Source organism: Maniola hyperantus, chromosome 3 (assembly GCF_902806685.2).
Source record: "Maniola hyperantus chromosome 3, iAphHyp1.2, whole genome shotgun sequence".
NCBI lineage: Eukaryota > Metazoa > Arthropoda > Insecta > Lepidoptera > Nymphalidae > Maniola > Maniola hyperantus.
In genome coordinates this window covers 10,272,243-10,332,109 of record NC_048538.1, presented here as the reverse complement: position 1 = coordinate 10,332,109, position 59,867 = coordinate 10,272,243, and the positions used below count along the sequence as shown (strand labels likewise).

Sequence of the window (59,867 nt, the reverse complement as noted above, 5' to 3'; positions counted from 1 at the left end):
GATGTGTAGTCTTTGCGTGGTCCAAAGAGTATATAATCACTACGTTTGTGGTCTTTGCTCTGTGGAAAAGATTCATTGACCATCATAAAAGGCCTTAAAGGACTGCTATCCAGGGCCGTAAAATATATTAAAAAAAAAAAAAGAAGACCATCATAAAATTGGTGATCAAAATTTCAGCATTTCAGCTTGCGATGCGATTACGAATGATATTTTTAAAATTAAAATACTATGACTTTTTGCTGTTTATGATTTATTGTTTTTATGTGTGTTAAATTACAATACAAGCTTTTAAAATAACCGTGGTTGTGATACAATGGATTTAAAACAAGGTCAGGGACTCCTGCTGAAGCGATGATGTAAAAAATGATAGTAAGTTTACATACCGTTCTCATTGATTTCGTATTACAATTTACTTAAGTACTTAATATTTTAAAAAATTTCCAATCGGTGCATAAGAATACCAAATTTTTTAAATAAATGAGGTTAAAAAATGCTACTTAATTTTTTTTTTTTTTTAATTCTTTTTCTAGTCAAGATTAGTTAAAGAAATAGTCCGTTTTCTTTGTTTAAAAACTAAACTTATAATTGTAGAAAGTTATAATTTCTTCCCCAGGATATAAATCTTCTTATTGGAAGTTGAAATCCTCTATATAAAATTGTGAGTACCTAATTTAAAAAAATATAATTCTTACAATATGTTATAAATTGCTGCATATCATTCATGGTATGATTATAATAATTTCTAAGTTTGAATAATAATAAATAATGGCACCATAGACTAATTAAATTATTGTGAGGTATAATTGCAGCCAATTTTTTTGAGTAATAACTACTGAAATGGACAAAATTCAAAATCAATTGTATTCAAAATTTATTTATTTCATATAGAACAGCAGCTAATGTCTCTTATGCTATGTCTGTGACTCTACCACTGATTCGGAATGCACACAAGACATTCAGATAAGATATATCTACTACACACATATAGCCACACTTCTTCCAGCATACATCATGCTGGAAGTAGTGTGCTATAAAAAATGATATAATTTTTTTTGTGTCAATTCGAAGTGGGGCACTGAGAGTGCTCAGACTTAAAATTCATCAGCATCACTAAGATTTAGTTCTGAGTATGCTCACATGACGCTCCCTGCTGCTATCAGCACCAAAATGGTGAAAATCAAGTTGCTTCATAAACAGATTGGCAATCTCAGGTCCAGTGTACTTGTATTAAGTAATAGAGGTCAGCGGGTGATAGCTCTTGGTCTGTCACATGACTCTGCAGAGTTTAAGAGGATTTAAGTATGTTAAATATTATATAATGAATCTCAGAAGTTGCACTGACTGATTGGTCCACTGCCAGACACATCCCCACAATATCTAAAGTCAGCCACACTGTCAGAGATACTTATACAGTTAGTTAGTTATATTACACAACAATGCAGTTTTACTCACCAAACAAACTATTTTGACTGTGTAGAGAATTAGTAGAGGTACATCAATTAATGTATGGCTGATTTTATTTATTTTGTATATTTATTTTAAAACTGTTGAGTATTCAAGTGTTTTTGTTTAAAAGAAAAACACATTTTTTAAGGATTTATAGAAATATATGAGTCAGCATCTTAAGGTTAAACCAATAAGTTATTATCAAAATAATGATTTAACAGCTTTTTGATCAGATGTTTGATTTGTGGTCACAATAATCCATACTAATATTATAAATGTGAACGTGTGTCTGCTACGTTTTCACAGCCCTTCCATCTAACCAATTTCAATGAAATATTGTGCAAAGATAGCTAGCATCCCGGGAACAGACAGGCTGCTTTTTGTCCTGGAAAAATCGAACAGTGTCCTCAGGATTTTTAATAACCTAATCCACAAAGACAAAGTCTTGGGCATCACTTATTGGGTACAATGATAACTTGCACCCCGGACACAGATATAGGCTACTTTTTATCCAAAAAATCGATGAGTTCCTATGGGATTTTTAAAAATCTAAATCCCTGCAGAGAAAGTTGCAAGCATTCTCATCTCACATACAACATAAATATATTTAATTGTGAAGTTAGACTATGCACCTACCTACTAAGTTTCTAATTGAGTCACCTTGCTAAAGTATAGTCGGCTTTAGGGCACCTCGTCAAGCTGGCGGCCCTCCAGGATGCGGTTCGCGCGCCCTCGCTAGCTCCGCGCGCAACACGCCACGTCGCTACTATTACAGGTAAGTAAGTAGTTCATCTCTTATCTGTCTTACATAAAGTCAGCGGCGGACTAAACCCGTAAGAGGCCTGGGGCAGGCGGCATCCCGTTTTTAAAACTACGGTAACCCAGGTAGCTCGCTTTCTTTGGACATATTTACAAAGGGGCACCCAATTCTCATTCCCAGCATTAATTTTGGGAGGAAGAGTAGAAGGCAAATAGACTCCGGTCGCCAAAGACGCAAATGGTTGGACGATGGTGGACAGGGCTTAGTTACCTAAAGTTAAAAGAGGCAGCTTTAAATAGAGAAGACTTTCGCATGATGATCTCCAAACTTCGTTTCGAGGAAGGCACGAGATGATGATGATGATGAAACCTACATGTGTGTTCTACTTTTGACTTCTGTGTTCTTCTGATTTTTCCATCTTATCTGTATGATATTGTAGAATTACCGGTAGAAACATTTATTATACTATGCGTATTTAACACAATTTAAGATTTTGTCGTACGCTTTACGAGTCTTAAACTTTCCTATCGAAAGTGCATAACGTAACAATATGTCTATGAAGGAGGTATAAAGGTATAGATTTTAGCTGTTCATTTACCTATAGTTGGTAAGTAGATTGTTGAAATCAAGTGAAAGTAGGGGGCGCACAGGTTACATTGCAAGTGTTTTGCATACCGGTTTCCTATCTCGTGTTATCGTACTTAGTACACGATCAATTCAACTTAGTGTGTAGTATAAGTAATTTCAACTCTTTGAACGTCTTATCATACTAGATTGCCTTGAACAATTTAGTTTACTACTGCTGCGTGACTGTCTCGGTTCCGCGAAAATTAAAACAAGTCAGATATAAGCACACATGACATTTATACACTGTAGTCTTTGATATAAGATATTATATTATGTATGCACATAACAATAGTTTAATGTTGATTATACTATACCGATCGCCATTGATGATTTGCTGTTTCCGATGAGGAGTTCCGTCCTCCATCTCTGAAACTATACATCAGATCTTCACTTTGGACCTACCTGACTGTACGACTTCTATAAAGAAAAAAATATCGACTCAAGAAATTTGCATTCTCTATAGTCTGTCGAACCCTATTGACCAAGTTACGTTCAAATCCTTTCAGAATCACCCCGCAGTAGTATTTTAATTAGCGTGCGATTAGACAGACAGACAAAATTTAAAGTAATTATTTTTAAAAGATTACGTCATTTATTAATCAGTGGCTGTTAGTTTTACATATACCTATAAGAAATGATACACTGCTGTAACGTAGCCTTACAGAAGGTAGAATTTACCTTTGCCACAAAAAATAAGTTTACAAGATCTAAGATTTAATATTCTATTTAAATCATCAGTACCTACCTACCCATATTATAAATGGAAAGTGTGTTTGTTTCTTGGTTTGTTGATTTATTGGTTTGTCCTTCAATCATGTCGCAACGGAGAAACGGATCATCGTGATTTTTTGCATAGATATAGTTAAAGACTTGGAGAGTGACATAGCCTACTTTTTGTCCCGAAAAATCAAAGAGTTCCCATGGGATTTTTTTATAAAACTTAATCTCACGCGGACGAAGTCGCGGGCATCAGCTATTAGTCTTATATATTTAAACTCAACAATGTGAACATTAAATACTCATGCAAACGTTAAATTATTAGATGACGACAATAGACAATGGAATCTACTAGGTAGGAACCATGTAGGTACGTCATCATCATCGTCTACATTACCCGGCAGAAAATATTGTACCTTTAGAAAGAGATAGCGCTTTTGTAGAGCGTTGTCTCTGTCGTTGAGCCCGACAAAACGTCACATAGGTATGAGTGACAGAGACAACGCTCTACGAAGCCGAAACCTCTTTCTAAAGGTCGATGTACAATATTTCTTGCCGGCTACTGTACGGCTCTCTTCGAAATGAAATTTGGCGGTCATCACATGATATCTGAAGACATTTCTTTTAACTTTTGGTAACTAAGCCCTGTTCACAGTCCTATATCTTCCAAAGTTCCAACCACTTGCGTCTTTCGCGACCAAAAATCCTTTTGCCTGCATTCTTTTCTTCCAAGTAGACAAATCTTGGGAATGAGAATTGGGCACCTTAGTGTTCGGTGTAAAGCTGTTCCAGGTGATCTTCAAGATTCTCCTGTATTTCCACACCTAGGACACTATCTACCTAATAATAGGTACCTACAAAGTTAATAAAAATTAATTCTGACGCATAGACTTATCTGACGTTGTATTAATTATTCAGCATTTCTCTAATTCATATCATAATTTCTGCAGATTCTTTTGCAAGTTTTTCCTTGATATTGTGTGTAGTATTTTTTAATTCAATTTAATACTAACAATTCTAAAAAGTGTTTTAAGCACCGGTTTTGATTTTATGGTAGAGTAGGTAGGTACAATGCCAAACTCACGTTTCCAGCAAACTTGTGTTATTGCCTGTATGACTCACATAATGATTAATGTGCAGAATTGACCTCACTCGTTCTAACTTTGGGATTGTACGCGTACGTAATATTGTTAGGGCTAAAGTGAAAAATTTATAGATAGAAGTACCTAACAAGTACAAGCACTTTGGGTGTATGTCTCTCTTATTGAATGCTATTCCACTTCGATTTGTACTTTCCGCACCGTCTTTTTCAACCACTACTCGTATGTTTGTTATACGTTCCAGGTTAGGTACTATGATCAAAACTTTTTCCTATCTCGAGAGCTTTTTTGCTCTACCCCATTAATTATGTTGCCTATTCATCTCTACTTCATCAGCGCTCAGTATAAAATGTTTGCCGTGCTTTCATTATTTGAAATCTCCGCGTGATTCATTTTAGAATAAGTATACTCGTAATAGGTGTACGTTGCTCTTTTACCATTTAAGCATAATATGATATCCTGGATTTCTACTTTATTTGTTGCGTTGTTAGTGGCTGGCTTATACATGTTGAGATTTGTCACAAAGTATACAAGCAATGGGGGTTTATGCGTAAGCTCATGAATGGGAGAATAGCATAAAGTCTGCGATTGGAACGGTGCCAGCGGCTATTCCGGGCGCGGGCGGGCGCGTGCGCACCCCCAGTCTTACGCCGCGTTTCCATCGACAACGATCCTATCGTTTTCACGCTTCTCTCGCGTTAACCTTATTTTTGATCTGTTCCTTAACTAGTCCACTGTAGATTGACGTCTCTATGTTCTTCGCTTAGTCAAAATTTCTGTTATGGAAAATCCTTCAACGAATTCAAATTATTATGCTTTCTTTTATTTGGATGCTGAACGTTTGGTTAATCATCAATTGATTGGCACAAATTAATTTTATGTGAAAGTTTTATATAAACTACTTTCGATGTCAATCACAATTACTGCAGAAAAAGCAATGAAAGGTACCTACTGATAAAAATTAACTGTCTGTCACACTATAACAGATTCTAAATAATGTAGGTAGTTAATAGTTTGCTTTAGTCCTGCAGTAGGTGTACCATAACAAACTTAATAACAATAAAACATTGAATGTAATTATTATCTTTAAATTAATCGTAATCTCGTTAAAGCCGGCCATATCGCTCTGTTAATAATACCATATTATTACATAAAATGCCGGTTCTATGCTCGTAACGTAATCAAAGTGCTTGAAAATCATTGAAAATTACTTGTAAATATTAAACATGATTAAATGTTAATCATAATTTAATATTTGTGTACAAACTATACGACGATATAACAGAAATACTTGAGTACCTACTCATAAGGAAAATAATCCTGTTATTGTCTTTTCTGCTGCAGAATGTGAAGCAACTGACTTACATAACTCATCAACTATCTACTGCTTGAACAATGTATTATACAAACTAGAGCATTGAGGCTAAAGTGAAGTGTATTTTTCATTTGTTCGACTCTTGGACGATTTAACCTAAGGACGCGCCTCGCATGATTATTCCCCTCTGTCAATAGTAATGGATTTTTAATCCACTGCGTTTATAAACACTGTTTGCGGAATCGATTTTGTCATTGTCAGAATCGTTTTCGATGTGTGACGACGTCTTACACGCTGGGTGAAAAATGCCTGTTTGTGCCGTTAGTGAGTGCAAGAACAAATCAAACACATCAAATTTACAAAAAGATGGAATTTCATTTCATAAGTAAGTATTTTTGGTGTAATAAACGCTTTCTATAAATTAAATTACATAAATTATTATAATAAAATAACAATCGAGAACTTTACCGATTCAGTAATTGAGTACGTAATAATTCGGTAGAAACGAGTCAACACTCCTCACGAGCTATATTTTGTTTTTTCTAAACAATTGCAACCCTCGATACATACAAATTAGGTTAAAATTTGAATACGCGTGAACAGCATGAAATTACGTAGTAGTACGATAGTGATTGCGGTTCGATTATCGATAGCGATGAAAACATTTTCTTTATTATTAACGACTAAATTACCGTCTTCAAGTCAAGTAAAGAATAGTTATTATTAATTACCACAATTTTTTCGCTACCTATACTTGTAATAAAACTGGTCGATTTCTGTGATTTCACGTACTTAATACATTTAAAAAAAAATTAAAGCAACGCAATTTTAGTGATAGGCGCGAAATGTATAAAATTTATGTATTAAATCGCCAAGAATGTACATAACATTAACCTAATGGTAAATAATGACGTGTTAAAAATAGAAGAGGCCACCGTGTGTGTTTACTAATTTATTTTCATAGTATCATATCTGTCTTATGGAATTTTGCTGTGGGGTAAAAGCGGCAGGTATTGAGAAAATTTTTGCATTGCTAATTTGTAAGGGCAATACGTGTTATATTTAATAACTTACATTTAATTTTTTTGGACAAAGAGTACACCATATTGGAATTACCATGTAAACCCAATGTGCAATAAATAAATGATTGATTGGAAAGAAAAAAACATTTTATTGATTGATATACCTACTAATTATGTTTGGTAGGCTTTTGCGCGGTCGGGTTTATTTTGTATTATATAATAATATAAGTCATTAATAAGCACATTTTCACTATCGAAATTTTAAATGAAAATTTCGTTATATAAAAAAATACAAAAGATTAAAAATGATATAAAATAAGTAAAAAAGTATGTGCATATTTTTTAAATAAATATTTTTCTTATTTTTACGTTGCATTATTAGTTTTTGGGATAATTACCTATTAAGTGAGGTGAATGTATGCAAGAATACGCTACGCTGACCAAACACTGGTTTTAAGTAATTAAATACGAGTAATAAATTCTTACTTCTACTTTTGTTTCTGAAAAACTATCGATATATTTTAAAATATCGATACGGTAGCATCGCAAATCAATTTGACTGTCTTACACTCGTAATGTCTTTGTATGTTGATGTATATAACTTATTAGTGTGCGTAAAATGTAGTAGTGTTGAAGATTTAGATATGTGTGTGTTAATAATGACACAAAACTTTGTTGAGTGAGTGTGTCAAGTTGTCTATGTAGTGTTTCCTCGTCCCGCACCAAAAGTGACAGAAATTTTTATTCGTAATATTAGGCGCGTTACAAGTCCATAGGTTAAATCGTCCAAGGTTCGACTACATATTATTTCGAAACAGGTCATGCTAAAAAATAAGTCTTTGAAGCTTATTTCTCAAAAGAAATAAAGCCTTTGGAATAGATATCATCTCGTTGTTGCTCAGTAGGGTTCAGTCGTCCCTTTATTGATGTTACATGACTACTGTTGACACTTACAAACAAGGTCATAAGGACCAAATTATAGTAACGGTGTAGCCAAAATTGGTGACCTGTATATGGAAGCGATGCCAACTTGCTAGCATATTGACGACATCCTTATTATATTAGCGCTTGACGAGTGCGTCGACCGTGCCGCCTCCACAGCTGAACTGTGCGTGTGGCCTCGCTATCATTTCTATTTCAATGCAACTTTGGCAGTAAATACATTATTATTTAATCTCCATCTCGATTGTTACCTCCATGTTATTTGATAAGGTCATTTCATTAGTTAACTGCTTTTCAGATACGAAACTTAACTTCGTGTATAGTTACCATGGTATATGGTCGGATACCATGGTAGTTGTAATTTAGTATGGTGTTAAAACTCCATTAAGAAACACAGAGGATATTCATTTACAGACGGAGTTGTAGCTACCGATCGATACTGTATTTATTATCGAGTTTCATGACGTTCTTTCCATTATCTGGTATCTAGATTATAACATGAATGATTATTAGGAAACGGTTATAAGTGCACGTACACAGGCTCGGCGGTGGATGGGGAATCGTTTGTTTTTATGTGAACCATTAGCTCTTTTTCGTTCCGGTGACTGAAAGAAGAAATTTGTGTATGTGTAAAGTTAATAATGACTGAGAAGCGTACTCGGCCGCGTCCACGCCGCCCGCGCCGGCGCAACGATTCGCACGACAGGCAACAGGATTTGCTTTTTACTTGGAGCAACGGTGAGTTTAAACAATGTTAGAACGATTTGTGGGCGTTCGAGTTCTTATCGATCAGATATCGGGGTTTTTTAATCTACTACGAAGCCGTAAAGCAAAATTCACTTCAACGTTGAATTGCACCTGTTACGTAGGTAACAACGCAGCTTCTTTCATTTATTTTCTTTAATAAATGTATTGGCACTGTCTGTTAGGCTTATCATGTGACAATTACGGCTCGTGGCCGATAAAATGAAATATAAATCATTTATGATATCGAAAGTCTAGTGTGGTGTGTCCAAGTCCGAAGCTTTATTAAGCAGGAGGGTTTGACACATCAAAAACTAATAACCTTTTTAGGGTTCCGTACATTTCTTCCGTACGATTCTAAATCAGATTTTTATTTATTTTTACGCATAATAGTTTTTGATTTATCGTGCAAAATCTCTAGTATGGGAACCCTCGGTGCGCGAGTCTGACTCGCAGTCAGCCGGATTTTTTTATATTGAAAGGAAATTTATCTCCATTGACTAAATTCTAGAAAAGTACTGTACCTAAATGAAGGATGATTACAACAAGGAATAAAAATGTTTTTGTTTTTAAAGTGTTGTTGTTTTTAAGACTTAAACAAACACTTAAAATAGAAACGTGTCACAGAAGTTCTTTAATTGGAAGAACATGAACTAAATAGTTTCTCTTTACATGCTAAGTGTAAGCCAGTTACGCTAATGAGAATGAAGGAAGGCTGCGTTCGCAAGTCCTTTGCACTGCAAATGTACAATTGTATATTCTGTGCATGTTAATCGCCCTGCAAATAATTTTTTATATACAATACCATTCACGTTCAGACAATGTATTAAATAAATTATATTATGCATTTGGACAAATAAGAACGGGTAATGTACAATTATAAAATACTAGCTGATGCCCGCGATTTCGTCCGCGTGGATTTAGGTTTTTAAAAATCCCGTTGGAACTTTTGATTTTCCGGGATAAAAAGTAGCCTATGTTCTTCGTCCTTTCAATTATTTCTATGGCATAAATCAAGTTGATATTGTTGTAGTTAGGGCGCGAAGGAAAAACAAACAAACAAACACACTTTCGCATCTATAATATTTTAGTAAGTATAGACAAATCAAAAAATTTATTGCCTATTACCTAAAGATATCGGAGCATTAGTACCTATCGGATGAAAACAATAAATTTCATCGCTGTCTCGTCTTTCCTACCCCTTTAATATAAATCCCAGTAGCTCACAAAAGAGATCCTGAAGTTAGGTCAAGTGGGTGAAGCAGAATAAAGAGACTATGGATTGAGTCTGCTGATGAAGCAACTACGTACGTTGGACATTGCCAAAAGCAATCCAGTTTTCTGTAGAATGATGTGGAGGAATTCTGTATGATGTTTGAATTACAGACATTGCACATGGTGGTAACATGCACATTTAAACTAATTTCTAGACTTGTAATACTGTGGATTGGACCCGATGGCGCCGCGGCCATTACCAGACTACTCGTTTGTTTAACCGACGTGTTTCGAATACAAGGCCCTTGACCATTTTAGTTGGTCTGTTTTACCGAATACTTGAATGCTGATTCAATGCTTTCTGTTTGTTCTAATTGAGTTTGTGATTTAATCACACAATTCGTAAACTAGCATTATAAGATTCTCAACCACGTCGATGCCCTGAATTTATATCGCTACTAAAAAGTACTAAATCTGGATTAATTAAATGCGTAAGGACTTAAGTCGTTGAAAGTGGATAGTTCGAACCAGATTAGGAAAGTTATTAGCAGAATAAATATTTAAGAACCGAAGTACCCACGCTTTTATCTTTTAGGACACTAACGTAGCTTGTTTTACTTTGCGAATATTCAGACAACTCTACTTGAAGTCGCATTCTATCTGGCACGCGAGTATTTTGCCTTCCACATAAAGTATCCTATATTCCTTCATGTATCCATACTAGTGTTATAATACGAAAGCGTGTCTGTCTGTCTGTTAGCATTTCACTGCCCATTCATTAAACTGATTTTTAGGTACACCGATAGCGCTTGCATTTGCATTTGCGGTTAAGGACATAGGCTACTGAATGTCCAGGAAAAACAAAAAAGTTTCCACGGGATGTTTAAAGAACCTAAATCTACGCCGATTAAATCGCGAGAATTATCTATTTAGTACAAAGATAGCTTGCATCCTGGAGATAGATATAGGCTACTTTTTATCCTGATAAAAAAACCAAAGAGTTCGCACTGGATTTTTACAAAACCGAAACTTATGCGAAATATCCACATATTCAGTCATCAATATGTACCTACTATATTGCACTTATCTATATTTGCTTATTGATTTGATTCCGTATAATCTAAATATATAAAAGGTAAAGGTGACTGACTAGCTGACCGATCTATCAACGCACAGCTCAACCGGATCGGGCTGAAATTTGACATGCAGATAGCCAGTATACATCCGCTAAGAAAGGGTTTTTGAAAATTTAACCCCTAAGGCGGTGAAATAAGAATTTGAAATTTATGTAGTCCACGCGGATGAAATCGCGGACATAAGCTATATAGAATGATTTATATAGAATAAAATAAAGTCTCGTTTTGATTGTCTGTGAGATGAGGCTAATTCTCGTAGATGGCGCGGTCATCGGTACTGAGGCGTACTATTGATTTTGTCTGCTCCTAACTAAATGCAGCAAGCACAGTGCAATACCGAGACCGAGTACACACAACGTAGTCTACATATTATATGTTTGCAGACACAGCACTGCTTGAGTTCAATTCTCTAGTCACGACATCACATTTAAACCTGTGGCTTTCTAACGATTTGTATGTAATCTTGATGAGAATTTTCCTATTTAGCGAGAAAGTTTGAAGATGCTTTCTTAATCTATATTGTAATTTTATATAGAACATATTATGTCAGAGAGTAACATAGTATCTAGTAGAGGAGAGGATTTTCTTTTAAGATTTGTTATGTTATAGCACATTACCGTGAGTTTGCAAAACACGAACATTTACAAGATATTATCTTGAAATCTGTCAAATTTACCCAATTTAAGCCCGATTTTGTGCAGTGCGAACGTAATTCCTGAAACACAGTTTTCACTACTTCAGGAGGCAGGAGCATTTTTCCAGCGGAAAAAAGGGCCTCACACTGAAGCTTACCAATAGCAGATAGCTACATGTTTGTTAAGATAATAAAGTTTTTTTTTAAATCAACAAAATTTAACGCGTAAAATTTAACTCCTTACGCGCCATTTTAACTTTTTGTGTCCATATTAAAAGTACAATTTTAGTAATTATTTCAGAGGTGAATCGTACTTTTGCCAAGACAGTTGATCCATAGAGTTAAAATGTCGTGTGAGGAGTCATTTTACGAGTACGAACTATAGGTTATAAGATTCGTCGTATATACGATGAAACATTCCCATGTTTAAATGTTCATAGAAAAGCGAAAAAGAAAACTTGTAGAAACTACAAACCTATTTTTAATCTAGCACTTTTTTGTTGGCAGAGCTGTGCAATAGCGAGGAGGTGCCCGAGGTAGAGATCGTCAGCCTTTTACAAGAACATATACCTAAATACCGTCTAAGAGCAGACAGTCTCACACAATTTGGAGGTTGGTAATGACAATTATTTTATTTTGTTATATGTTATCAATGATAACTTATCATCATTATCGCGTGCCCTCTGCGAAACGAAGTTTGGCGGTCATCAAATGAAAAGTTTCTCCATGTAAAGCCGCCTCTCTTAATTTTGGTAACTCTTTCCCCTTTCCACCCCCTTAATCTTATGTTGGGTTGAATGAAAATTTTTTTTCTGTCCATTATTTGATTTTTCAAAAATTAATATGACTGACTGACTGATCTATCAACGCACAGCTTAAACTACTGAATGGATCGGGCTGAAATTTGGCATGCAGATAGCTATTAAGTCGTAGGCATTCACTATAAAAGGATTTTTGTAAATTCAATCCCTAAAGGGCTAAAATAGGGGTTTGAAATTTGTGTAGTCCACGCGGACGAAGTCACGTGCATAAGCTAGTGTGTGATAATTTTAATTATGTGGTATGAATAATATAACGCCCTGATACGCGAGGGTCAATAAGAAATAGTTCACGGAAATATTTTTACTGCTACATACATTCTAATCAGCACCACCAAAATATGTGCTTATTCAATCATATCCGCGACAGATCGAGATGGCAATCGGGGAGCACAGTCGCACAGCCCCCACGCTGACCTGCCTACTTTTACTTAACAATAATACCAAATAAGATTTTTTTATGTCTTAAAAAGTGTATAACTTTTACGAGTATAACCTTACTTGAAAATCGTAACGATTTTTACAAGGAGGAAAATATTAGGTTTGGATAAAAAACCTTGATCGTTTTGCTTGCTCATTCATAATTATTATAATTACTCTAAAATAGATTATGAGATAAGCCATAGCAGTTTTATAAATGTTTTTTTAAACAAACTACAAACTTATTGGTATGCCTAATTCTCTTGTACACAATCTCTGTGCTCTAAACTAATTTAAATATAATATTGCTATCCCATAATGCTTCCTGCGGAAAAGGATTCCATTAGATTTAAACTATTGTGTACAACAGAATTTTATTTGACTTTTACGTGTACTAGTCACCAACGCAAAGTTCAGAAGCGGTTCTTATTTGTTACGTCATATTTTGTACAAGATGGCAAGGCCTTTCGTGAACTAATTGAAATTCTGTATTATTTTGTGTCGCAGGTACGGGCTTTAGTAAGTATTACAAGTATTTTAAGCAAATTCTCATATAATGAGGTCTATTTATAAAACATCCACCTGTCAGGTGGTCGATTGTTGCTAGATGCATTCCGTGCCCGCGACCTAGTAACATGCTCGTGAATAGTCTCATTTCTATTTATGATTTGAACTTATGGTTTCCTGTATGCTAGTTGTGAAGTTATAGACTATAGTTTTTAGGGTTTCGTATCCGAAGGGTGCCAACTGGGCCTTATTACTAAGGTCCCGTTGCGCGTTGGCAGTCCGCCAGTCCGTCCGTCTGTCAGCGGGTTGTATATCGTGAAACGTAATAAGTGGAAAGATGAAATTTCCACAGAATGTGTATTTCTATTGCCGCTATCACAAAAAATAAAAATTTCAAAATGACCGCTATGAAAATTTTAAAATTTAAAAAGTGTTAGGTATTTCTTGTACGATGGTACGGAACCATTCGTGTGCAAGTCCGACTCCCACTTGACCGATTTTTATTTGTCACTAACCGACTCCAAAAACGAGGTTCTGTATTCGACCTGTATACATATTGTGTTTGTTCGTGCCTATCTCGAATTAACACATGCTATTGAAATTTTTCAATTGTGTATTATGTAGGCATTGTTGAAGTGCACCGTTCTAGAAGATATACTGTGTAATTTACCATTTGAATTAACACGACCTTCAGTAATGCCGCTCAGAAAGTTTTTTTTGTAAATTAATCATACCCACAAGTACGCATACTACAATAAAAACGTGTACTTGAAAACAACATTTAAATACTTTTTGAATATACATATGATTTCATTTAATTTATTTTCGTTTTAATTTAATGTTGTTTTTTAAATAGATTTAAGTTTATTTTAATAGAATTGTCTATCCCTTTTTAAATTTAAAAATAAAATAAATAAATTTTGAATATTAATAATGTTTTAAATTGTCGTATATAGAGCTCTTCATGAGACCGTTTGGTTTATTTTTAGACTCGGAACTCAACTTGCGTGTTTCTCTATAAAATTAAGTTTGTTTCTTTTAGGTCGCGTAATTTCGGAGACTACCTAACCTGCTTTCATTAAAATTTTGCGAATGTTTTAATATAACTGATTAATTTTTACTGTGGAGTAGTTCATTACCTAGTAGGTATTGTGCAAAACGAGATTTGCATTAATCTTTAAAGTAAGTTGACGGAAAAAATTGCCTCGTTAAAATTTCTAACCATAGAATTAAATTAGCTTTGAGACATTTGCTATTGTTATGTACAAATTAACTTGAAATGGTCTATTCGTCATACCTATTGATGAGGAAAGCTATTCTAATGTGCTATCTTTATTTAGATGCGCACTTTCTAGTGTTTTCACTTTGCGCTTTGCTAAAATTCATTGTCTAATTTAGGTAAATTTAGGAGAAATATGTGTAAACTTATCATGTACCTGCATGGCACACTGAAAGTTTTTAGTAAAGAAAAAACAACAAAACTGAAACGAATTAATTCGATTAATGCAATTTTGTTGCGTTACACCACTTTAAAAAAAGGGAAAATCACAATCAAACAATTAAGTTAACTCTTAAACAATTGGTAAATTTTGTTTAGTTCATAAAGCTTAGTGAGTCTCAGATTAATGTAAGTGACTCTAAGAGTAATATTAGATCAGATAAGATTCAGATTATTGACTCTTAACTTATTCCTAAGCATTTTATTCTAAAGACTTTCAGAATAAAGAAAAGACTTTCAAAATGAACTGAAGAATTAATATCAATCTTGGCAACTTAACTAACTTCTCTAAAAACAGTTCATCAAAATTTCCCTGTAAGTTTATATTATGAAAATGATAACATACCTACTATAATTTCATATCAATATTCATATCAATATAATGAAAGACCAAGCGCCTGACAAAATAATACATAATTATAAACACACTCGACGCCCATATTGCCGCATATTTGGCATTTATTATAATCATTAAAATGTAGATCTTTAAATGTATAGTTTGAATAAAACAATGTAAAAATGTAATTTCGGTAAAATTAATGTAGTAGATTTTTCTAGAGACCGCGAATGTTTCCTAATTCTTAGTGAGCAGTCATTTCAGTATCAGCACAATGACAATACTATGAAGTCCAAGGTATTACGTAAATCCTGACTAGTAAGAGCACTCTTTAGGAATTTACAACCGTTTAGGCGTGTTAAGATGGCATTCAGACCTGCATACCCAATACTAAAGTGGGATCGAGCCGGAATCTTAACCCTGTTATGTCCCAGTAGGTGTAAGTCGCAGTTTCCGGCGCCGGCGTCAGGTCGCCCGATAACGCTATATTTAATGGTGGCTCATCGCTCGAGTCATCGTCCGCTGACCGGCGTGCATTCCCGACCGGTCTCATGCGTGCCATCTGTCAACTGGGTGCAAGATGGAAGTTCTAGCATACCATTCGCGGGCCTGCGGCATTGCAAGAATCTTTTAATGGCCACTATTCCATCTTCGATGCAGAATGCTGCTTAACGTGATCGTAGGTTTTATCTATGTATTGTAATGCAATAAACAATGAGCTATTAATTATTTCTACACGTTACACGTTGGTATGCCCGAATTCCTTAAAAAACTAAATAGATGTAAGGAATGTTCTTGAATTTAATTGCGCTATAAAAATAACTGGAAGGATAAGTAATGTCAATTGTGTGGTATGTTCTACTTTAATTAAAGCAAAATGCCAAGTTTGTTATTTATGTTATTTTAGTACTTACTCTGAATTTCTTATTAAACAATTTTTTGTTGATATACGAATGTAGTAATCGACCTAATAGTTTACTCTCTGTACTGAATATAAAACTTTATATAGTATAGTAACTTAAAGCATTTATTCAAAATGGGTACCATGATTGTACACTCTGTGATTGTCAATTGTTAAATTAAGCTAATGTTGAATCTTCTTTTCCGATTTTCCTCAAACTAATTTTGGCTCTAAAGAAAGATCTTTAACAATGAAAATCGGCAGTCTATTACTAAAGAGTAAAACACTTTTTCATAGTAAATTTCATACCGGAACTTTAGATATTCCATGATAAAAAAACCTAAACTCAAATAGTAAACTTGTTGTTTACTAATTGAGTTTAGGTTTTTGCTTAGCTTAGCTGGAAACTCGAAAAAACTTTAACTAACGTTGCGTGACGTGGAAAAAATTTAATAAAATGTTTGTAGGGCCCCCAGCCAGTTTACTATTACCGTAGATACAGTCACGTGATATCCAAAGCAGGAACAAACTGGATTGAAAGTGGACGGGGAATGTTGTAGGTGTGATTCAGCACTCCTCTGACGTAGTTGCCTCTACAGCGTCGCTAGTAGCTAGTAAAGTTTCTGGGGTTTTTGTTTCTTTGTTTGTTATGATAGTTTCTTGAATTGAAGATTTGTTATAAATGAGTGTAAAATTTTGCTTTTAAATAAATTAATTGAAATACCTATAAAGGTGGTAGATATTATAATCTGGGTGATGTGTGCTTATTAACGATTTATTTATTATTTATTTTTATTAAGCTAGGGTTTGAGTGAATTTTAGATAGGTAGGTATGTGTGGTGATTTGATTTTATTATTGTTTATATTATGTCTATGGAGAAAAAGTTTTCATTTGATTTTCATGCAGTGTTTTTCCGTATTTTTTGTTTCCCCGCAATGTTTTAAAACTATACTTACCTGTTGCATTTTGCATAAGTACTTGTACGGGCAAATATAAGAATAGTCAGTATATAAATAAGTGTGTTTAAAATCCTGAAAAATCCTAAGAAAATGCTCTTAGATTATGTGATTTCTATACCCTTTCAGTTCGTATTGTTCAGGATCCTTGACAAATAATCTGCATTCGGCCAATCTGGAACATAATGTATAGTAAAAAGTCGTATAGGAAATTCAATTTGGATTTGTTTCCAGGATACGAGAATCAAGATTGGTTCATCCCGTCGCCGGCGCTGCCAGTCAGCCCGGAGGATCTCGCACTCACTCCCGACCAGATCAGGGAGACGCTAAATTACTTTCGTGAGTCCAGATCTTTTAATTCTGTTATTGACATTAGGCTGAGATCTATATACTATTTATATTACTAGATTATTTTGACTTTGCTCAGACTTAAGTTTAAAACGAGACATTTTATGTCAGCGATGTAACGCTATCTCGTTTTAACAGTATTTTTAAGTCTGAGCAAAGTCAATGTTCGCTTTATAGATCTCAGCCAAAGTGTTCAGTCAAACGAGCGTAGTTTTTTTGAGTTGTGTCTCGTAAAACAAAAACTCATTTTTCGTCGCTGTGTGGCACAAACAGAACAACCGAATGCAGCGTAGAATTACGCGACTCACATAACTCAAAAAAAAACTCAAAATTATGGTGGACTTTAAATCTAAATTCCAACCCTAACGCAGTGGGTGTACGGTTAAATACGAATTCCCCTTGCACCCACTGGTGGGAAAAGCCGGTGGGTGCACGGGATCATCACAAATTATTACTTAGTCTCTGGGACCGTCGTGCAATTTTTGTGTCCTTTCATCTTACAAAACGAATAATTTGACAGTACTTTATGTCGGAGACGATATAGTGCACAAATATTACGCGATGCTTGCTAAATGGCATAACGTTTAGGTCATTGTTAAGCTCCACTATCGGTATTCGGCAAATGATTCGTGAATAGAGTATTTTACCGTTGTTTGAAAAGTGTTTTAATTTGATCGTAAAGTGATAATAGTAAACTATCAAAAAAATTACAAAAATTTTATTCGATCGAAATGCATTTATATTTCCCATTTCAAATTTCGCCGCGAAAACACTACCCGCCATCTTCTTAGGTTCATGAGCTGTGATGACGTCACGCCAAACACATGTTAAACAATATTTTATTAGTGAAATACATTATAACTTCAATCCATGTGACGTCACAGTCGGGATTCACCTTGGCGGCTATAGCTTCATGCGTTTCGGATACTTGTAGAACAGATAAAAAAGTGAAATCTTCAAAATTAATTATAAATTAATTAGGTATTATAAACTGAAATTAACATTTTTCGATTGCTTATTGCTAATACTATCTTGTTTATACATTTTTAGATTATCGCTTGGTGTTAAATACCGTATTGTGTGACCGCTTTGAATCGTAGCGTTCCACGCGCTAACCCGAATGTAATTCGGTATTGAGTCGGCGTTTGCCGAATCCTGGTAGTGAAGCCGTACTGGTAGGAACAAATTTAGCGGAAAATTTGGAGCAGAAAAAACGCGCACGGAATTCTGCTCTAATGTGTCTTGTGCAAAATGCTAGGAGAGCATCACAACTGCGCAGACATGACGCCGAAGAGATTCTGCGCGCGGTATTCCGCTAGATTTGCCCGGTCTTAAGGTACGCTTATACAGGCAATTGAAATTCCCCGATTCCAGGAAATTTTGCCAATTATGACGTCACGACCACATGAAGCATGAATTACTGCAATACCCAGCAAAACCCGAAAATTTCAGCAAAATTATTGCTCCAGATTGCTCCACAATGCTTAAAAAGTTGCCCATGTAAGCGCACCATTAGTGATATACCTACAAGCAGTAAGACAAACGCTATTGTCTGTCAAAGTTGACAGTTATTGAGGAACATTCACAACATGTTTAAAACAAAAAAAGGCTTATTAATGTTCTTTAGGGTATTCAAAATAGGTAATATGTAATATGCCTAATTGGCATAATTATTGCCCCGTATTTTTATTATTTTACTTTAGGGAATTTTATAATTTTGTCATTTATTTTCGCTTGGTGTTAAGATGCAGATTTTCTTGCTTTTAGATACAAAATGCAGGATTTTGGCAGTTAATTATTTTAAGATCTCTCTTAGTTCGATGCTATCGTACGTGACCCCTTAGCCATCAACCTTTTCTGTTAAAACTAGCTGGCGCTCGTCTTTGGCTTAAAATCGTTATAATTTTGTATTTTTAACCAACTTCCAAAAATGACGAGATTCTCAATTCGGCGCGTATTTTTCAAGTTGCACAGTCTATAACTTTTTATTTTGATAGATTCAAAGAATAGACTTGATGATAAGGACCCTATGGCTATAGTTTTGAAGTTGAAAGTGTTTTGTTTATTGTGGTGAGATGAATGTCCGTGTGATGTTTAGGACATCACATGGACTAGACTTATCAATCATCATACAGGTACAAAAAAACTAGTGTAATTTAGAGTTGCATAAGTGGCAATTAAATTAAGCACAGTAATATGATAAAAACCAATGTTTGGATTATATGGCTTTTGTAGTCCGTACAAAATGAGGTCTCACGCGCCATTTTAATTTTATGTGTCAATCGTCATTTCAAAAGTACGATTTTAGTCCTTTCTTTAAAGGCGAACCACCGTACTTTTGACATGACATTTAACACTTAAAGTTAAAATGGCGTGTGAGATGTCATTTTGTACGCATTATAAATGCTTTTCGCAATCGCAAAATCGCAATATAATGACTTTTTGACAATAAAGCACAATCTAAATGAAAGTGTTACACTTCGCTATTTCCTTCACATTCTCTTCGAAGCTATAAGTGATTATGGAAGAAATTGTTAAAAGATTGTTGAAAACGTAAATTATCATTCCTGATTGTGTTTAAATAGGAATGCCTTCAGAATATTTGCATAAAAAATCAAGATCTAGGTTTATTTTAGATTAGCTTTTTCAGCTTTTTAGATAGCCGATGTACCTACTATCTTACTTTATGGCTTACTAATTTGAAGTGGGTACACGGTATGATATCACAGCATCATCTGACGTCATGCTCATTGATTATATTAAACTTACAAATCAGAATACTGCAGGTGTACTTTTGATTTATAAATGAAAATATCAAAGATATTTTTTCCCAACGGTTTTCAGCACGGTACAATTAGTTGCATTTATTAAAGACCTTGACCTTCCGGCAACTTGTGATAGTAAAATGGCGTAGACAGTCGCACAGGCTATGTAATGTACCGCAAAAATGCGTAGAAATCGCTTTGTAGATAAGAATATTATATTGTTCCGTACAAATCGTACAATGGTCGTCGCGGCGCGCCAGTCTTGCCTGTGCGGTCACAGCGCGTGCGCGGCGTCCGCACCGACACCAGTGCCGGTCGCGCTGGTAGCCACGCGCCACGCGTGCTCACCCTTCCGCCGATCGATACCGCGCCCAGACACCCGCCGGCGCCGCCGCCCCTGTGCACCAAGCGAGCTGCGCCAAACACCTCTATGTTTAGCCGTTTGCGTGACTGACGGTGCACCGCTGCATCCACTTACTTACCACAACCGTCCTTTTTTCCTCGTTATCCTCCGTTCCTTAATTCCTCAATCAATCCGTCGCGGTCGTGACCTCCTTTATAAAAAATCGATTTGTGATTCATTAAATTACAATCTTACATAAGATAGTGATATTTAGCTCTCGCATCGTGCAGCTTCATTCCAGCGTGATTATTTTCGCTTGTCATTGAACTGTCGCTGTACAGTGTTGATCAGAAGTATACTGAAATATGTTACGGATTTAGAATCTCAGTCGGTGTTCCATCGATTGAGGGTGTTCGCGATTTTGAAGCGCGTTACCACGGCGCCGACGCGACGCCACGGCGACGACGCGGCCCCGCACCGCGTAACAGCTGTGAGACAGACTATCCCTTATCTTGACCGTGAGAGCATAATTAATATGTTCTTTGTTAACTATTTACGTACAATGGTTATGATGTTAAGAAGAACTTAAATCGTAACCGTAAAATTTATGTATCATTATAATATAATATTATATTTTATCCATAGTTATAAAGTCGTAAGTATACATATATATACTTAATAATGATGTAAATGGAAGCCAATAAATGGCTATGCCTTTAATGAGATTGTATCTACATAATCTAACATACGTGTGGAATTTAATCAGATAAATAACATTCAAATGACCATTAAGAAGTTAAAGTACCTACTGGATTTTATTTATTGGTATGTACGCTATCGAAAATAAAATTAGCATAATACTATAAAACAATCAGACAAAGTAATCTTTTTTAGATACCGAGCTTACAATGCAATCTTTTGCCGTACCTACCTACACCGCACACGTACTAAGAGAAAAACCTAGGACAAGTGATTTACTCAGTGAAATATCCGAATAGAGGCGGTAGTGAACGATTTCAATGTCGCTTAGCATGTTCAACAAAAAAAGCTTTATGCAATAGTTCAACCGGTACGATTAGCTTTAACTTTTTAACCAATAATATAATTACCAGTTTTAAGTAGGTATAGTCCGCGACAGATTGAGATGGCAATCGGGGCCAGACGCGGGGGGACGCCCCGCACACCCGCACGTCACCCGCGCTCGCCCGCACCGGGTTAGCGGGGGGGCTGTGCAGTTGTGCGGAGCGTTCCCTGCGCGATTGCCATTTCAGCCTTTTAGTAGCAATTGAAATTAATTATCACAGGTGTAATTTTCAAATATCAATTCTAAATGCACCGTTGCACTTTATTTTAGCAAACAGACTGACACTTGTAAGACCGGTATTTATTACAGGTATGACAACAATCTCCAACTAGAAGTGTTACACTGTTTCTTAGGCCATGTTCGCACTGTCTTATTTTGTTAACATTGCGGTAAACATAAAACAAAACAATATAACATAATATAACACATTTACATAATATATTTATTTTGTTCAGTAATATGTTATTAAAACAGTACATCATGTCTACACCAAGTGTTTTCTAGGCTTTACACTGATGTCAATTTTTGACTTATTATATAACAAGAATCATGGGATATTTGTTGGTGCTATTTTATCTATCTTTTATGTGTCTACTTTAGCATTCCGAATCGTTGGTTTTACCAATTGTATTTATACAATAAAATGATAAAACGTCGAAAAAGCTACAATTATAACTACGAAGTGTATCACGTAACAATCATAATAATATAATTAATTGCAACAAGTATTTACTTAAGTATTTACTTGTTTGAGACCAGAAGTATTTTCATGTCAAAGCGAGTGCTTATGGTCACAGCAACTGCTGCTTCCGGTACCGCGTCGAGTGAACAATCATAATCTAATTAATTGCAACAAGTATTTAGCTTGCTTGAGACCAAAAGTATTTTCATGCCACAGCGACCGCTGCGCTTCCCGCACCGCGTCGTTTGTCATCGCTCAAGCGAACTGCATTCCAGTAGATTTAATACGGTGGCTTTAGAATTTCACGGTTTGTGATAAACCTACAGCAGAACAAAGATTATTTCACGGCATTTACTGAATACTTTTAAATGTTTTTTGCCCGCCATACAGCCATAAGAATATCCGCCCACTGTTAGTCTCAACGTCAAGCCTATCCATCAAACCATCGTAATACTAGATGATTTCCGCGACTTCGTTCGCGTGCATTTAGGTTTTTTTAAAACTTCTAAGTCATTGATTTTCCGGAAAAAAAAGAAGCCCGTGTCCGACTGCAAGCTATCTCTGTAATCAATAAATCGTGGTAGATGCATTTGACGATTCAAAGTACTTGTAAAAATTTAATTGAATAAAAATATTTTTTTTTTAAAGTAGATAATACCCACAATTTAAATTTAATTGAATAAAAATATTTTTTTTTTTTAAAGTAGATAATACCCACAATTTCGTCCACGTGTATTTTGATTTTTACAAATCCCGTTGAAACTCATTGATTTTCCATAAATAAAAGTAGCCTATGTCCGTACCTGAAATGCAAACTATGTATGTGTCTCTGTACCAAATTTCGCCAAAATAGGCTAAACGAATGGGCCGTGAATAACTTGCAGACAGACAGACGGATGATACACAGTCGCATTTATAATATTAGTATGGATTACGCATACTCCTTTTATAATGCTGGAGTGTGTGTCTCTTATTGCATTATGAATTAATTATGATTGAATGTACTGACAGTTTATAATAGATTGTACAGATATTGTAATAAGGTTGGCATTTGTTTTTACTTATGACGCATATATATTTTCTAAGTAACCGTTTGCTGAAACATTTTGTACTGCTGTAGTAATTGGTCGGTTGCGGTCGGAAGTGGACGTAGAATATCCACCAAGTCGTGGACAGCGTGCACCTTAATCGCGTGTTTCTTTCTACAGATGCTTGCATTTGATCGTGAAAGTATATTAACATTGGCCTCGAATGCTGAAACCGTTAAATGAATAGCTTTACTATGATTCTATGGAAGTTTTTTTGTGCTAATGTGTTATGTTTTGTATGTTATCTGGGACTCCATGTTTCTCATTATCATACGTTATTACCCTTATTGTAATTATTTTAATTCGGCTTGACTTATTATCACAATATGTTTGCTTAGTATCATTATTTTCTTTATTGCACAGCCATTAAAACAACATAAATGGCGGACCCAGTCAATCACTATCCGCTCTACCCATATTATAAATGCGAAAGTGTTTTTGTTTGTTGGTTTATTCTTCAATCACGTTGCAACGAATTAACGGATCGACGTGATTTTTTGCATGGGTATAGTCAAAGCCCTGGAGAGTGACATAGGCTACTGTTTATCCTGAAATATCAAAGGAATTCGCGGATATAAGATATTAGCTAGTGTTCAATATTATAACTAACCAATTTAGCATTTTTTTACTTATGCAAAAAAGTGAAAAGCATTAGGAATTCCATAAGATCTACATACTTTGTAGACTGGTCAATTCAAATATCGATTCTAATAATTGCTTTCTTGAACTGATTTAAAATCCTCAAACAATTGTTTATACATACTAGCTTATGCTTGCGACTTCGTCCGTGTGGACTACATACATTTTAAACCCCTATTTTACCCCCTGAGGGCTTGAATTTTCCAAAAACCTTTCATAGCGGATGTCTGTCATAATAGCTATCTGAATTATTAAAAAAAAAAAAAAATCGTTAGTAGGTAGTTGAAAAAATAGTAGAAGGTTCATCCAAAGTTGAAGTTTTTTCACTCACGCAACATAAACAGTAAATAATTGAGTTGGCGTAAACTTATTGAATTCCGGCTGAGTAGCCAACGAAGCTGCTTGTAATTAAATGATTATTATGTTTATTTATTCTTTTGTCTTAAATTAATGGAGAAAATTATCTGAAAACGGCTTTTTTTTAACCGCAATTTAAGAAATCCATTACATAGTATGCATACAAAAATTGATATTGTACAAAGTGTCGTCTTGAGCAATTTATCAAAACGTAAATGTGATAGATCAGACCACTATGTATATTATGGTTGATGACATCAATTCTGAGATAAATCCTCAATTACTTACCATGCTTTACAAGAAAATCTTTATTGTGTATCTTCACATTTACCTAAAAGTTTCTGTTACCACACTACACTAAATTATGTAACGTAAGTACGCTATTTTAAAACCTTTACTATGCAATCTGGCACCAAGCCCATTTTGGTCCTTCGATGACTTGTACTCCAAGTCACATTTTGTAAATTAAATGGGTTACAATGTGCAAAAGCTGCTATACACGACTCACAAGGCTGTTTTACGTCAATGCTGTATCACGTGCAACGCGGTCGACCTTTAAACACTCCCTCTTTCGCTCGATCGCGGTTTAACAGTAGAAATTATAATTATGTAACGTAACCTAGTCCACCTACATTAGAGAATAAAACACCAGGGCTATTCCAATCAGCCCTTATTATAAATGCGAAAGTATGTTTGTTTGTTGGTTTGTCCTTCAATCACGTCGCAACGGTGCAACGGATTGATGCTATTTTTTGCATGTGTGTAGACAAAGACTGGAGAGTAACATAGGCTTTTATCCTGGAAAATCAAAGAGTTCTCACGGGATTTTTAAAAACCTGATTCCACGCGGACGAAGTCGCGGGCATCAGCTAGTTTAAAATAAATTGACCGCTACTTTTATCTACATAGATTTCAACTAAAAATAAAGAGCATTCTTGAGGTAAAGAGAAGTTTCATAAGAGAATAATTCAGTATGAAGTAAGAATTACTAGAATGTTTGTTTCTACGATAAAGTCTTGGATGGTATCGAAATAACTCATTATCGTTTTCATAATTTATACTGCTGTTTATGCAATAAGTTTTGAGGTAGAAAGTAGACTCTTGTGCTTGAATGTCACATCCTGAAATTATTAAACTGTTCTTCATTTTTTGTAGCTGAAATAAGTAGGTATCTGCGAGTTGTGGTACATGTATTATTTCATTTCTAAACAGCTAATAGCAATGTCTATAGATACTCGTTAAATAAATATTAGGTAGGTACTGACTATTACAAATATGTGAATATGACCGTCGTGACAAGCTAAATATTTAGTTTTCCATTTTCTTATGACCCTGACAACTAAAAGGCAATACCCATGAAGATCAAAATAATTGCTTATTTACGTGTCATTGGGCATAAAATCATCACAGTAACTCGAAGGTCAGGTTACAGTTGATAACCTAGTGAACCTACCTATTAGAAAATCAGTGCTTGCATAGAGTTGTCACTTGTTATGGCCATATTAAATAAATTATTCATTGTTCCTTTTGTTAACAATTCTATTGTAAGCGAAATTATTTATACTTTATCTCCACCATAATATCAAAGATGTTGTAATGTCTACGATAAGCCAATTTCTATTTTCCTTCCCGAGCAGTGGAAATACTATGGAAATTTCGATTGTATTCGAAGGTCGATCCGGGAAGTGTAAAAAAGTCAGATTCATTATTTTATGTGGATTGTTATGATATTAATGTGGGTACGAGTATAATTGGCTGGTATCTCTGTCGACAGTAGTAACAAAAGGCAAACAAAAATTCAATGCTTAAATTTAAAAAAAATCAACATAATATTCCATTGCGTATTTTCCGAAAGTGCTTTGTTATATTGTGCGAGTTAAATTTGTTCGCTCGTCTCGTTTAATATTAATTGTTTGCCTTCTTTTAAGAGTCCTTCACGACATTGCTTAGCAAGTTTCTCGTCATAACAAACATTTACATTTGTGCTGTGTTATTATGATATCGCAGACCAAACGAAGGGCACTGGGGTGTCGGACAAGTTTGAAGTAGAACTAGTGAGATTGAAACTGCGAAATAAGTGAACATACAGAGTTAGTGAATAAGTGATAGTAAATAGTTAACGAGTGTGCGGGGAGTGTATTTCGGCGTGAGGCGGGCGGGGCCGATGGTTGCGGGTCGGGCGCGTCACGGCAGAGGGCGGTGCGGGATCGGGCGCGGGGTGCGCGGAGGGCTCGCGCGCCTCGCCGCCGCCCGGCTTCGATCGCGAGCTCTTTCAGGAGTTGAGCTTCCTCCCCGACGCAGAGCTCCGAGAGTGTCTCGGCGAGTATCCTGACTTCCTGTACCACCTGGCAAGGGACAGGTTCGGCAGACTCTACTTTCGCGTTATACGGACCTTGCTCCTTGACCGAGGTACTGGCATGATCTTGAAACGACAAAGCGTCAAGTTCATCTCATCGCTTGCATCAACATAGGCGTCGTGTTCCTTATGCTTTCTTTAACTTAATGCGAAATAATTACAACGCTTTTAAGCTTGGTTTGCTGTACCTATTCATCGAACATCTTTCTGACTTGCACTATCTATTTTCTCTCTTTCTTCTTAATATAGAGATAAATCTTAATTTTCATTTCAAAATTATGCATTCTGATAAACTTTCAGTTTAACGTGTTACCTTATATTTTATTTAGAACGTCTTGCAGAACAATTCGTTTGTTTAGGGTAGGTATATAAGCTACATAATCGAAAATACATCCCACACATTCACACAGTGGATACTGAATCAACAATTCATTGAATTATCCAGTTAATTACTGCAGGGTCGTTTACTTTCATTTGTTCAATACAAATGAATACAATATTACGTACAACAATAAAGCAGAGATCTGTTCAACTACCTATAGACTCGCAATCAGATCAATAAATACTAATTGGGTATAACGTCTTGTGCGGAAGTTTTATTAAGTATAATCTGTAAGTTTTTATCTCTGAGAGAGACGTAACCGAGTATACATACAATCGATATCCGTTGTAACTAATAATCGCATCGCAGTTAGGTAAGACCGAAGAAAAAAGCTACACGCATTGAATGTGACTATTATTGACGGCTGTTCCCACTGACTGATTAGTTTTTACTACAATAGAAAGCGTCGTTAGATGCAACTGATTCTAATTATGGCGTAATAACTACATGAAGTGGCTACATGGGTGGTTTGTACTTACATAGAATCTGTAATGTACCAGCTCTGTATTGACTTCGATCTCTCCAAAATTATAAGTAACATTGTAACTCTTAAACTATGTGTGATAAATAACATCTGCTCTGGCATCTGATCCTTTATTACCATTAAATACTCCAATGAGAAATAACGCGTTCGAATTTATAATTTTTTGCGAAAATTTTATAAAAGATAACCAAGATAAACCAAGTTTTACCAATAACACCAATTATGCTTATGATAATGGACTTTATTGCACTTGATTTCTAAATAAAGAAAAATTATCGTGGCAAAAGATTTCGTTTCCATATTTGTAGCACGCAAACAGCTTGTTTGCTTCGTAAAAAGTGTGCTTACAACATCGTGAGCATTTTTCAATAAATAGTCTAATATGTTGTCTCTGTAAGTACTCCAGTTTTCCCATGTTTCACAATAGAATATGTTTTACCTGCCCTCTGAGACCCACGCTCGGTTGTTGAATACGCAGTCACTCAGTTGAACGGACGGTTCACGCAAGTGTTGAAAGGGACGCATTTCGTTTGCTGTTTGTTTATACAGTGCCGATCTGCATTGTTCGTTTCTTCGATTTCACGGATTATGTTACAAGCTGTTTAGAGTCAAGCTCCGGCCTGACTTTTGACGATTCCATGAACACTGAAATCGCAAACATTGATGACATCTTCGCGGGTCAGTATTGATTTTATCACTGTATGGCACGTAATTGGTTTTTGTCCTGCATACATTTACTTTATCTTATCGTTCTTTGGATCCAACAATCGGGTATACTTCATTGTCTTTGATATAAACATTTGTGCTAATTTCTTGAGTACCAATCGAGTTGTCCGCTCGATATGTCGTGCGTGGAACTATGTCATTGTTTTTTGAAAAATTTTGAATTATGTGGTATTTATTTATTTCCTTGATAATATTATGTCGATAAGGTTGTGTTATTTTACTAGACGCGGCCCAAGATCCGTAGGAATTTTTGAGGAGGTGCTTGATAGTTACTGACGTGATTTTTCTGCTTTACCCTTATCATAATCATCATCATGAACAACTCATCACCGGCTCACTACTGAGCCGGATCTGATCTCCTCTCAGAATAAGAAGGGATTGGCCTTAGTACACGCTGTCCAAGTGCGGATTATCATTTTATTGAGGGCTTAACCGTCCGCATCTGTAAGTAGTTAGGTACCTACTTTTTGTCAAAAGTGTTATATTTATATAATCAATTTAAAGTTAAACTTTCTTTAATTTGCTCTATTGGAACATTAATCAACCAAACACATAATATAAGTTATAACGAACATATTTTAGATCATAAATATAATATATAAAAACCTCTCGAACATTAGCCAATAAAGAGTAAAATACTTAAGTATTTTACAAACATATTAAAGGCAAACAAAAACGTGTTTATTTGTTTTTCTGTGCGAACGAATAGATTTTATCTATTTTCTGTTTGTATTTATAAATACTTAGCGATCCATATTTACAATAGTTTATCTAATCATAATATTACAGTTTAGTTTCGTTTAAATACTCGTGATGGTAAGATTTGTTTTTGGTTATGTTAAAATACAAGAAAGGTGATATTCTGTTCGCAGTTCTATGCAGCAACAGGGTGAGCCAAATGACAAAAACCTACAATGACATCGAAGCGGTAACACGGCTCTTAGAAGAAGTAAGTCTACTTTTATGCGACTACAATCTACATACGCGTATACTTTATGTACACGGTATAAAAAGTAGCTTTTTCACGGGATGCAAGCTATCTCTACCAAATTTCGTGAAAATCGGTTAAACGGATGGGATGTGAAAGGCTAGCAGACAGACAGAATTAGTATGGATATGGATGTTCTCTCATAATTACCTCGATTAGTCATTATTTAGGTTTTGATAAAGGAGGAGTCGTCGTATTCGTCTTGATGTTGCGCGTGTCAAAGGTTCACGTCATAATAAATCCAATACGGCAAAAATACACCGAGAAAATAGTTAAAATGTACATAACAACTAGCTGATTCCTGCGACTTCATCCGAGGGATAAAAAATTAAGAGTTTTTAACGATCCCGTGGGAATTTCTCAATATTCTTTTTTAGTTAGGGTTTACGTTTTCTTTTAAAAACCTGATTAGTTTGCTGAACCCATCTCTCCGCTCCGCTTAAATGGATAACGGGCCAATTTGGGTGACTCAAAGGATATTTATTGCATTGTTATAGAAAGAAAAAGATTTAGAGCTGACGGCGCGCATCGGCAAAGAACTCCTGACTGCGAACGGGAGGCTTGAAGCTCGTGTGACCGCACTCGAGGGTGAGCTGCGCAGTGCCCGGGACCTCGTCACTCAATTGCGCCACGAGATATCCTCTAAGAGTGATCTGCTGCAGGCGAGTTCTTTTTTTAATCAACTTCTTTTGTTTCTGTGACTCCACGTCCAAAATCAAAGGACTTCGTCTCTTAACCGGCGAAGACGTTGAGGAGAGGTTATAGATGTGTATTGCTCTATAAGATAGGCTGCATTGTCAGTCATGACTTGATCCACAGCCTTGAAGTAGTATTTCGTTAAACTGTGCTTGATCGTTGAGGGCGTTAAGGACGTGCTTAAGGCGTCTTTAAGGGTCGTTGCGTTTGAGTTGGTTTGCCTGAACTACTAGAGTTCTAGGATGTCTGGTTGATTTCTCAAAATAGTTTTTGGAAAGTTGTTTGGCTGACGACATTTTCGCACTCATCCGTAATTTTACGGATCCGTAAAAAATACGAATGGAATGTACGTATTTGTATGACAGCCACTTCGAAGAATCACGGATACGAATGCGTGCACAAACGCCCTTATATTTTAACGTTTGACTACAAGTTAACGAAGTTAACTCAAACTTAGCAGTTAAACGACCAAAGTTATTCTGAATTCATGTATAGAATTGCTAACAATACGTCAAGTTGTTAACGTATACGTGCCCAAGAGGCTTGCTTATTCGTTCTAACTGAAGTGTGCGGTCGCTCCTCTTCAAAACATCACTGTAAGTACATTACGGAGATGTATTGATCGGCCTTGGAGAGCTGTTGGACAACTTAATGTGTGATGCTACAATTTCTGTTCATATTCAAACATAATGATGATCTTTTTCTTCATTATACTGAACACTAGCTTATGCTCACGACTTCGTCCGCGTGGACTACACAAATTTCAAACCCCTATTTCACTCCCTTAGGGGTTGAATTTTCAGAAATGCTTTCTTAGCGGATTCCTACATCATAATAGCGATCTACATGCCAAATTGCAGCCTGATCCGTCCAGAAGTTTGAGCTGTGCATTGATAGATCAGTCAGTCAGTCACTTTTTAACCGACTTCAAAAAAAGGAGGAGGTTCTCAATTCGTCGGAATCTTTTTTTTTTTTTTTATGTATGTTCCCCGATTACTCGAAGACGCCTGGACCGATTTTGAAATTTTTTTTTTGTTTGAAAGGGTATACTTCAAAGTTGGTCCCATTTAAATTAGGTGAAGATCTGATGAACATCTTCGAAGATAGATACTGGAACTCCTCAACGGATAAGAGTAAATTGCTCGCGATCAGTGTATAAGCTTAGTAAACAGTAGATTTTTAACCAGTCATAGCATAATTCCATGGGGCCACTAAAAATTGTGAAATAAAATTTTTTTACAAAAAAAAAAATCGAAGTCGGTTTTTATTTTTTTTGTAAAATTTTTTTATTCCTTTTACATATTCAGATTTAGATTGTGCTGAATTGATCGAATTTAAAAGTAATTTCAAAATATGTTTACTACGGTTTTATCTCCAGGATAACATTGTTTTATCATGTTTGTAATATTTATTTTATAAGTAATGTAAATATTAGATGATGCCCGCACCTTCGTCCGGGTGGCTTTAGGTTTTGTATAGAAGCAGGCGTTACTTTGCGGAAAACCATAATATACAATGAACCAAAAGCTTAATTTACTATAATCCGCTGAAAAAGATCAAATCTGTATGGTGCAACATGCAACATACGATATGCACCGCCCGCCCTCCCACTTCTAAACATGCAGGAAAAGCCAGTCACCAAGCAAGCAATACGCACCACCACCACGCAGCACCACACAAATCCCAAAACACACTGGACGCACGTTTCGCCCCGACACTGGAGCATCCTCAGGAGATGCAGACCTTACAATCCACAATTGTAATGTCAATTTTTTTTTGCAAATGTCAAATTGTACCCGCGACTTCATCTGCGTTGATTTAGTTTTTTATAATCCTGTAAGATAGGAAATTTTTGATGTTCTGAAACTAAAAATATCCTGTCTTTTCTAGCCATGCAAGCTATCACTGTACCAAACATCCAAATCAGTTAAACTAAGGTCCAAATCGGTTAGGTATTGAAGTTGGTTTTTATTTTTTTTGTAATATGCGTATGATGTTGCCACAACGACCGCGCCCTTTACCGCGCCCGTGTAGTAGATATACAAACCGCGTACACCGCGTAGTTGAACAAGTACTTAAACAGTTTGCGGACGTTAATGGCCTCGTTCTGGTTCATAGAATCCATAAAAGGTTGAATATATTTAGGGCTCATCAATCAATGCTGTTTAGCAGTACATCCATCCCCGTTATAAAGTCCATGTTAGCTTTCCTCGTTATAGCATCTTCCTAGTAACTATAGTCTCTAATTAAGGAGTGCACTTGCGGAATTGTTTTTAAGTATAAAGATACTGTTCGTATATGGTTAAGACGGTGCTGAGTTACCTTTTATGCCTTCTTACACCAATCCTTATATCGACTTAGTATACAGAGTCGCATACTAAAGTTCTTCAGACATGTCGCCCGGCGTGAGAGGGACTCCATTGAGTGTCTTGTAGTGCAGGGCACGATGGAGGACCAGAGGGCGAGGAAGGTCACCTACGCGATAGACCGACAAAATTAAGTCCGCTGTGGGCGGTCCCGTGCATGAATGTACCAGACTATTGGCCAGCTGGGAGAAGTGGCGAATGCTCCTGAGGCGTATAACATCTGCCACTAAAACGTAACTTCGTGATGACCACGAGCACTCTGTCAAGAGTGTTAGACACCAATCCTTATATTATAATGCAGTCAAATACCATGAAATAAACATACATTTATGAGCTACCACGAAAACTAGGACAGAATTATTATTTAAGAATTAATGAATATCCATAATAACTATCTTTGTTTATCTATTTTATCTAGCATATTTTCAATTGTAATCGTCATAACCTCAAGAGCTATAGTAAACACCAAGACAATAGTAAAATCGAATCATGCTCTAGGACTACGGTTGTGCTTTAAGAATTGAGCATTGATGCAATCTAATCCCGACTAATATTATAAAAGATGGATCAAGCTGAAATTTGGCATGCATATAGCCTATTATGATGAAGACATCTGATAAGAAAGGATTTTTGAAAATTTTACCCCTGAAGGGGTAAAATAGAGTTTTGAAATTTGTGTAGTCCACATGGACGAAGTTACGAGCATAAGCTAGTTTGAAATAAATGTTAAGAAGAATGCACATGCAAAACAACTTTGGTTTCGGTATTCATTGATTGATAAAACTATGCATTTTTAAATATTTTAACAAACAAAAACTGTATCGCAATTCACAATCAAATTCTGTGTGGTCACATAAGCCATGATAAACTATATCGGCATATTTAAATAATCTGTAATGAGTACTGACTTCGGCATTTGTTTTGATCGGTTATTGTTGCTAGCTGACAAATGTTGACAGAACATTACGGTCAAAAACTTGTTAGTATAACGCGTAAAATTTAACTTCTCACGTGCTTTTTAACTTTATGTGTCCATGTCAAAAGTACGATTTTAGTTCTTATGTGAAAAGTCATTTTTTCGAACTATATCTAGAATAACTGAATTTATACCAATGCTGAGGAAAATCAATTTTTTTTCAATCCCAGTTTACTGCCTTTCTGCGTTAGATGGTCAAAACAATTAGGTCCCTATTTTTACCAGCGCGTCGTATAACTTCGTCGTTTCTTAGACTAAGCTGAGAATAAATTCTTGGACCGAACCTATTCTTAGCATTCTTTAATAGCACCACATTTAGATGCCTCACTGTCTTGCGTGCAACTGTCCCAAGTCTAAGAACCATGGAACATTCTTATTAGCAGGTTTATTTATTATTCAGCTGATTGCATAGCACTTTTTATGGCCATCTACCAAATCGAATTAGTGAAATTGTGAAACGGTTGCAGGTTTTAACCGATGACACAGAAGAAGGTTCTCCCACAGAAGAGCAAGAGGCGCCGACGGCGATTGCTTTGAAGCGACGAACTGGCGCCCTGGAGCGGGAAAACCGCGCGCTGAGGGAGGAGGCCGCGCGCCTCGCCGCCGGCGCCGACTCCGCCGAGCTCGCCGAGAGGCAGCTACTCAAGGATATCGCTGCCCAGCTGTGTAAGTACCTCCTAACTACTAAGCAACGACTTCTATAGGCTGGTAACGGGCTGCAATATTTTAAAGCATGCTCTTAGGTGTAATTCTACTCAAAAATTCAAAAGTGCGTAAACATCACGCCATTATCTGTAGTCTCTTGCGTTATGTACCTCTTTTCGGCCATGTTAGATCGCCGTCCCATCGGACGAGAGTGAAAGAATAACTATTTGTGCACTTTAAAACTATAATATCTCAGCCTAGTTGAGCCGTCTCCGTTGAGATTGGGTGCCGATGTAGAGTCAGGAGACCATAACTAGTAACATCAGGCAACTTTAGATGATGTATATATGTTAGCTGAGCTAGGAAATTCCTAGACGGATACTCCTCACTCCTGGCGAAAGGTCGGGATCTTCAAAAGAAGACGAAGAAATCAAGATTATGGATTTTGGTTTGGTGGCACAAGGTGGCCTAGCAGCGTGTTTTCTCTAAACTTTGCACCCTGTCAGACCATACTTGTTCCAACATCCCTATCGTCAACGTATAGAAGAAAGAAAAGAGAAGAGAAAAGAAGAACAAAAATGGCATTTAAAATATTTTGTAGTTTTGTTAAGACTTACGAGACGAGTCGCAAGCAGCGTATTTTTTGTCCTGAAAATGCGTGCCGAATGGACACAGTCATCGCATCATTATCATTAAGCATTTATTTAAATAATAATTTTAAAATCGAACAATGTTTGGAAAGGTTGCGGCGTGCGGCTCGTTTCGGTTGTATTGTGCGATCAGCATAATAGCACAGTTTAGGAGAGACATAGTAGTCCGCGACGCCTTTGATCTCGTGGTAAATGACGATCATGGCGATCCTTTAACCCTTACCGCACGATTGCTCAGATTAGACGGCTCCGTCAAACCTCTAGGTAATAACATACTACCCTTTCTGTGATAATAGTCTGTTCGGAGGATATATTATTGCATAAACTTATGAGAGTTTCAAGACGTGAAGCATTAAAATGTAAAATCTATTTTCCTGTTAAGTAAAGAATAAATAAATAATATCTAATGATTAAATGAACTGTATTGTGTGTGACAGCGAGTGCAAACTCGGAAGCGAATGTGCTTGGAACGGAGCTGGCGGAGGAGCGGCAGCGCTCGGCCGAGTTGCAGTACCAGCTCGACTCCACTAACACACGACTTGCTGCCACAGAAAGAAATTTACAACAGGTAAGAGTGATGCCACATATTGTGGCAGCTTTACGCGCCATAAAGACGACCTATTTATGATAGAACATAGTTTTTTGGAATAAATAATAATATTTCTGTACATAATGACATAGAGCGTACTTTGACTTTGCTCAGACTTAAGTTTCAGTTAAAACCGAGACAGATTTATGCCAGCGATATAACGCTGTCTGCTTTTAACAGAATCTTAAGTCTGAGTAAAGTTAAAGTGCGCTCTATAGCTCTCAGCCTCAGTGCAAATACTAGCAAATAAAAATGCTCGGTTGCAGCGTTCTAAGAATCGGTACTTATTAATTTGCTTGTGATAAATTTCGTCTACGACTAATTACTAATTACATTCGACTTACAAAGCATTTTAATCTATAAACTTTTCCTGCAAAGTTTAACCACGCTTATTGTAAGCGATAATATGATATTTATCTAAACACAGATAAGAAACTTTCATTTCTGTATGGCTTTCTAGTTTCGGAAGGCGTTAAAGTTACGAAGGGCTTTATATAACTGAAACTCGTTCACTAATAACCTTTCATTTTACTATGCTCATATTTTCATTTAACAAAGCTGCCCTAAATAGATACCGGAGAAACAATTATGAGTGTTGACCACTGACCTCTACTAATACACGCTAGACTTGCGATTGCCGACCTGTTTTGAAGTATCTTGATTCTCCCCATTTTGGCGCTGATACCATCAGAGCGCGTACCCTGAATTAAATTTTACTGCTGAGACATCTGTCAAATTATGTAAGAGTGAACTAGAGTTAGGAAACTCTCTGTGTTGATTCTGAATCCATCAAATATTAGGATGTGTCAATGATTATTTGATCTGTCAAATATTAGGCTAGGGGTGACGTAAAGTCAAAGATCGATCATTCAAAAAGTCGTTTCATAATCTACCTGGCGTCAAATGTAGGTAACATGTGACGCCTGCCAGTGTAGGTGAAGTTTTAACATTTTATTACATGTTTCCCAGCTGTCGTGAATTGTGATAATGTCGTAAACACCATATGATGCGCAACACCTTTTGAGGCGGTTCGAATCGGCACAAAAAATAACTGTCACTTTTTTTAATGGTATACCTCTTCCAGTGTACTTGTATATGCGTATTTCTGTGGTGTCGACAGATGACCTAAAAAACGTTGTCGGCTGTCATTCAACTTCGTTGACAGCACAGTCGCCTATGCTTTTATAGTTTTTCCACTTCCGTTCAAGTCACGTACTAATTACGTATGTTATTTTTTTGCAGTTAACCACTGAACACGAACACACGCTTCGAATTCTAGAGATAACAAAAGATAACCAAAATGCACTCGCCGCGGAGTTGGCGGACGCTAAGGTATGAACGTTATATTATTTTCATTTATAATTTATTAAAGGGTTATTAAATGTTTAGCAGTCTATGTGTGTAGTCAGTATGTATATGATGAGTTTGTCTAAAAAAATTACAAACTACTTAAAAATATATTATTAGCTATCATTTATTTTCGTCAACATTCTATATGCTATAAGTATTACGACATAATGATCATGACGAAAAAAATTTAGATAATTTTGTTGGGATTTTTGGTCGAGGAAAGGTCTCATATGCGAAAATGGTATAATTAGTAAAAATATAAATCGTTCGTCCATGGTGTACTGAAAGAGTAATAGTAGCCTGTTCCTGCCACATATATAAACTTATATAAACCTTGAAGACAAGGGTGAATACCTAGGCATTTTCTAGGAAAGCGCAGTCCAACCTATAATACCTAATCATTGCTTTTTATAACGCGTAAAATTTTACTCCTCACGCGCCACTTTAACTTTTTGTGTCAAATTTCATGTCAAAAGTACTATTTTTAGTCCTTATTTTAAGGTGAACCGTACTTTTGACATGGCAGTTGACCCTAGAGTTGAAGAGAGAATGGCGCACGACGAGTCATTTTGTCCTCAAGCGCAAGCCTATCTAGCAATAAAAAAAGAAACCCACTACCAAAAAGTTCTTAATGCGACGCATATATTCTGTATTATAATATTATATTATTGTATAAAAATATAATAATTACGTGTCTAACAACGGACTGTTATTACATAATTTTATGCTGTAGCAATAACAATAAAAAGCCACGTTCTCATTAATGGTCTATAAAATATCCAATGCATCTTAAGATGAATTGTGTATTTTTATGTTCTGACCGAATTTACTATCAACATTATTATCTTGATAAATAATTAAATGTATGAAGCGTTTTTATGTCAAGGTGGCCTAACTGTCACATTTAATATGTATGATATTACATTTATTTGTTTTACGTGACAATCTCAACGTGTATTGCTTTGTATCAGTTTTTGCTTTGACTTGTTTGAGTCTAATTTAATTGAAATGCATACTATAATTATAAATGCGAAAGTATGTCTGTCTGTCTGTCTGCTAGCTTTACACGGACTATCTGTTTAACCGATTTTGACGGGTGCAAAGGTAGCTTGAATCCCAAAGATGGATATAGGCTATTTTTTGTCTCTAATAATCAGGCTTCTCACGGAATTTTTAAAAACCTAAATCCACGCAGACGAAGTCGCGGGTAGCATCTAATCCATAATAATATCCATAATTCCATAATATAATAATATTAAAATTTAATAATATTTAATAATAATATTATATTATATAATATATTATATGTCTGCCCGTCTGTCTGTCTGTCTGCTAGCTTTTCACGACCCAACCGTTTAACCGTTTTTGTCAAAATTTGGTACAGAGATAGATTGCATCTCGGGGAAGGACATAGGCTACGGGCCACGGGAATTTAAAAAATCGAAACTCACGTGGACAAAGTCGCGGGCATCACGTAGTATTTATTACATATTGCAGGTAAGATATTGAAGCATGTAATTCTATATCGCATTGTGGGTCCTCGTAAAATTTTAGTGCTTATTGTACTTTCATAGTAAAATATTTATTCTGACGTAAAGTGGTACGGACTTTCAATGTGTTTTGAAGAGAATTATTACTCCCTAGTAATTATTGCTGCTATAGTAGTTTGAGTTTTAATGACTTTTGAAATATTCACGTTCTTCGGCCGGATTATTCAATTTTATTACTGTTTTCTTCAAGTTTGTTTTATTACGTAGATAGCGGTCATATTATGACTAAGGGTATAAAAATAGGTAACATTTTAGGGAGTTTGTATTAAAAGTAAAGCCTTTGTACTGTCAGAGCCATAAATCCTTAGAATTGTTCAGAAGCAAATTGCTGCTGATTCGGTTGCACACGACACGATCTCTATAAACTAACGATACGACTAATATGGTGACCCTTATCATCATGATCACCATCATAATTCTCAGTTTAGCTGCGTTTTATTTTTTATTTATTCGCTAATTCTACGGTTTCCTGTTATATTTTATACATTTCCTACGAGCATTTTGGAATTGTGTCTATTTGTTTTTAATAAATTGCATAACGCATAACTGAGTAGGTTTCTGCGGCAGTGGAGTGGTGCGAGAGTGACTATACCTATAGTTAGAATTTGAATATTGTCTGTAGGAGCGGTATGGAGAAGTGGCAGCGTTACTGGCTGAAGCTCAGGAGCAGTTGCGCGCAGTGCGGAAACGAGGGGAGGTCACGCGTGGCCTCATGCCCTCCGTGGCGGCCGCGGCGGGGCTGCTGCCCGCCAGCCTGCATCGAGAGATGCACTCTTCCGTCTACTCCGAACTCAGTCTCGACTCTGGTATTGGAGACCCACTTGCACAGTAAGTGTTATACATTGTTATGTTCTCTCTTTGCGTCATATTCCTTATTGAAAAGAAAAGAAAGAAAGCAGGAAAAAACGTTTATTCTTTAAAAGTTGTGCCACACATACTTAAATTTTTAATTTCGAATTATTTTAATTTCGTACAATCTGTCTGGTCGTCTGTCGTGTCACATCCATTTTAAAAATCAAGCATAACAACTGTTTAGTACAGTTGTAGAAGTCTATTACTGCTACACAGGAGCATAAAAAATTGGTTGGTTTCTGAAAAAAAGGTAGCCTTTCAGAAATAATGACTGTCAAAGTTTTGAGTAGCTTTTATGGCTACAAAACGGTAGCATGGCTTCATTATGTGGGCATTTGACCAATTTTATTATCGTTACAGTTCAAGCATGCAGAAAGTATTCGAGACCGTGCAGTGCGCGTCGCGCTGGTCGGGCGCGTCGCTGTCGGGCTCGGAGCCGGACGGGGCGCCCGCCTACAAGCCGCCCACTAAACCCAACTCTTCAGACTCCTTTTTTGAAGATGTATCTGACACCGAGTCGGAGGATTTGTATCCGTAAGTATTGTAACCATTGAAATAAAACAAGCATAAAATTGGTACAAAACTACTGCTCAGGTTTCTCAAAACCCGCAGAAAATATGCAGAGTCGGAAGAAAGGATTTTTGAAAATTTAAAAATAGGGGTAAAGTTATCGCGGGTGTAAGCTAGTTATTCATAGTTGTTAATACAGCAACACTTTTGTAATTGCTATTGATAAATTATTATGGGTTTGTCATGAATACAAAACAGTTGAGTAATTTTTGATACTGTTTTTTCTCAGTGTCTATTTGTTTCCAGAGGAAACACGGGGGTTGGTGTTCCGGGCGCTCCCGGCGCGGCGGAGCTAGCGGCGGCGTTGCGGCGGCTCACACCGCAGGAAATCAACTCCAGGCGGGCTTCCTTAGCCGCCTCGCACGTGCTGAGACATCGACGACGGACGGGTATGTTACCGATAGTAATTTTGAATCAAATCAAAAAAGCGCTTGTCTACACGGCTTCCAGTTCTTTATTCTAACGTACCTGCTGGTCGATTGTGGAATACCTGCATCAATCATTATTACAATCGCAATTGTTGTAATTGGCTGAATTTGTGGTACTTTTGTTGCAACCAATGCATTGTAGCCAATAGTGAGAGATCGTCAACCAATCAGAGCTGATTGCGATCGTTACACTGTAGATGTCATTTTACCGTAATTGTGCCCCAGGTGTCTATTGTAACTAATTTATTCCCAGAGAGGGACTTGAGCGAAGAGAGCGCGGTGTGGGGCGCGGGCGCGGCGGGCGGCATGGCGCGGTTTCGGCCGCCACACAAGCTGCAAATCGTCAAGCCGATGGAGGGATCCCTCACTCTGCACACTTGGGCGCAGCTCGCTAAACCAACCATGTCGGGTAAGATCATTATACACGCTTTTTTTCCCACAATGGAATGGAGAGGGTATAATATGGTGCCCGGTATTCAATTAATCCCAGTCACGAACCGAAATCAAAATTCAAAGATCGGGATTATGCAGATTTCTTGCGAACCAATGCATTAAACCCATCAAGTGTTTTTTACACAGTCAATAATTGGATCGCTGTTGATTTGACTGTGTACAGAGGAGGGGTGGTGGTGGATGAGGGGTGTCCGCATCCACATCCGCAAATGCGGAACATTCGCATTAATTCAGGCATCCAAATCCGCGGATGTCAAAATATTGGCATCCGCAACAACTTTGCTACAGAGTTATGCGGCTTGGCACGGTTAGCTTATTACAATTTTCGCAGCAATCTTTAATTTTTTTTGACAATAAAATAGCTTTCTAATAAAATAACCGATTTTGAAAATTCTCTCACCAGCCGGTGAAAGAATTTTCAAAATCGGTTCAGTAGTTCCAGAGATTATTTCCAACAAACAAACTTACAAGCTTTTAATATTTGCATAGATAAATCTAAGCCAGAAGCAGAACTGATGTTAAGTACTGAACTTTACAAGCTTTACTGAACATTTTATAAGCTGTGATAGCCTAGTGGGTAGGACGTCCGCCTTCTAATCGGAGTTCGGGGGTTCGATCCCGGGCACGCACCTCTATTTTTCAAATTATGTGCGTTTTAAGTAATTAAATATCACTTGCTTTAACGGTGAAGGAAAACATCGTGAGGAAACCTGCATGCCTGAGAGTTCTCCATAATGTTCTCAAAGGTGTGTGAAGTCTACCAATCCGCACATGGCAAGCGTGGTAGACTATGGCCAAACCTGTCTCAGTCTGAGAGGAGACTCGTGCTCTGTAGTGAGTGAGTGAAATCATTTTATTTGCCTGCTGTAGGTTTACTCGAGGAGCAGGAGGGCGTGGGTGTGCGAGGGTCGCGGTCGGCGCAGGCGCTGGGCATGCGCGTGTACCGGCTGTCCGACGTGGAGGAGGACGACGACATGCCGCGCCTGCCGCACTCCAGCCACATCTACACCTTCACCAACAGGTACACACCTACCTATAACATATTCTTTATTAACGTTAACTTTTATTTTTTAATGCATGCTTGTTAGTAGGTTAAATTGTAGGCTTTGTACTCATTGATGTAGGAAAGTAGGTATAGGTAGATCAATCACGAACAAAATAACATCGCTCAAGTGGCCAGTTTTGCACACGTATACACATCTACGTTTCTTATTACGAAGTGTAGAAAAAAAGTTTTATAATATCAACAACATCAGTTTATTATCAACCTTAATAATTGAACATAAAGTTTGATAACGATTGCAAGTCATCGACAATTTTATAGATTCAAAAGGATTTTTTAAAATGAGAACTAAAATATTTATTCTAAAATAAAACTTAATTGACTAATTTGAAGTTGGAGGACATTGCTACTATTTTTCGGGCCGCATTTGAAGCATTTATTTCAAACTAGCTGATTCCCGCGACTACGTACGCGTGGATTTAGGTTTTTCAAAATCCCGTGGGAACTCATCAATTTTCCGGGATGTAAAGTAGCATATGTCCTTCCCCGGGATGTAAGCTAACTCTGTACCAAATTTCATCAAAATCGGTTGAACACAGACAGATAGACACACTTTCGCATTTATAATATTAGTATGGATCTGTTAGATATTCAAATTGCTGTTTCTAATAGTTATAAGTATAAAAATGTGCGTGTCATGTATACAAACATTGAAACGTCCTTGCCGTTATTCAAGCCGTTAACAAGCTTAATTTGCTACCTGCAAAACACTGGTGGTAATCCACCAGAACATGTTTTGGCGGATTATATAACGACTTAAGCTTGTTGTTCCTTGACTTCCGCAATTTAACGCCTGCTTCTATCCAACGTTATTCTAATCTTTTAGCAATGTAATATTCTGTTTTCATTCTTAGCTCAACCTAGAGCGAGCGACGACGTTTCAGTTAAATTAAAGGTTTAAATTTTAATTTGTAATGCATAGATGTATAATTAAGTTACGTATCGAAACATTGCTTTACGCTTGTTTTGTTTCCTTTCGCAACAGCACGGTTTTACATCCAAACGATGGCAGCCTCGTAGGTAGCAGCGTGAGCAGCGTCTGCAGCAGCGGTATGAGCAGCCTCTCCAGCTCCGTGCTGGGCAGTGCGTGGAGCTCGCGCCTCACGTCACGCCGCTCCTCCGCCGCCGTGTCGCCCGTCCACTCGCGCCGCGACTCGCTGTGCCAGCCGCCTTCGCGCCCGCACTTCACGCCCACAGCGACGCCCGCCAACAGCCCACTACTCGGCTCGCCTGACTCCTCGCCCCCGCCCACGCCGCGCCCCGGCGACGCACCCCCCTCGCTCCACGCGCTCATCGCGAGCGGCACCTCCATCCTCCGCCGGCGGTACCTCATATCTCCAGCTTCCGACGGCTCCCCATCGCCGCTGGCGCTGCAAACACCGGGATCTCTCTACATGGGGCTGCTTCATCGAAGTCCGATGGAGCAGTTGACTTGTTTGAAGCGAACCCTTCGATCTCCCGCCGCGGCGCCGACGGAGCGATGCGAGACGACGGACGCTCCATTAGGAGTTCCAGCGCATCCCGGTGAAGGCGCATTGGACGCTGCTGCCCTGGGTGGTCCTGGTCGAAGAGGCAGGGTGCGAGCGCCGCGGCCTCGCACGGACTTGGGCACCGTGGGCTCGACGCCAACGAGCAGTACACCGGCACAATCCTCACCGCTCGGCACGCTCAGCACCTTTCTATTCGGCCGCAAAGGTGGCTTACTGTGAGAGTGCGAGCCTCTCCGACTCATCAGAGGTGCTTCCGTAGATCGCTCGGACGCCGCTCGATTAGAAAACCGCAGAGTGCGTTTTGAGCCGCGTCACGCTAAGCGATCGTTCTGAATTAAGGCGAATAGTTACAGCAACTGCTGCGTGCAACCTTGTGTAATAAATAATGATAAAGATACTTAGTTTATTTTGTGCTCAAACTGCAGTTTTATTTTTAAAATAATCAAGAGTAGTCACTGTTACCATTCGCCTTAATGGGGCACAGCCTTATTGATTTTTTTACTTGTGATTTAGATGTAGACGATTTTTTAAGCGAAAAACCGGTAGACCTATCGGTGATGTAGGCATAATTCGATTATCATCGACGTGATTGGTATTATTTTATGTTATGAAACATTTGTCTGTGAGTCCATTGTTTTTTTGACATTATTTGTTTTGTAGTAATTTGTATTTTTTTTTGAATTGCTTTTGCATTTATGTGGATGACTATGAATCTGAATTGATCTATAGAAAGACTTGTATACCGTCGCCGTTGTAGCATTTTCAAATCTTAACACATTCCTTTTGAACAAATTAGTATTAATCGAATGCGTGCATATTGACGCGCGGGTCAAGATTATCAAGAGAACCGAACGGCCAATTTAAGTAAATAAGATATAGTCCGTACAAGATGAGAACGCACTTGCCATTTTAACTCTATGTCAACTGTCATGTCAAAACACAGATATACACTTACAGATATGCAACTAGCTTGGGCCCCTCATTCCCTCTCGCTCAAGCAGAGAATACTTACTTGTGAAATGTTATTCCTTCTATTTTACGTTCGGTTCGGCTATTGTAACCTAGTATACTGTAACCCACCATTGCACAATAACTTCAAAGGGAAAAAAACAACAAAACAAATCAATTATTTCTTTAAAATACTTGAGTCTACATAAACTCACTTCATGTTGTTTGTCAAGATCTCACGTACAAGTACATCTTGACAAACAAAAAAAAGTGGCCACAGTGATTAGGACCAAAATAATCATTTTGTCACGTTCTAATAAGAGCTTAAATGCATTTAACTATCTCGCTTTAACAGTAAGAGTCACAATGAGGCTACTTTTACAGTTATTTATTCTGAGTGTCAAAAGTATGGAACCACCTTTAAAATAAAGGACTAAAATCGTACTTTTTTTTTTGATTTATTTGTTCCTACAATAGGTCTTTTTAAAAATTGTGCCAGGGACCCTGAAGTAAGTTTGCAAAACCTTTATCTCAGGTCCCCAAAACTTTTGACATGACAGTTGACATAATAAAGTTAAAATGGCGAGTGAGATCTCATTTTGTACGCATTATATACAGCGATATCCTTTTGACACTAAATAAAAACAAGATTCACAATAATTATGAGTTTAAAATAAACGCAATGCATATCAAACGCAATTACTTTCCAGCGCGGGCATCAATCTTATTATTTTGAGACTGACATCTTAGTTACATATCGTACAATTTTTGCCCTTTGATAGTGTGTTAGCTTGGCTTTATGCTTAGATTTTTGTATACGATTTTGAGTTGTTTTTATTTAACGTCAAAAGCACTGCCGCAATTGAACGGTAGACTTAATGAAAAATTAAACATCTTTACTTCCTTTTTTCATTAATTAATCCGATAAACAATTAATAATATGTTCTGGTTGTTTTCATATTTCGATGAAAGTCCTAATCAATTTATACTTTGATATATTTATTTTTTATTTTTTCATGGTCGGTACTTAGATATTAATAAGTTTCATAAAACTATTGTAAATACCTAACTAATTGAATTTTCCATTAATAATTTAGAAGAGTACAAATTATTTATGTTTATATAAAAATTAGTAACATTTGTAAGGAACATTACAATTTTCAACTATATAATATTAAAGTGTAATTCAATTTTATATTTTGATTCTTATAAGGTGCAAACAAAGTATTTGTTATTATAATATTTTAATAAAGAACAATTCTGTTAACTTAATTACTAACTCAGGGTCTAAATGTAAAAGTGGTGCATGCCATAGTTTAGAAGTTTGTCAAGGTTTAGATTGAAATTATTAATTAGGCTTAAGGCGCATTGGGTCGGAGTCAAAGCGAATCATCTTTTGAAAAATGTTTTAAAGTAAATTAAAGTAAAACTCTTATTAAATCTATTGCGTAATGTTCATATTAATATAGAAAAAAAAACCACGCGAATACGCGCGTCGATGTTCGTTTGACTTATTTACTTTGCTAGCAAAGATAATTTTCAGTATACTTTGGAACATTTTGGTAGAGACACCTTGCTGCGCTTTAACCTTGCGTCAGTATGCCTTGAGCCTTACTTGAGTCATCAGCATGGCATTCGACCGAAGAACTTTTGTTCATTAATTTTACTTTTGATAGCTTTATTATTTATTTATCACGTAAGTTTAAAACGGGGAGGAGAAGTGATTATTATCTTTATAATCACAATCAATGAATATTTATAATATCATGTTAACTAATAAGTAATTTTGACTAGGTTTTTCTAGTTTTTTAGTCCTGATTATTAACTTAATACTCACTTGTAATATCACACACTTAGATCCTGTTAAAATGAACATAGGAATTTTGTTAAATTAGTTTCATGTCATTTTCCTAGTGCATTTTAATATCAAATGTCTTGCTAGACTAGAATATTGAACAATTTTTTTTTTTAATTAAAAAATCTCAATCGTAACTAATGTTTACAAGATAAAATTTTATCATACTGGTTAGGATGGCAACTTTTGTTATTGAATAAAATGTGCTAGTTAAATAACAAAAGTTTCAAACAATATTTTGACTGGATTTACTAATACTTTGTGTGTACTTCTCCAACCCTGTCGGTGCTAGGTAGCAACTATGCCAGTGAGGTTCCCTTGTGTGGTTAAATTAATCGCACGAATTTAGTTTTTAGTAGTTTAGCAGTATCAAGTAGGTTAAAAGGCTATTATTGAATTCAGTTTATGCTTTAATCAAAGGATCGTAGTAAATCAATTACATGATTTGTTGATGGTAGTCAGGAAGGCTGTGAGGCGATTCATCTTGATAACGATCGTGTTATAGTTGCTGGGGTTTACTTAATACAGTGAGTTAGCACAAACTGTAAACCGTATGAGGGTAACTTGTTGAGATTTGACGATAACAACAATATTGTGGATAATAATTATTGTATTATAATAATAGAAATATAATTTATTTCATGAATTTTGACTTTTATTTTTACTGTACACAAGAAATACCTTTGTCATTTCTGATTTAGATCTCCATAAAATTTTATCAAAATATTTTTATAGTCATAGTTTACGGCGAGCAAATTGGTAAAAGTGATTTATTTATTTCATGACTAGCTGATGCCCGATTTAGGTTATTTAAAATTCTGTGCAATGCAAATTATGCATGCATTTACAGGTTACAGTGCTTAAAACAGACTCAAATATGATTTTTATCTCTGTCGCTTTGTATTCATTAATATATTGCTTGTACGTCTGAGATAAAGGTGTTGGCATTTAAGATAACTCTGTCGTGTCGCTTCGCTTCGACTACGACTGATACAATGTGTCTTGAACTTTCCTTTACAACTAGTAGGACTAAGCATGTTATAGTAGGAGTTAGGACTACTCTAACGGTTGATTTTATATTATTTCTAGGAGTACCTACCTACTATTGTACGCGACGGGTCGAGATGGCAATCGGGGTGGGGACGCCCCGCATAGCCCCCGCCCTAATCCGGTGCGGGACAGCGCCAGTGACGTACGGGGTGTCTCCCCGCCTCATACGCCGATTGCCATCTCGACCTGTCGCGTACTATAGATCTGTCGTTGAGGCAAACAGCTATGGCTATGCTACAGTTCACCCTGGCACATGACACACAATCTATATGTAATATGTTGCATTAAGGATTTATGTCCCTCTATTATCTATATACTTTGCTGGTTACTATAGCAACGTTCATAGCCACACACACAACTCAAATACTTTTGTGACCCGCGTGCTGTGCCCGCGTGTCACCACCAGTGTTCGTCACATCGATTTTTATTGTAAATTTTGTCAATAGTTTTTTAACTGCTTTGGAATTATTACACCTATTTAAGAAAGTACAATTATTTTTCTAACCCATTAAGATCAAGATGACCGAGCAAATTAAGTTTATAGTTAAGGAATTGAATACAACCTTGGGTAGGAACTACGACTTGATAAAATTCGACTCTTTAGATGAAAAACAACTTTTGCAAGTGCTTGTAGACTTGCTCGTCAATTTCAACGCCGGCGAAAAGGTAAGCTGAAATAAGAACCTACGAGTACTCGTACCGTATTACTTGCTAGGTAATATGTTTGTTCTTAGATTACGGACCGGCAGTCTTCCTGGGAATCGCGCCTGGACGCCTTGAACCGTCATGGCACGTCATGGTTCGCTTTGCTGCCAGTGCCGAAATTTGAGATAATTTATGTACCTACTATGTTCGCAGTGTTAATACCATCTAGTAGCGACACTTTGCTGTTATCGAAACTACTTTCAAAGGACCATAATATTTCAAGCAGCTCTTTGAACGAGAAATCACATAATATATTGCTTTTTTATTATTAAAAATTATTATAGAGAATTCCTTGAAGTGTAGGTAAAAACACTATCATAAAAATTATAAATAAGTACCTACCTAGGTACAATAGACTAGACAGGAGTGCGAAACAAGTTATTTAAACGCGCGCCAGTAACGCATTGGCAGAGTTCTGGTGTTGCTGTTCCTCAGGGCAGTGTACCTACCTACCTATTCGGCAGTACGGATCTAATCACTTGCCATTAGGTGAGCAGCCTGCTCATTGCATGTACCTATTAAAAAATAACTAGGTAGGTACCTAAGGAGTAAGGCGGTGCTAATAAAATATTATACCTACTAAGTCTTATTTTAATATTAAAATACATAATATGCCTTTGGTAGTAGGCATTACGATCTTGATTTTTCAGTTTGTGGCAGCGTCGGCGTCATCAATAATAATTGTTGATTGATTTCTTCGTATGAGTGAGAAGCGCCATCTGCTTACAATTGTGGTGACCGCTACAACGGTATTATTTACATACCTAAACAGAATCTAATGTAACAAAAGCACCTTACCTTACTTGAGATCAACCTTATTCTGCATAAAATCCTTTACCTTAACAGCTAAATATTCAAGAAGATGATCCTGAAACAGTTACGCTGCGACTGCTAGAAATGCTGGGCAGCGTAAAGTACCGCCCCCTGCCTGGTGTCGAACCGACACTCTTTAGGTCACAGCTGCTCGCGGGAGATTCCAGGACCATACATCATGTATTACACTGGCTATTGTCAAATAAAGAACAAGTTAAAAATACCGCGTATCTCGCCAAGTAAGTGTCAAAGGCTCCTGAATTGTAATTAGGGTCTCTGACCTGGTTAAATGGGACAACGGCGTGGCTATTTACCATCCTACCGATGCAAGAGGACTAGCGTTTAAAAGGGTTAATGTGCGCAGGTATCTACTTCGTAGCTTTTAATTTCCTAACTATGTACCAAAACTTATTTTATAGGCACGTGCCCATAAGCTTGAATTTATCGTGAAGCTTTTATTTTCGCCCTCATTAATATCAATTAGGAACTCTTAATACAATAGCTGTACATGTCAAAAACTTTTGTAGCGGGTTTCCCTCGAAGTTTGCCCTTTTTATCGCTGGAGAACGACCGCTGCGCATTACGTTTGTAAGTAGGTTTATATAATTACCTTATATATTAAAGAGCAGGTGAAAAATAAATTATTATGCAAGTATACTTACGTCTTAATATAAAGAAAGTGCGAATTTTATAAATTTGTGTGTGGAAAGTGATCTCCAAAATCTCTGCACGTATTTGAAAGATTCTTTTATTCTTTTATCGGTAGTTTTGAACGAGATTTGATCAACTTTATTATTAGGTTCATTTTCTTAAACAAATCTAGTAATTGGATCAAATGTGGTAAGACTGTCATTTTCTACATGGGCGCATCTTTTGGCTCACCAGATGATTCGCTTAGGTAGTCGTCCCCTTTATTCAGCCTCACCAACCCGACGTTCGTTTTGTCAGCGGCTCGATTAAAATGGTTTACCAACTCTTTGTCTACAATTATTATTAAGCATAAATTACCTATGGGTCATGAAATATATTTTCGCCCTGAAAATGAAATTTGTATTTTCAATTACTAAGCTTCTTTTGTTTAATAAGTATTAGAAAGTGACCTGACACAGGCATTTAATTTCCATCTGTTACTGAAGCTTTCAAAGAGAAAATTCATTATTAAAAAAATTAAAATAAACTAACGGGCAGTGTTATGAAGTATGAACTACCTACCTAAGTATAGAAAATAAAGTTTTTTTACTAAAAAATACGTAATTTTTAAAGTGCTTTTACGATATGAACGCTTTTGAAATTTGAACAGTCATAAATAAAGTATCCACCTACCACTGGTTCAGTAGGTATCAAAATTTTAAGATCTAGAGATATTATTGTAATCTAAGTATATTTTATACTTATAGGTAGATGTAGAATCTCTGTGAAAGGATATATACCCACTAAATTTACTCTATTAATATTATTTTAGGTATCTGAAAATCCCAGATATTCCAGCCGACGTGGTCAGAAATAACACAATCCAAGATTTGTTAGATTTATACCAAAATTTAATAAATGAATTCAAAGATGTCCATAAAAGGACAAGAATGTTGCAGAAGGAAAATGCTTCAGAAATCATTAATGATATCAAGGAGATGGCCGTAGAGAGGGATATCGGTAACTATTACTTAGTTGCTTAAGTATAGGACGCGACAGGTTGAGATAGCAATCGGGCTACGAGGCGGGAAGACTCACCCACACGTCATCCGCACTATCCCGCAGCGGGTTAGCGCGGGGCTGTGCGGCGTGCGGGGCGTCCCCACCCCAATTGCGATCTCGACCTGTCGCGTACTATAGGTTGGTACTGACTTCAATGGTTCAGTGATCCAAAATTGAAAAAATACGTAATTAAAAAACTAAAACCAGACTGCTAATAAATAGCAACTGGCAAATTGATAAGGTCATTAACATAAATATTAGAAAATGTATGAAAGGCGGTGGCAAGTCCTAAGTAGGTAGAGGCTAAGAAAAGCCCCCGCCTGCCATACATTTTCAAATATTTATGTTTATGACCTTATCAATTTCTATTTTTAACCGACTTCAAAAAAGGAGGTTCTCAATTCATCGAAATTTTTATTTTATTTTATATAGGTATGTTCTCCGATTAATCGAAGACGCCTGGACTGATTTTTAAAATTCTTTTTTGTTTGAAAGGGATACTTCCAAGGTGGTCCCATAAGTGAAGTATCTTTGAAGATAGATAATGGAACTTCTCAACGGATAAGAGTAAATTGCTCGTGATCAGTGTAGACAGTAGATTTTTAACCAGACATAGCCTATTTTAATACATTAAAAAAATGTGAAAAAAACCGACTTCAATAATAATATTTTTTAGGGTCGGTGCCAATGAGGCGCCATTGTTGAGTCTCATAAAACAATATGGAGTAGGTACTTATAGACGATTCGCGCTGCTAATAAGCTAATTGGCACCGGCACCAAAAAATATATACAAAAACGGGTTTTTTTTTTTTTTTGTAAAAAAAATATATATTTACCGGCACGCTCCGCTCGCGCTTCAGAAGCCCTGGTGCCTGGTGAGGCCGTGCGTTCGTCCAGAAAGTGCGAGATAATGCCCTACATAATCCTATCATAATCGAAGATTGTAATAGGCACTAGGCAGTACATCTACGTTATTATTGATATCATCCTCAATAGTCAATGTCTGACTAGAATAGAAGAGAGCAGATCGGCATTGGACAGAAATATCGTTCGAATCTAGAATGTTTTGTTTTTATCACTTATACTCGTGGTACTTACTACAAAGTTACAAACTTAATAAAAAATATTCTGTGTCCAAATTGTATAAGTTATTATAATATCTATTGTTTAAACATTAAACAAATATCTCATCCGCAGTGATAAAGAGATTGGAAAATGTCCAAATCCATTTGGTTGACGTTAGAGATAAGGAAGATTTATTGAATTTAAGCAAACTTGTGCGAATGCAACAGGAACGAGAAAAGGAACTGGAGAGTCAAGTATGTCTTAACAATAAAATAAATACCTACTAAGTATACTATTTCTTTTTATGTAGACTGTAGATTGTATGGATAAGTGCTTACTTTTACTCACTTTACTAGTGCTCCGTCTACGATAAAGTGGGTGGTTGATTTGAATTCTCGTATAAGTATTTTATCGATAGTGTGCTGACAATACACAAGCTTTCTTATCTCAAATAAAAATAAAAATAAACCAAGCCAGGAATGAAAATGCTAGTCGGTCACCCATTCAGTTACCGATTTGGGTCGACGTTGCTTAACAATTGCAATCGATTGATGTTGTCACTTGTCACAATAGACCACACGTTTCTCTGCTAGGCCACACGTTCCTAATATTCTTTAAAAAATATAAAGGTATATTATTTAAAATGCTTTTTTCACAGTACAATATGCAACAGTCACAACTGAAAACCGCCTCAGAGCAACTGAAACGTTATTTGAATGTTATTCACGGCCAAAGCGCCACGCCCAAGACCGTTTCAGATGTTATTAAACATTTACAAGAGGAAATTCAGGTAAGTATGTTCTTTGGCTTAACTATTTTGTATAAATACTTAATTGAAATGTTTAATTCTGGAACTTATAGCTTTCCGAAACTCCACTTGCTACTTGTTATTGAACATTCTAAAGGGTTTGTGGTGTTAATTTGATTTTAGCCGCGGCGCGTCGTCGTCGTAGGCGGTCCGTAGGCGTCACGTAGGCTCTCTTGCTAGCTTGAGATCCTCTGTAATAAGAAGTCAAGAAGATCACCCAGAATTTGTATATTTTGCTAATTTAGTGAGATGGTGATGATTATAATTATATAGTTATACAGGCTAGACTCTAGCCGCTAGAGGTTTGCGCTTGACTGCAATCACACCAAACAGTAGGAGATGATGCAGCCTAAGGTGGACTGCGCCTGCCTAAAGGTGTATATTCATTTTTCTTTTGAAGTGTTATCAATATTATTTATTATCCATCCTAATCTCCATATGGCAAGATGCCATAAAGTTTCAAGTTAAGTAAGACTACGCTAAGTATAGTATGCGACAGTTTGAGATAGCATTCGGGGTGGGGATGCCCCACACAGCCCCCGCGTTAATCCGTTGTGGGCTAGCACGAGTGACGTGCGGGTGTGCGGGGTCCCCCCTCCCCACCTCATACTCCGATTGCTATCTCGACCTGTTGCAAACTATTCTAACTAAACTGTGTTTCAGTTGAACAGTTATCTAATGAAAGAAAAACTACCGCAAGAAAGTGCCAGCCTACAGAAAGAGTTGAATATTATGCAAAACATAGCTACAGAACAGCATCCGACTCGGTCTGATGTTATTACAGTTCAAGATAAGGTAAGTAACAACCACCGAGGAGTAAATCAATTGAGAATTCATGAAATAATTTTCTCTTGAAACGTAAGTCACAGCTTTGAGTTGGGGGGTGCGGTGACAACGGCGCTTCTTATTGGCTCGTTCAATGTCAGCTATGAGTAGAACTACGACAATAGGGCTGCGCGGCAAAATTTATATCGATAAATTCCAATATATATATTTAAAGAAAATTAACAGCCGATAAAATATTAATATTTTTTTGTCTTTCTGCTTATAAATTATGCTGAAACGCATCTGAGATACGGAACCCTAAAAAAGAAAATGGCAGCCACTTTGTAATAAATAGTCTCTGGAAACAACTTAATATTTTTTTAATATAAAGTATTTGCGTTTGACTTTGATATAGTGAAGAGTGAAATGGACATAGTATATACCTACAAGTACACCTAGCGTATTTATATTGACTGTTTTTGTCAAATGGTCTTCGTGTTGACAAAATATGTCTCATCCTCATCACCAACATATTTTAGTTCCGAGTACGACATGACGCTCTCTGCTGCTATCAGTGCTTCATAAACGGGTTGGCAATAGCAAGTCCAGCGTGTAGATATTAGTAGAAGTTCGTTCATTCGTTCATACAGCCAGAGATTATTTATTAATAATCTCCTTCGCTATCATTAAACCTAATGGAAATAATAATGTCGTCCAAAATTAGATACGTAATGAAATGCGAAGACCGGAACTATATTCATAAAAGTTTATTGCTTTGTTGAACATTTGCTTGGGGCAAATGCGCTTTTTTACTAGATATCTGACCTAGTTTAGTTACCGACCAAGAGAACAATTAAATTGACCGTAAAAAATTAAAATGCCAAAAAATTGCCTTGAGGAAAATACCACACGAGTGCTACATATAGGCTCTTCAATTTCTTAACTTTCGTTTTAAAATAAGTCGAACCGTACTACAGCGTTATCTCCCTTAAATATATCGGAATAACCTTATTACAGTTTGCATACAATCCACCACAAGCCCCGCGTTAAAATGTTACAAATATAACATTCAATAATCAGAAATTAAAATAATTGAGTAGGTACTTAGTGTTATTTCACATTTCTGTTCTCCGTCATTAGATAGGTACAATAATTAAGCGCTATCTCTTGTTGATTTGATATGACAAAGCGGTACCTACCCTGTTTGCACACTAATCACAATCAATAATTCAATCCTAGATAGCAGCTATCAACAGGGAAATAGAACAGCTTGTGCAGCGTCGACTAGCAGCTTCAGACCCGCAGGAGGACAAGCTGGCCCCGTTTCGTCAGCAAGCCACTGTCATACGACGCAACAAGGAGGCCAGCGCGGCCCGCGTCCATGAGCTGACCGCTACTTTGAAGGATCATGAGGCTACACTGGCCGATCTACGTTCCCAGGTTTAAAATTTTAATAAACTAGATGATAAAACTTCGTCCGCATGGGTTTAGGTTTTTAAGAATCCTCTTAGAAATCTTTAACTTTCTGAAATCAAACGTAGCCTTATAGGCTACGTTTTCTGGTAGGTAGGATATCTGTATCCCGGATGCAAGCCATCTATGTACCAAATAGTTGATGCCCGCGAATTCGTCCACGTGGATTTATGTTTTTTATTTAACTCCCGTGGGATCTCTTTGAATTGCTGGGTCAAAAAGTAATCTATGTCCCAGCCCAACCTATCTCTGTGCCAAATTTCGCCAAAATCGTCTAAACTCAATTAAACAGATGGGCCGTGAAAAGGTAGCAGACAGACACTTCCAAATTTAAGTATAATATTATTATCTGGATGATCTTATTATTAATGCTCTTAGTTTAAAGAAAATTCAGCTGTCGTATTTAATCAAAGGTTAATATATTGCTCGCAGATATCAAATCCGACGACGACGCTTATTATCACCATCATCATGATCAACCCATCGCCAGCTCACTACAGAGCACGGGTCTCCTCTCAGAGTGAGAAGGGTTTTGGCCATAGTCTACCACGCTAGCCAAATGCGGATTGGCAGATTTCACACACCTTTGAGAACATCATGGAGAACTCTCAGGCATGCAGGTTTCCTGAAGATGTTTTCCTTCACTGTTAGGTAAAGCAGATGATATTTAATTACTTAGAACGCGCATAACTCCGAAAAGTAAGAGGTGCGTGCCCGGGATCGAACCCCCGATCTCCAATTAGAAGGCGGATGTCACCACCACTAGGCTATCACAGCTTACTTCCGCTTTACGCTTATCATACGATTTGCTATATCGTGCAGTATTATTTCCAGTTAGGTCAAGTTATGTACAATTAGTTATATGCAATATGCATGTTCGGTTTTAGTATGCTCTTGAATTGAAACTTGACACAGTTTGAAGTGAAGTTCGCTTCTACTCGGCAGCACCATTAGCGTGTTATTGTCTTGACCCTTGATTGATAGTTCTCAAGACGATAAAAGAAGGAGAGAAGTAAGAACTGCACTTTGGTTGTTTTTAAAATGGGATCTTTAAGTATTTTTGAATCTTTTTTTATAAGAATTTTCTCTATTAGTAGAATAGAGAATGAAAAATATGATAATTATTATTATATTTTTATATTTCTTGAATTCATAAGATATTTATTATTATGATATCGACGTGTCAATAGGGGCTCTATTCGGATGGTAAGGTATTGGGGTATTGTATTAATTCTACTTGTCTGTAAGTATCTAGGGATTCGTTTTTTCTGAATTCTAACTAAATTTTTATCCTTCTTCATTCTTTATCTTACTCATACAAACTTTTTTATATATTTTATTTTTTAAAAAGAATATTAGCCATGTTAAATGACTAATATTTCCCTTTCCTCTCCAACTAAGCGTCAGGCTTGTGCTAGGAGTAGGTACGACAATAGTGCAACGGGCGGAGTTTGAACCGTCGCGACCTTTCGGTTTTCAGTCCACTCCTTTACCGGTTGAGCTATTGAGGCTATATGTCTAAACTATGATCTCCTAAAATGTTATGATCGAAATGGTTTTGCCAAGACTTAAGTGGGTACAAAGGTTTTTAAAGTAGGTAATTATTATTAAAAAGTACCTACTTTAGAACTCTGAAATTCTCACAATTATTCATACTGTGACTTAGTTTTATTATAAAAATGGCATCTCAAATAATTAATCGGATCCGTCGTCTTGGATCAGACAAGATATTTTTCCCATTTCAAGTAATCGGTCATTATGTCGAAGCGTCGAGAGATTTGGCTCAGATAATTTCTTTGTGATTTCCTCTAGGATGACGTTGAGTCCAATCTTTGAACGGATTAGGTAGTATTGAGACAACTATACTTAGGTAGTGCCCATATATCTAGATTTTTTCACTTTTAATTTAATACCTACTGTACGAGTAAATATATGTATTTATTTGCTTCCGTTTTATGTTTAAAATTGTAATTTTTAAACTTACCTCTTACCTTACCCTACTAATTTTAAGTTCTAGAGTCAAAAGTACTTTAGACGGTTTTTTTTCAGTTAAAAGTATTTTTGACCTGAGAAGAGTTTTGACTGTTTATATAGGTACAAGAATTGCTCGTTTATAGTAGCGAATAATATATTTTAGGTGAAACAACTTCTTGGTGACATCGTTCTCAGAGGAGAAGAGTTGAAAAAGTACGTCAACACCCTACGAACTAAGAGTACTCTTTACAAAAGGCAAAGAGCTAACCTTTCAATGTTTAAGGTAGGCTCCTTCCACATCAAATAAATAAATAGTTTTTGAAATCAGGCATAAGTAGAGAATAAACTTTTAACAAATCTTTACTGACCATTTTCATCCGAGTTCATTGTAAAATTTCAAAATAGAGCAGGGATATAACATTAGGCTGCGTTCCAATATACCTTATATCGACTTAATATTTATTGAAAAACTAGAAGAAAATTGTGACCTATGGTAGGTCTTCTGGGTAAAGTGGCTTTCTAATAGTAAAATATTTATAAAAATCGTTTCAGTAGTTTCAGAGTTTATCGATTACAAACAAACACATCTTTCCGCTTTGTAGTATTTGTAGGTAAGATTTTTGTATTTTATCTATCTAACATTTTAGGTAGAAGCTGGTATACTAACAAGAACATTACACATTTTAAACACAAATGATCCTACCATAGAAATGGCTCTTGTTAATCATAAGAAAATGAAAATTGATGACGTGAATATTTTAGAAACAGGCCAAGACAAAACTGCGGAAATTGCTAAAAAATCATTGCATGATTTATCTCAGGTAAGAATAAGTACATAAACTATAACTAGGGTACGTAAAAAGTTCATTTCAGGAAAAGTCATACGTTTTTCATGTTATTTTTTAGCTTGTGGCACAAACTGCTCAAAAGCTATCTCAAGTCCGCCAAGAAATACAACCTTTGGCAGATAAAGTGAAACCTATTAAAAAAGAGTTCCAAGAAGTACAACAACAATATGAACAAAAGAAGAGAGTCTACGAAGCGACCTCCATTAATATATGTTCACAGATGGAGCCACTGAAAAATCGCGTCAAAGAATTGACCGACCAGTTGAATAATAAGGAGGACGAGTGGAAAAACTTGAGGCAAAAAATTACAAAGGCGGAAAGTTTGCAAGAAGTTGTTATGTTCGAGATGAAAAACTCTATGCAATCGCCGAGGAAGCCGTCAAAAATGGAAGCGCTGAAGAAAAGGGTCGCGGATGTGGAGGAGATTGTAAAGAATTTGGAAGAGGTATTTATTTCGTTTTTATGAACAACTTTTTCGTATTGTATGAATTGTATAGGTCTCAATATAAGTAATTTATTTCAATGGATAAAGTGATTGCACTGAAATCCGAAATGTCGTAAGTTCAAGCTTCAAGTTGTGCCATCTCGGCAAATGTTTTGCCTAACATACTCTCAGCACAAACTTTACGCTTAGTTAAGCTTGAGTAAGGCGGGTATAAGTAAGGCAAATTATGCTTTAGAGTTTCAAGCTTGAAATGCACATACCAATCGCCAAATAATGTTAAACTCAATTTCTACGTAGGTATTGAGAGGCTTTGTTTAGGTAATCTGGCGTAAGGTTTTATATGAAACAGTTGAAAAATCTGCCTGTATCTAGTAAAGTTTGGTGTCTTGTTTTTGAAGTGAAAACTTTTTTAGTCGTATTAGGAGATTTTGGATGAATAAAAACTTTAAGGTCGCGTCACCAACATGCTAATTTTATTATTTTTTATAACTTGTTCCGCAACCTATCAATATTCAACTTTTATTGGAAGTTTCAAGTATTCTAATAGGAAGTCGGTAAAACCTACGTATTATTTTCATAGTATTATGTTTTCACTTCTGTCGGTGGTCTCCACTGACTGGCATTTTTTATGTTATATATTTCAGGAGCAGCGGACAATAAGTTCTCGGCAAGGAGCGGTAGAAGAACAGACGCGGCTTTGGCAGAACACGTTGCAGTTGTTGCGTTGCAAGCTGAAGGCGCACGAGGAGCCTGCGCGGCAGGGCCGAATGCACATCACGCAACAAACGCAAATGTTGACCCTTACTTAAATAATAAGGTTCTTTCGTTTATTATACACGGAATATTACTTGCGGTTTAGTATCATGCGAATAATTTTGTTGTGCATATTTTATAAACTTAAATGACAGGTCTGTCATAATGTTTCCTGCGGAAAAGGATAGCTTTACATTTAGACCTGTCAATTTAGTTTAGAGGTTTTCCGGGATAAAAGTAGCCTATTTTGTTAATCTAGGTTATAATTTATCTCCATTCCAAATTTTTGCTAGTTTTTTCGTGAAAGAGTAAGTAACAAACTTTCACACACACACACACTAACACACACAGACACGCACACATATAAACTTTCGCCTTTATAATATTAGTGTGATTTTTCGCTGTAGATGTCATTACTTATTATATATTGCTATATTGGTAAAAAAGTAATAAAAATTGATTTACATACCTATTTGGGAATTTCATTTTTTCCCCAACTTCAAACAAATTATACCTTTATCCAGCTACACCTATTGTAATTTGTATAAGATGAGAAGAAGAAGCAAAAAGGTATATAAACTTGTACGTAAAGGTATAATAATATCAATAACCGAATAACTTCAACATTTTCCTTAGAAATCAGGCGAGGCAATTTTATTTCCGTACCTGGGAAACACTCTCGCGTGGTGTGAGTGACAATGAATTTGCAATGCAGATTAGTTTCGTGCTGTTTCCTGCTACCTTTGAACTTTTTATAAAAAAATTATACATGCCAAATATTGGGGTAACATCATAGGTATATTGTATAGATAAGTAGGTATTCTGTGCGACATGTTTTATAAATAATACAGCAAATATTTGAATGCTTCAGAGCCTGTATCTACTTTAAGTAGAAGTATGAAATTGACATTTAAAAAAACGTTGGAAGAGGTATGCCATATAAAATAACAGTTATTTTTTGTGCCAATTCGAAGCACCCCACCGAGTATACCGGGAATTAAAATTGAGACTGTGTCAAATGGTTCTTGCGTTGAATATGTTGACAGATGTCTTTTCACTAGCAGAGAGAGAGCCAGCTCGTGCCAGACCTTCGTTATTTTATAAAAGCTGCTACTCTGCGTATTCTCCCTAACACTGGAAGAAAAGTTTGTTTAGACGTTTGTTTTGATCATGGTGGCTTTGGGAGATAACAGGTAATAAATGTGTAAAAATTCTTATGTCAACGTATAAAGTCTACTTAATTTTTTATGTTTTCTTCGGAATAGTGTTAGAAATCACGTCATGCATTGCCAAACACTTAGTGTCGTGGCAACCCCCTGCCAGACATGGTTGTGGCCATGATACTCCGAGTACGCTCACGTGACGCTCACCGCTGCTGTTAACGCCAAAATGGCGAAAATCAAGTTGCTTCAAAAACAGGTCTTGCTATTGCCGATTGCTGTATTAGCACAGATCAATGTTCATATTTGATATTATATTATAAAAGATTGATTTATTTCTATTTGTTGCATAGGTAGTTCATATTAAAGTAAGCATAAACTATAGTAATAGCACTACCATAGCTATCTTAGGTATGCTGAAAATTTCTAAAATACAGTTAGATACATCATTGATAATGACCCGCGTAGCATTTAGCAGATGCTACGCGGGTTGCAGT

At 36.6% G+C, this 59,867-nt stretch overlaps 2 protein-coding genes across 12 annotated transcripts; both read left to right on the top strand.

The window, feature by feature from the left end:
- Positions 1-2,133: 2,133 nt before the first annotated feature.
- milt (trafficking kinesin-binding protein milt) lies at positions 2,134-46,465 on the top strand. Of its 11 annotated transcripts, none has more exons than XM_034984776.2 (14): positions 2,134-2,221; positions 12,166-12,270; positions 17,331-17,435; positions 29,223-29,299; positions 29,836-30,000; positions 33,844-34,042; positions 35,109-35,239; positions 36,503-36,592; positions 38,783-38,988; positions 39,373-39,546; positions 39,829-39,971; positions 40,264-40,419; positions 41,334-41,484; positions 42,512-46,465. In XM_034984776.2, the coding sequence occupies exons 4-14, from the start codon at positions 29,249-29,251 to the stop codon at positions 43,233-43,235; spliced, it is 2,190 nt and encodes a 729-aa protein (XP_034840667.1). In that variant the 5' UTR covers positions 2,134-2,221; positions 12,166-12,270; positions 17,331-17,435; positions 29,223-29,248; the 3' UTR covers positions 43,236-46,465. The 11 variants fall into 11 exon arrangements, with proteins under 11 accessions (XP_034840667.1, XP_034840665.1, XP_034840664.1 ...); XM_034984774.2 differs by lacking the exon at positions 2,134-2,221 and adding an exon at positions 5,317-5,594; XM_034984773.2 differs by lacking the exon at positions 2,134-2,221 and adding an exon at positions 8,458-8,667.
- A 95-nt stretch (positions 46,466-46,560) lies between these two features.
- LOC117996654 (intraflagellar transport protein 81 homolog) lies at positions 46,561-58,682 on the top strand. Its single transcript, XM_034984779.2, has 11 exons — positions 46,561-47,535; positions 48,421-48,626; positions 49,850-50,037; positions 51,277-51,398; positions 51,803-51,934; positions 52,616-52,747; positions 53,957-54,157; positions 56,328-56,447; positions 56,812-56,985; positions 57,071-57,457; positions 58,102-58,682. Exons 1-11 carry the CDS (start codon positions 47,389-47,391, stop codon positions 58,264-58,266), a joined length of 1,974 nt encoding a protein of 657 aa, XP_034840670.1. The 5' UTR covers positions 46,561-47,388; the 3' UTR covers positions 58,267-58,682.
- Positions 58,683-59,867: the final 1,185 nt, after the last annotated feature.

Excerpts from the sequence above, each read along its gene's own strand:
- milt (XM_034984773.2), top strand. The coding sequence starts at position 8,571 with ATGACTGAGAAGCGTACTCGGCCGCGTCCACGCCGCCCGCGCCGGCGC. Across the intron at positions 35,240-36,502 it reads CAGAAAGAAATTTACAACAG|TTAACCACTGAACACGAACA; the intron begins GTAAGAGTGATG and ends ATTTTTTTGCAG. Across the intron at positions 39,547-39,828 it reads GAGTCGGAGGATTTGTATCC|AGGAAACACGGGGGTTGGTG; the intron begins GTAAGTATTGTA and ends ATTTGTTTCCAG.
- LOC117996654 (XM_034984779.2), top strand. The coding sequence starts at position 47,389 with ATGACCGAGCAAATTAAGTTTATAGTTAAGGAATTGAATACAACCTTG. Across the intron at positions 50,038-51,276 it reads GGCCGTAGAGAGGGATATCG|TGATAAAGAGATTGGAAAAT; the intron begins GTAACTATTACT and ends TCTCATCCGCAG. Across the intron at positions 56,448-56,811 it reads CTAACCTTTCAATGTTTAAG|GTAGAAGCTGGTATACTAAC; the intron begins GTAGGCTCCTTC and ends CTAACATTTTAG.